This window comes from Castanea sativa, chromosome 9 (genome assembly GCF_040712315.1).
Source record: "Castanea sativa cultivar Marrone di Chiusa Pesio chromosome 9, ASM4071231v1".
Lineage (NCBI taxonomy): Eukaryota > Viridiplantae > Streptophyta > Magnoliopsida > Fagales > Fagaceae > Castanea > Castanea sativa.
In genome coordinates, this window is record NC_134021.1 from 9,109,523 (window position 1) to 9,162,725 (window position 53,203).

Consider the following 53,203-nt stretch of genomic DNA (forward strand, 5'->3'; position numbering starts at 1 on the left):
CAGTTTTTACTATTAGGACATATGTGAATGATGTTAGGAACATATGTCATTTAGAATTGACTAATCTTTTGACAAAACGCACTCTACTTGTAATTTGGTAGATCTAGGATATGTTTAATATTTCAAGGAACAAGAGTTCAAGTCCAAGTGTTAAAACCATGCAAATCTGTCCAAGAAACAAGTGAAGAAGTGCTGGATTTTAAAACTCGACAGCTAACTCGACAGATAGCATCTATCGAGGTTTAAAAGGCTACTTTAGCCTGATACTCGACAGTTGCTCGATAGATATCATATCTATCGAGATTTATGAAAATCAGTTTTTCAAATCTGATTTCACTCCAATTTGTGGGTACATATTTAGGTTTTCTTTTCTCACAACCTTAAATATATATAAGGATTATTTTAAGGGCCGTCAAAGGTTGCACAGTTACACAAGTGTAGAGCAAAGTTTTGTTCATGAAAATCGTGACCGGAGACAGAATTTGCCCTAGTTCATCTTTCTCTTGAAAAAGCTACTGCGTTTGTACGCCGTTGGGTTTTGTGACCAAGGAGTTTCGTGATCTTTATCATGTTGATGAACTGAAGAACTTTGCAGCCAACATCTTTCTCAAGTTGGTGATTAAGCTGCGTACTGAGATTCGCGCATCTATTAGTTAATCACGTACTAGGAGGCATGCATTGAAAATGAGAGATTGTCACTATAAAACAAGTCCAATTGTGTATTGAGGTAAGGGTTCAACTGTAGGTTGGTATAAAGTACTGAGATTCATTTACTTGTAACCGCTTGTTATGATAATAATGGATTCTCAGGAGTGGTGACCTTAAAATCACCTGGTGAGGTTTTTTGCCTTGGAGATTTTCCCAATTCGTAAACAAATCACCGTATTAACTTTATTTTCCGCTGCATATTAACTTAGTTAGTGATTTGTTTGTGCTACCACGCATATTGCATGTTAATTGGATTAATTAATTACCTTGGCTAATCAATCAATTAATTTATCACAATGGGTCAATACAGTATTGGCCTATCATTTACCTTATTAAACTCTTTTCTACAAAGATGAGAAATCTTTTCAGATTTTATAAATTCAGTGCATAGCTTATCATAGGCTTCCTGAAAGGTCAACTTCTTGGGTACTTTATCATCAAAAGAATCCTCACAGTCACTAGCACTCTCCAAAATCACATTATCGGTTGTGGTAGTAAAAGCCATATAATGACCACATTCATCCTCATACTCATCAGAAAGATCACTCTCAAAATCACTCAAGGTAGAAACCAACACTTTACTTTTTGAACTCTTGGTCTTTTCCTTCATAAGATAGTTTGGGCACTCTATCCTCATATGACCTAAACATTTGCACTCATGACATTGGATGAGGGATTTCTCATTCTTGCACTTCCTAGAGGATTCAAATTTCCTAGGGGCTTTGTTCTTATCCTTTTTCCTATATTGGAGAAGCTTAACAATCTCATTAGTTATAAAAGGTTAAATCCTCATCCTCATCTTCATCTCCATCTTCAGAGTCATCACTCTCTTCCTCTATACCCTTAAGAGCCATGTTCCTACTCTTTCCACATTTTCCCATTTTACCTAATCTAATCTCATAGGTTTTATGGTTCCCTACAAGCTTAGTCAAAGGAATTTGATCAATGTCCTTCACTTCTTCAATGGCAGTGATCTTGGCATGGAATCTTTCAGGTAGGGACCTAAGGATTTTCCTAACAATTTTGGGTTCCGCAATATATCCTCTAAGATTGAATGCAGAATTCACAATATCCTTGAGTTTAGCATAGAACTCATCAAAGGTCTTATCCTCCTCCATCCTTATTTCTTTAAAACTGCTGGTGATTCTTTGAAGCTTAACGATCTTCATTGCCTTGGAACCTTTCATAGGTGGTGTCAAGAATAGTCCATACTTCCTTAGCAATTTCCGTGGATAATATTTTCTTGAATTCCTCATTAGTCACGCCACTAAACGGAGCATTCAAAACCCTACTGTTCAAATTTGCTACTTTGATCTTTGCTTCATCCCAATCCACTAGCGCTTCATTTGGCTTAACCTAGCTGACTTCAACAGCTTGCCATACTTTTTCATCAAAAGCTTGCAAAAAAGCTTTCATAGGAACTTTCTAGTACGCATAGTTAGTACCATCAAACAAAGGAGGAATCAAAAAAGATTGTCCACGATCCATGACAATGGGGTCAAGGATCACATTTAGGAAATTAATCCAATCAGAGTGTACCCGCTCTGATACCAATTGTTGGAAAATTTAGACCCGGTTAGAATTAACAAGTTTTAAACTCAAGTTGTTAATTAGATTTATTATGAATAAACCTTGTTAAAACAAACAAACATCAATATCATGTCAATATCATACACAACGGAATAGTAAATAAGACAAGATATGATGACCTAGGAAAACCAATTAAACAAACTAGTTTTACAGTAAAAAACCTAGGGGGAAACCTTCATGAAAAGAAATTCACTATAGTAAATAGAAGTTTCAGATCTAGTACAAAACCTTTGTCCCTAGACTCTACAAATCCCGTAGATGAGCTTACAGCAGAAACCTTCTATCGCTTTAAAACCTTTGAACTCTTCAATATATGAACGCCACCCTTTTGCATGGATTCCATTACGTGACTAACTCCAACAACTTGAAGATGTTGTTGGCTGCAAAGTTTTCCACTTCATCAACAATAAAGATCAAGAAGTACTTGGTTACAAAACCCTAAGGCGCAAAAGACGCAGTGACTTCTTGCAGAGAGAATAAGGCACTAAGTCACTTTCTACATGTGTTCTTTATGTATAATGGCCTTTAAAATAAGTTTTATATATGTTTTGGGTTGTGAGAAAAGAAACCCTATACATACATGTTAGCATGAGCCGAAAATCAGATCTGAAAATTCTGATTTTGTAGATCTCGACAGATTCAGCTTCTATCGAGCTTCGTTCTTAAATCTTGATAGATACTGTTTCTGTCGAGCTTTAATGAAAAACTTTTCTTCACTTGTTTTCTGGTCCAATCTTCATGACTTTAATACTTGACTTGAACTCTTATTTCTTGAAGTATTAAACTCATCCTAGATCTACCGAATTATAAGTAAACTACATTTTATCAAAAGACTAGCCAATTACATAATATATGTCCTTAACATAACTGAAATATAAGAAAATTAAGAAAAAACACACAGGTTCGAAACTTTGACCCACAATTATTAAGAAGCGGAAATGAGAGAGGTTGTGAGGAAAAGAGGGAAGGTTCCCCTGTACCCATATTTCCACCCCTAAGTTTCAAAATTGTGAGGGTGTTAACTGGCTGAATGAGCTTTTGTTCTAAAGTTTCAGCTCTGTGGGTGCAAACATGATTCCTTTATTTTGAATCTGATTGGGGCCTATTGTATTGAGTTTGAGGTGCTCTAAGTGACTGGTTTTTGGCCAATAGAAGAGGCTTTGAACCCCAATGTCACAATCAAAGAGGTTATGGTCAGATTTACTTTAATTAGGTAAAAGGGTTGGCTTGCTTTTGGCATAATTTGGGAAATTGAGTGGCCTAAATTCATGGGCTGTTGTTTTCTAGACATGGTAGGCCCTTGGAGTTTATATTTGCTTGTTGCAGCAAACAAAGCCAGCCACTTAGGATTCGCTATGTGTTGTAGGCAGAAAATGGTAAAACAAAAAAGTTGGGTCACAATCAGCCAGAGCATAAAGGTTCTTTTAAGGTGGAAATTTCGGGTACAAGACCTCCTTCATAAGCCAGAAGTGTTACCAGTGTCCCTTACGTACTTGGTAGCACGCATGAGCTGGGCTCATGCAAAAGGTCCAAAAGGAACCGACCTATACCCTCCAAACCACACTCCCTCAGTTTTCCCAATAAGTCGCATGAGCTTGGCCCATACTTAAAAGAATAAAATATAATACAATACATGCATTAAGCCCACAAGGAAGTGGAGCTGGGTTGAATCGGGCTTGTACAAAATGTGTCGCAAAAATGGGTAAACCTATATCTTACTAAAATTTAATTAATTGGAAATTGGAACAACTTATCTAAACCAAATGAACTTGATAATATGCTTAATATAGGTTTGATTATTTACTTGTGGTGGATCTCAAGCACAAGAGCTTGATATTAAGCTCAAGCTCTATTTGATTGATGAATCAAAGCTGAGCTAAGCTCAAGCTTTGAACATTTTACTTTTTTTGTTGAGTTGAACTTGAATATTCAATACTTGTAAAAGCACAACTCGTTTACAACCCTATTAAAAACTACATAACTATGATAGTTATTCACAGTTTATCACGAAAATATATTTAAGACCAATTATTGTGGGAAAAAAACTAAGGAACTCAAGCTCAAGCCTAATGGACCCCCTGAACCAACCCCTTAGACCATCATTTTTTACCCTTGATTTAATATTGTAAAGATTGATCGCTCAATGTTTAGAAGATATTTCCAGATCGAATCTATCAACAAAATGTTAGACTTCCAATTCTACGTCCTCGTCCTTCAATCGACGTATAGGGGGGATCCGAATTTTTACTCAATTAAGGGGCCATATTCAATCAACAATAACCCACTTGTTTTGTATCGAAAAAGTTCAAACTTTTTGTTCAAATCAAAGCTCAGGATGTCTACTTTCTAAAAAATTTAGACCTCATCTTCAAATTCTTTTTCATTCAAAAGTTATTGTCAAAACGATAAACAAATGTCACTTTTTAGCACATTTTCAAAGTGATTTGGTCTTGTGAATAACTAGGTACATATCTTTTACCCGTGATTTGATATTGTAAAGATTGATCATCCAATGTTGGGAAGATATTTCAAGACTGAATCTGGCAACAGAATGTTAAACTTCCAATTCTACGCCCTTCTATCGACACATAAGGAGAATTCGAATTTTGACTGGATCGATACAATAACTCTCTTTTTTGTATCAAAAAAGTTCAAACTTTGTGTTCGAATCAAAGCTTGGGATGTCTACTTTCTAAAAAATTGAGACATCATCTTTAAATTCCTTATCGTTCAAAAGGTATTGTCAAAATGGTGAACAAATGTCACTTTTAAGCACATTTTCAAAGTGATTCGGTCTTGTGAATAACTAGCTACTGGCATATCTTTTACCCGTGATTTGATATTGCAAAGATTGATCGCCTGATGTTGAGAAGATATTTCAAGACCGAATATGTTAACAAAATGTTAGACTTCTAGTTCTATGACCTATCGGCGCATATGGGGAATCCAAATTTTGACTGGGTCAATGGGCCATTCAATCGACAATAACTCACTTATGGTGAGCTTGAATTGGCTAAGCTCACTCTTATTACGAATGGCTGAGTTATCACCTCGTCAGTGCCAAGCTACCAATTGGATTAGACCAAAGTGCCACATCATCATCTCTCTTTGAGATGACATGTCAACACTATACTCATCAATGCCAATCCATTAGGCAACATTAACCTTTTTGGGCTTCTCTTTTAGTTCATGGGGTCCCAACACCATCTCTACACTTTCCATGGTCTTAAAAAACCCATGAAATTCATAGGTTGCTTGTGCTAACTTTTGTATTTTGTCATTTTATTCTTACTTAATGAGTTACCTTTATTGAGCCAAAAAAATAAAATATACATCCTCATATCTTGGGAGTAGCCACAGACAATGGCATGTGCTTCACGTGAGCATCAATATGTACAAAATCATTATCCTAATAGCACAAATGTAGGTTTTGCCCTCGTACTTATTACGTGTCGATTTTTTACAACCGCAGCAATGATTATTGTAACAGTTATAACGATAAATAACTAACAATCAGAGATTCAACCCCACTCCTCAACAGAAAATATCCCAAAATTAAATGTTTATATGCCTTAATATGCAAATTAATACCCAAAATGCGAGTTAGAAATATCTCAACCCACTTATTAATAAAATTTTCTTGGCAGACACCCCAAAGATCTCAACAAGTACAAGCCTTTTCCTGTTTAAGACCTATGCATGGCAACTTTATCAGTTGCTTTGCCTTTTAGTGGTGACACACTTCTCTTTGGAACTGCAGATTTTCCTGATTTATAAATTTTCTAGCATATTTGATTCTTTGTGTTCTACTTCTACTCTATCCAAAATTTTACTATTTATTATGTGAGCAGTGCCACACAGCACTTCAAATCAAAGTTGCATATAGACACTAATCAAAGAAGAGAAATACTAAACGCACCCTGGTTTTATGCAGACTTAAAAGACACAGATATGACTAGTGAAACGACAAAGCTGCACGTCAGGGGTTCTCAACAAAAGAGCCAGTGGTAGAAGCCCAGCAAGAGGATTGACTTGGCAGCATGGCTTACACGCGTCAATCACTGGAACCCCATATCACGAACAACACGTTGAGTTGTTGGTAAAGGTATCAAACCCACCCGTGAAACAGCACAGTAAGAGATAGAGAGAGAGAGAGAGAGCGCCAAAAATGAGATAAAAAGAAAGAAGATTCTCTTGGGCTCGAGAGTCACGAGCGGTGGTGCGTGTGAGTGAGTCACTGACCGACATCAGTACGGTCAACTAGACATAGATAGAGAAAAAAAGATAGGGATAGGAGGGTTTTTGGGGTTTTGGGCGTAAGCAATAAGCAAATATATATATTTTTAGACGCGTTACGGATGGATGTGCGTTTGGACAGTTACACTTTCACCAACAGACACCATTAAATTTGCGCATGAGATCCGCTCATGTGTACCTGCGGCTTATAAGCACACAAAACAACCAAGTCCTATGTCATGATATAGAGTTGACCATCACATCATTAGCAGTTTTTGATTCTTCTGGCCATTGATGAGTTTAACCAATATCTATGCTTAGAACAATCACATCAGTTTCTCTATTTTACACATCTATATTTATACTAAAAAATTACTTTTTTTTTATTTTACACATTCACTTTTACAAAATACTCACACCAGTTCATCTATTTAATCACATCTTTTAATTAAATAATCAATTTCCTCACATTTTTTATTATTTCTCTCAACAGCCCGACATATATATACGCGCGCTCTCTCTCTCTCTCTACCTATTTCTGATTTGTTGCTCTCTCTCAACAACCCATCTCTCTAACCATTTCAGATCAACTCTCCCTCTCAATCATCTCTCCCTAGCTCTGATCCACAAGCACCGAGCTCGGATCCGAGCTCTGAGCCACGAGCTCCGATCCATAGGCAAGACCCACAAGCTCCAATCTAGTCAAGCACCGATCATTCCAATCAAGCACCAATCTGAGTTTGTGTATCTCTGTTTTTTTTTTTTTAGCAAGTATATATCTGTGTTGATTTGTCTATGTAGATGTGCTTGTGTGTGAGTATGTTTGTGTGCATCTGAGGAAAAAGAAGAAGATGAGCAATTACTGAGTTTGTTGAGCACAGAGAAGAGAGAGAAAAAAAGATGCGAACGGGAAATCAATAAAATAATAAATGAACGAGTTACAGTAGCCGCTTATATTTACACGGTTATTGTAGCTCTTGGATGGATTTGCACAATTTTGCACCCTTTTAGAAGCACTGATGTGAAGCAATTTTGAGGCAAAATGTGTAAAACTGGTCTGTTTTTCTATTTTACATGATTTTCCATCCACTGATGTGGATGCTCTTAGGTAGCTAGTGGTGTTCATTGGTTGATTCTAATTAATCCAATGACATCACTTTAAAAAATGTTAATTCTAGATTATGATCATGTTATGGATTGCATGAGTGTTGTTGTTGTTGTACATGGGTTTGAATTAGATTGGATTGTGATGGATTCAAGGTATTTTACCATTTTTTAATCAAATTTAAATTTCTCGTATTGGGAAATGTTTGCGTTAACCTAACTTATGGTTATTCTAAAAACTAATCCAACCCAATTTGTATGAATTAGGTTGGGTTGTTGGATTGAAGTAATTTTATTAGCCCTAATAGATTTTGGATTATCATTCAACAATTTGAGCCTATAATTTGATAAATGATTGCAATTTACCAAATTGGGTATGAATTGTCTAATATTCTACCTCCATCAATCAAATTAAATTTAAACCACTTTGTCTCAACTTTTTTACAAATAATTTAACTTTTAGTTTTTTTTTTTTAAAATAAGTTAATTTTTCAATTTTTTATAACATTTAAATAAAAATTCACTAAATATTATATATTTTGATAAATATTATGCAAATAAGCTACTAGAAATTGTGGGTTACCCAAACGGACACTAAATTCCAAAATGCAAAATATTTTTAATTTATTAATAGTGTGTGAGATATGTTGAGTTACTTGGAAAATAATTTTCCAACCCTAACCCAATCTGACTCGAGTTTCAAGAAAGAAAAAAAATGAAACCCAATCTTATTCATCAACCCATGAAATACCAACTAAAGGTGTTGATTGGATTGAAGTAAGTTAGATTTGTCAAATTGGTAGAATAAATGCATAACCTTAGTTTTATTAACTTGACAAGTTGATAACACTGACAACATAGCCAATGACCAGGGAGAAAGAAAGTATCGAATATCGATATTGATCGAACATCGCGCCAAGGAGATGGAAAGGACATTAAACATTGAGGGGAATGAGCACTTGTAGCTAGATCCAACCTCCTATATCCACAATCAAGAGTGTTTAATCAACAAGTAATGGTGGTCATCAAGAGTAAGATAAGATTAGAAACCGATAAATTAAGTTCATTGATATATCTTCTCCCAACCTAATATCCAGCCAAACTAGTCGTGTTTGACGATATAAAATGCAATGATGACTGAAATAATGAGTGATTGTCTATATATAATAGATCAAATTGGATCATATTTGTATGATGCGTTGAGCTACTCAATTTTTCAACAACCCTATATTTCTCATTAAGCTTAATATTCAACTTGACAATGATAGCTTATCATGATCATTACATTGTCTTCTTTTGATAATTTGATACGAAAGCTCAAAATAGTGTAATATACTATAGCTTGTTTAGACCCCCAATTTTAGAAACAAGGCTTAATTGTTTTTACTCTAACTTATCTAAGTGTGGAAGAAGAGTAAATGATACACAATAACCGGAACTACTCTCTAAGTCATAACCACAAGCAAGCAACAATAAATATAAAACTTAAAGAGTAAGGGAAGAGAGATGCAAATACAAGATAACACCAAGACGTGTTATCGAAGAGGAAACCAAAGAACTTAGCAAAAAAACTCTTCGCCACCCTCCAAGTCAAAATGATCCACTAGTGAATAAGTTGTAGTACAAGGATACCAAAAAGACCCTCCAAATTTAATCTACCCAAAGTACTTGAGCCCTCCAAGCTCCAGCTACCAACGGACTTGTCGGAGTCTTATCTTTACTAGCTTCTCGGATCCTACAATATTGCCCGATTGCATCTACCAAGCCTCTCTGGCTTATTTTGAAAAATCCTCAACGCTTTCCAAGCTCCAAATCACTCTCTACTCTTTGAATAAGTGTGGGTTATGTTTGGGTACAAATCTCCTCTCAAGGTATAACAATGGAAAAGGGGAATGAGAAGAGACTATAAAGGAATTCTCACTTAAGGATGAGTAGTTCTCTCTCTAAAATGGTGGGTGTTGTAGAAACCTCTCTCTAGGAATTTCTTCTGAATAACCCCCTTACAATTTTGTGGGTAATGAGGGTATATATGAGATGGGTGAAGAGTAAAAGAGTCACACTTAAAATCCTAGCTATTAGTGCATTTCGCAGGTCATCTCGCGAGTTGGCCAAATAGCAAGATGAGTCACAAAACTCAATGACTTTCAGCTCCAAGTGTGTGCTCCTCTTGTAACCTTTGCAGGTTGCACCACTCGCGAGCCAAGTCGCGAGACCAACTTCTTGAGCAAATCTTCACCACTTAAGACTAAACTCATTACAAATAAATCATACAAAATACAAGGAAATAAATTAATTTAATTACAACACTCTTTTGTCATGGAATAAAGCTAATATAAATGTTATGTGAAAAACCATAACTTAACACGATAGTTACAATAATAGAGGAGGGGAGATTCAAATAGAGATGAAATTTAAACTTGTAGCACAGGTACCAGCCTTACCCCAGCCCACATAGCAAGTAGCGCGAGGACATGGATTGCAGAACCATGCTCGATCGCCAATGGGTTCGTCTGGAGCATACAGATTGACCCATCGGGGCACATCGAAGGTCTTGTAGGTGTCGTCGAAGTTCACAGAAACCTAATTTCGAATGAACTATCAATTCCTTTATCATTTTCTTTCTCGTTAACCAAACAGAGGCTTTATAATTCATTTCTTTTCTCTCACTTTCCCAGCAATCAAACAAAACAATGCGAGCATTTTTCATATAGAAATTAAAAGGATGAGAAACACAGATTGAACCTCGACGCCTTTAGATGAAGAAGAGGCGATGGAGTAAGAGGCATATCCGTCTTGAGAATCGAGGCTAAGGAAGAGGAAAAGAGCAAGAGCGAAGAATCCGAGAGCCATTAAGAAGAGTAATCCAATGAACCAGTTCTGCTGCCAGAAAGGAAAATCGACCTCAGACTGTAACAACGCCCTTCGTATGGGTTCCGAAGAAGAAGTAGTAGCGGAAGATGAAGATGAAGAAGAGGCGGCCTTTCTTCGCGTGGGACCTGAGGAAGCCACGGTTCGTTTCGACGAACTATCCCGAGTGAGCGCTCTCTCTCTCTCTCTCTCTCTCTCTCTGGGGAAATGTAATGTAATGTAATGTTATGCGATGTGATCTCTGGAGATTTTTGGGTCGTTCTTTCTTTTCTAAGATTGATTGTTTTTCTTGCCTTCCTTCTTTCTTGATTATTTTTCAAAGGAATTTCAGCAGAGGACCAATAGTTTGCTTAGAGATACAAAACCCTCCATAATCCTAGCTTTTTGCATAGGACCAATAGTTTGCCTAGAAATGTGTTTTTCTAACGGCAAATGGAAAGGTGGGTTACGGAAGGCTAACAGGACTAATCTCAGGTGGGCAAAGTATAAATAATTGAACCACGGGTAGACAAAGTGAAAGTGGGTCATATTACAAGTGGGTTTACTGTAATTATCCCCTTTTTTAATGATAAAAGAAGTTAAAATTTGATGTATGATATATTTTAAATCAAATTTCAATATATTATATATAAAAATTTTGAGTGTGATGAGGCAAGACGAGTGCCCACGGGTACCCGCTGGAACAAGGAGGGGAAACACACACACATACACACCTTGAAGCAAGAATGGGGCATGGTGGAGAATTGGAGACCCACCCCCTTGCCATCCCTGGATTCAAACTCTAATTTTTCAAATAAATGATGGCAAACTATGTCACTACACTATAAGGCTCTTGACATCTTACAATTAATTAATTGCGTGTTAGAATATTGGTTAAATGGGTAAATTTGCCATTTTTTTAACAAATTAAACTTTTGGAAGAATTAGTAATTTGTCATACTACCAAAGCAAGTGATTTGAATTAGAATCCAAGGAGTCCGTTTTAATTTTTGTGATGATTGACTACTCATCAAAAACTGATGAACTGGATGATATAATATTAGTTCTTTGGGATGTGATTCTAAATGTGTGTGTGTGTGTGTGTGTGTGTGTGTGTGTGTATTTCAATTGAAATAGTAGACAACTTAGTGTGTCCAATATCCCATGCTTAGGTCTATAATTAGAAATCCTAATTAACATGAGACTTTTTTTTAGGGAAAAGACAGACCTACATATATTAAGAAAAGCCAGCTAAATCAACCTGAAGTACAGAAAGAAACTATGGAGGAACATCCTCCATCCACACAAGAAAGTTTGAAACATTAACAGCAAATCTAGCCAGACTGTGAGTAACCTTATTACCTTCTCTCTTAACATAAGAGTAACATAATTGAGTAAAAGAATTAGAACCTACTCGTACAACTTCAAGTAGTAAGCCATAAGGGGTTAAGCTTTCATTACCGCTTCTTAAAGGTTGAATAAGCACCAGGGAATCTCATTCTAGGACAAAATTGGTAATACCAATCTCAGATGCAAACTGGAGAGCTTTTGCAACGGCTAAAGCTTCGACTTCCAAAGGGAAATAGGCTTATGGGAGTTGCTGTGAAAGGGAAGCTAGCACCAAACCTTGGTTATTCCAAATCACCACACCAATCCCAGATTTATTAGCTTTAGAAAATATGGCTCCGTCAAAATTTATCTCAAACAAATCTTTAGAAGGAGGCTTCCAAAGGACACGAGATTGTTGAACTTGAGGCTTCTAAGTTGGTTGAATTTCTTGAAACTCCCCTAACCTATCTTTTGATACTTGGGCTATTTGGTGGTACTGCAACAGGGTTGAAGAAGCCTAATATGGTTTCCTTGGGTCCAAATAGACCACACCAACATAGCAAATAAATCTGGTCTGTCCTGCTTCTGAAAAATCCATGTTGCCAAATCCTTGAAAGTCCCAAACTATGAAGTCCCACAAAATCCAAATAATGTAGCACCCGACCAAACTTCATCGAGTTTTGAGCATGACCAAAGGGCATGAAGTTGATCCTCCGGGGCTGAATGACATCAGTCACATTTGGGGTTAATTTGACAATTAACTGTTAACAATAGTTTGAAAATGGATAACATGACATAATATGAACATAATATGTGTCTACCAAAATATATTTATATATTTCTGCACAAAATATGTATGGAATAAATTTCAAATAAAATAGCCAATAATTTTTGTAAGTCAACTGAGACCTTCATATATTTTTATTAACATCCAAGATTCAAATTCTTCCTTCTTCAACTATCGAATAATAATAATTGTAAGGACACAATTTGCACCAAAACCCAAAAAATAAGATTGGGATAGGCCCAAAAAGCCCAATACAATGAATTTGTAGAGAGTGGGCATAAAATCTAGGTTCTAGTGATTTTAAATAACAAAGATAATGGGCTAGATCACAACATCATACGGATGGGATAGTTTATATAACAAAAATTGTCCTCGAACTCAAGCCAGGGAGATTGGATCCTATATTTCTCTTTCTCAAAGACAGGTTACAAATATTGTTCTTAATGTCTACAGTGTTTCATTTCTTCTATTTTTGATCCCCCTTCTTGAATGTCTTCTCCTTCTTTTATATCATCTTTCTTCCTCTCTCCATCCTCTACGTATGGATCAGATTACTGATTTGGATACTTGTCCCATCAGCCCATCCTTAAAGTCTTTGGAGGTAGTTGTAAGACTGAACCCTGATGCTCAGGCATCACTTCCCTATTAATGCGGCTAGAGGTTTAGCTGCAGAGCATTTAATGCGGTGGTAGCAGCTTTATCTTGGATATTTCATAGCCCTTCTTCCTATCTTGTACACTCACCGTGCATATCCTTACTTACAGGATCTCCTAGAACATCGCTTTTGGACGTCGGGTAACCCTTTCCTACCTCGGCTTTATTTAGCTGAGGACGGACTCCTCCTCGGACCACCTTCTAGGATGGATCCTATATTTCTCTTTCTTAAAGACAGGTTACAGATATTGTTCTTAATGTCTACAGTGTTTCCTCTCTTCTATTTTTGATCCCCCTTCTTGAATGTCTTCTCCTTCTTTTATATCATCTTTCTTCCTCTCTCCATCCTCCACGTATGGATCAGATTACTGATTTGGTACTTGTCCCATCAGCCCATCCTTAAAGTCTTTGGAGGTAGTTGTAAGGCTGAACCTCGATGCTCAGGCATCACTTCCCCATTAATGCGGCCAGAGGTTTAGCTACAGAGCATTTAATGCGGTGGTAACAGTTTTATCTTGGATATTTCATAACCCTTCTTCCTATCTTGTACACTCACCGTGCATATCCTTACAGAATCTTCTAGAACATCGCTTTTGGACGTCGGGCAACCCTTTCCTACCTCGGCTTTATTTAGCTGACGACGGACTCCTCCTTGGGCCACCTTCTAGGATGACCTTGATCAACCTTTGCCTCTTTATCCATCAACACTGCCTCTTGGGTCGATATTCCCACATCCTCGGACCATTTAGTGTCCTCGGATTGGGCCTCTGGCCCAATACATATTCCTGGGCCCATTGATCCTACAATAATAATAATAATAATAATTGTGCACACCCAAAATTTCCTCAATGGACAAGGCTTAGGATTGGGCTCACAATTTATTTATATAGTGGGTTTAGTATTACCTACTAAGGATAGCTCTTTACCAAGTATCTTAGTGACACCTCTTAGCTCTCTCAAATTTCTCCTCTTTCCTTTTTGAGTTCTTCTCTATTTCGATAGTACTTACTCTCTTTATCACTCTCTACTTTTTTACTCAAAATTGCCAACCCCCACTCTCTACTCCCTCCTACTATTTATAGCTTGAGGTTGGTGGAGTGGTCATGATTGCGTTCTGGCCTCACTCATATGGGTGGGGTTTGATTTAATTATTCATGCCAAGGAATATGCTTCATTGGGAACAATGGTAATGGCATTGAAACTTGTTCTAGCCTCTAAAAGGTTGCTTGGCAACGATGCTCCCTAAGGCAATACCAAGCTGCCGAGGTCATGGACTGTTCCGAGTAAATGTGTTCCCGACCAAGTCATATCTGATCGGTATGGGCTTGTCTACCATGCATTCAAAGCAAAATGGACTTACCATTGGACTTGGGCTTGGTGATGTTCCTAGAGACTGTTCGGGCCAATGCCCAAGGCCCAATGGGCTTGGGATCATGTCCCATACAATAATAATAATAATAATAATAATAATAATAATAATAATAAGGACAAAATTTGCACTGTAGCCCAAATGGCATAGACAATGGTCCAAAGAGCCCAAAACAATGAATTTGTTAAAGAGTGGGCCTGATATGGAACATTCAATGAGTTATATGATAGGCTAGTTACTATAAGAATAAGCAAGACAAGCAATTTGAACAAAGAAGGATGTTCCTCGATCAAGTCCGAAGAAGGTCTGTTCTTATATATATATGTTATTCTTGGACTTATACAAATGTTTGAGTTCTTAATTATACAGTGCTATTCTCTCCTTATCAATCTTAGATGCCACCTTCTGTCATAGGGTTCTTCCCTTTTATATCTCCTTCTCTTCTTTCATCCCAGCCTTCCACGTATAGATCGGATTACTAATCCTCTTGATACTTGTCCTATCAGTACCTTCTTAAAGTCTCTGTAGGTAGCTGTAAGGCTGGAAACTACTGTTTAGGTGTCACTTCCACATTAATGCGGCTAGAGGGTTAAATGCAGAACATTCAATGCAGTGGTAGCAGCTTTATGCCCAGATCTTTCTCATCTCTCTGGTGACTCACCTTTCAATGAAGTTTATCCTCCTAAGCATGGTTGCCCACTGCCTAGGGCTTGATGGGTGGTTGGACTTTAGGCCTCTAATCTACCGTCCGAGGAGGAGTAGTTCCATGGACAACATCACTTGTTTACCATGACTTCACGTCTTCTTTGGCTTAATAACCTACCCGCCTTCGTTAACACTTATCTGTCCTCGGGCTATCTGATGTCCTCAAACGCAATCCACAGCCTAATATCCTTATATGGGCTCTTCACTCCTACAATAATAATAATAATAATAATAATAATAATAATAATAATAATAATAATAATTCAAGTCAAATAAATATAATTTTTTATATAATATACTATACATGATAGTAAGGTAGTAGATTACTACCATGACATTTATATGTCACCTAAAAACTGGTGCTTGACAATGGAAAGGAAAAGCTGCAAAAAATGAAAATGAAACACATTTTGTTATCATGTAAACTATGTATATATCCTCTATGTTTCTAGAGGGAGAAAACAAGGGCTTAAGCCAATCAAATAATCCACTAGTTTGTGGAAAAATATTACAGTTTTGTATGTGTTTACAATGGAAAAGGAAAAAAGAAAGGAAGAATGTAGATAAGGCAGTATATTCCATCGTCGCAAAGAGAGGGATTTAATGCCTTTCCTTGGGTCCTTCATCATCTTTTTACAGGGATAGAGGTAGGCATGTGTTGCTTTCCTCTTATTGGAAAATGACAATGTTTAGTCTCAACAAAATAATACATCATGCATATGGTGCTTTATGCATGCATGCTTGGGCATGTATTGGTGCTACTTTAACAGACTGGTATGCTGTTGAAATATGGGCAAAATCTACTACTGTAGTTGTAGTAGTTCCTAACTGTAGTTGACATTTTTTCACCCACCATCTATTATGCCTAGTAACCAAGGAACATGATCCTTTTCATTTCAAAAATCTGTCAATTTCATGCTTTAGATTTTATTTTTTTGATCTAATAATGTACAACCTGCCCACTTTTTCCATATTTAAAGGTTAATGGCTATATGCCTTTGAATTCATACAAAATGCTATGTACATATAACAAACTAAATTTGCCATATATAATTCATTAAGAGTTCACCAAATTTTCACATTCCTCTTTAACTCATTAAGTCATATACGAGTTAACTAGTCGAGTTGAAGCAAGCCTTTGATTCCCCCCCTCCCCCCCTTTATCATTCCCTCCCATTTCATTTTTTCTATTTAATTGGTCCATCATTTGCTGACATACATCACTATGTACATATACCGTTCTTATTGAATCAGGATATATGCAATCCAAAATACACATAAATATTTTATGAAGTGATAAAATATTTAATAAAAAATTTATGTAAAATCCATTTTAACTATCATCAATTTTTACAAAATTTGTCATCAATTTTAACTGTTTTGCTATAAATAAAAAATGGGTCATGTTAATAAATGCCCTTAGGGCATTCATTAACAATCTAATTTAAGAAAATTTTGACATAATTTTTATAAGAAATGAAAAAAATTATCAAAATATTAATTGTTTTCTTTTCTTTTTTCATAAAAACTTTCTTTAAATAGTTTATTAACTAATACCCTAAGAATATTCATTTATATTTTTCATAAAAAATAATATAAATATATATAAAATAAATCTTAATTAAAATTCGTGTCGTATTCATATAATGTCTATTCTCTCTTAGACAGGATAAAATCTGGAAACTATAGAAGCATCCAATCAATTAATAGAAAATATAATAATAATAATAATAATAATAGAATTTAGGAAACCCATGGTGGGCCACACTCTCTTTTACAACTTTTCCTTTATCAACTTGCACATATAATGTCACAGTTTTCAACTTTTTGCAATAAGAATAAAGAACCCTCACCCACGTAAACGCAATAAATGTTAAAATGTTGCATGTGCCATGCAGAGTTTTGAAAGAAGGAATTAAACACGTAACGCAGCCAAATAATACAAGTGTTTATATTTTATTCTCCATTCACTAATAACAAGATGCTTTGGTGGGCCACGCCCACTTTTGTTAGATTTCATCTGTCAACTTTCAAATATGTTAAACTATTATTCTAATTTCTAATAAAGAATCTTGTTTTACGTAGATACATACTCTTGACCGACGTTGCATGCACCATGCAGAGTTTTGAACGAAAGATTTCACGTAAAGAGCATTAAAAAAAAAAAATCAGTTTCGGACACTGTTTATTCACCAATAATTTGCACCTAGTACGACTATTTTAGCACACAGTAAACGCTTCCACAACCATCTGATGATAAATCAATAAATTCTTTGATACCTCATTCACCAAATTCAATTAACACCACCAACTTCCGAAGTAGATAAGCGTGCCCTCAATGAGAGTCATTTTGTACCGCTAGGTAGGGGACCACAAACGGCGTCACTGACGTGGGGCGTTAACACTTTTTGTAGCTAACCGACGAATAGATAAAATCACACACATACCCTCGAAGGCCCTCGAACACATCGCCAATCCTAACGGTCTCACCGACGCCGTCAAAACCAGACCCATTATTGACTTTTCACTAGCTTGCACGTGCCAAGCGTTCAGGCAAAGTTGCCACGTGAGCATCTTTGATTTTCAGTTCGTTCACGTGTTTAGGGTCCAGCCTCGACGCTTCACACGCCGTGCCAATTGGCCAAGACAATTTTACCATTTTGCCCATGTGGTGTACACTTCGTAGCAAAATACAAATAACTTTCACATACACACACATACACATAGTTCTTTCTCTCTCTCTCTCTCTAATAATTAATTAAACGAAAATAAAATTACACTACTATACATTAATAAGAAGAAAGACTGAGTTGCTTACCGGGAAAAGAAGTTATTCTTCAAAAGAGCACAAAATATATATATATTTATTATAAAAAAAAAAAAAAGCTCTTGCTTTTAGTGTTAGCTTTGATTTCCAAGCTTCATACTTTGTTTTCTTGGTCCCATGTGGTTGAGCCAGATCTCCGGCATTGACTCACTCTCAGGTAAGTCTGATGGCTCAAAATTTAATTTTCATTTTTAATTTACATTCTGGTGAAGTTTTTAGCTTTTTTTTAAGCACAAAATTTCAATTTGTTAAATTGATTAGAAATTTGTTCTCTGCAGTTCATATAATCCTTTACCCATTTCTTGTTTTTTGTGATAAAATTCTTTCTCACTTTATTCCCAAATTGAGAAAGATCTAAAAGGGTGTTTCTGGGTGATTTTTATAAGATTTTTTAGAAACTGGGTTTTTTTTTCTTTTTTTTTTCCATTTTCTGACTCTGTTATTTCTCTGCCTCTTCTGACTCACTAATCCAAAATTTTCTATTTTTGTCTCCTCCAGGAGAATCCTACAAAATGGGGCTAAAGATTTTTCACAGTGAAGATAAAATCACCACAGAATTTTTTGGTGATGGGAAGGCTGTTATTTGTTGTAGTTTTTGCTTATAAAGTGTAGAAGAAATAAGGATAGAGAAATAAAGATTAAATTTTTAGCAAAATTGTTTTTTTTTTTTTTTTTTTTTTTGAAGGAGAAATGGATGTTAAAGAAGGCCAAGATGGGTTACAAATTGAGGGTTCTTGGATTCCAAAGACCCCTGTTAAACCCATTCTGCCAAGAACAACAACGATCTACACAGACGCACAGGGAAACCAGCTTGACCAAGCAATTTGGTTGGGATCAGACACATTTTCTTCTAATTTTACTCAAGCCTCTCAAGCTAGTGAAATAGTTGCATGTTGCAATTCCTCAAATTGCAGCCAAGTACACAACTGCGTCAACAGTTCAGCTAATAAAAATATTGACAGTGTGGGAGCTTGCTGCATAGAACCCTTACCCAGATGGAATAATCTCCGGTTTGCTGATCTCCTGGCCCTCGCAGATGCGGCCTCCGCGGCGGCCGGTAATGTAGCACCACCACCACCACCACCACCACCACAGGGTAATGACACTGTTGCAACAAGTTCTTTCTTGTCTGTTACAAATTGTCAGAATGGAAATTATGGGGCAGATCACAGCTCTGCAAGCCTGTTTGGAAACCACGATCTCCAATCGAAACCGTGGACAAATAGCCACTGCATGGCGGAAGAACCTAACCGTAAGTCCTACTAATTCTTGCTTCTAAAAAATCCCATGTATATATCGCTTTGAAATGGATCCGTTTCATGTTTTCGATTTTAGATTAAATATTATAAATCTAAAATTGTACTGTAATTAGTGCCACGTCATTTAAAATAAAATATATTTATTTAAAAATTTTAAATGACATGACACTGTATTAAATAACAGTAAAATGACCTTGCTAATTTACTTTTTTGACCTTCACCTCTCTGGCAGCTTTTTTTTATTTTTTAATTATTATTTCGAAAAGAAAGTGTCATTTGAGCTAGAGCGGTTACTTTAAATTAAATATTATAAATATAAAGTGTATATAGCGCCACGTCATTTAAATGACATGGCACCGTATATTGTAATTTTAAAATTTTAAATGACGTGGCACCGCACACTAACCGTAAATAAACTGTAACTGTAAAATTCCTCACTTTATTTTACTTTTAATTTTCACAACTCTAGCAGCTCTTTTTTTTCCCCCTAAAATATATAAATAAATAAATTGTTAGTAAGCTACGTTGTGTCAAGCAAGAGCTTAGTACTTCACCTCTAATTACTTAATCACACAATCAAGGAGATAGGACTAGGAGAAAAGATCAGAGAAACAATACTAAAGGTTAGAGAGATAAGATACTGGGGATATATTAGACAAACTATTGCCAGTATGAAAGGATAAAAACATTCTTTTTATTGGTAACTATGGATATAAACATCAGTACTCTGGTAACAACACAATGACTGGGATGCAGTCACAGCATGGGTTTTTAGGACAAGCAGCAGATTAACAGAATTGGATCTAACATGAACATTTAAACTAGTTTACTTTACTGCACTGCGGATTATGTGCATGCCCCAAATGTGTTATTTCCTGTGGACTTCAGGGACGACCACATTCCGATTACTTCTAGTACAAGGACAAATTGAATGAAAAATGAAAACTTATGCACACTGTAACAATGCGAGTTACAATTTTTTGTTGTCACCTTACTTGTCTGAAATAATTTAATGTTACTCTACAGATGAACATTGTACCCCTCATCGGCAGTCCTATGATCTTAATTTACCACCGAGGACAATGTCTGATGCGAACTCTAGCAAGACCAATCCCCAGTTGGCACCCATAACACCAGAGAAGGACATGAGAGAACCAAAGAAATCAGTTTCAGATGTTCAACATTTATGTGCAAACGAAAGAATGGATGAGGAAACAGAGAAGCAGAATGAAGTTGCTGCCACAAGAGTTGACACCAATGAGGTCCAACCCAATAAAGAACTCTCAACGCCTGTTACAGATTCATCACTTGCTGCTGTTTCCACTCCATTCAAGGAGAGTGACTTCCCTGACAAGGGAAGCAGCCAAGTTATTGACCTGAATAAAACACCACAGCAGAAACCAAGGCGGAGAAAACACCGGCCCAAGGTTATCACCGAAGGAAAACCAAAAAGAACTCGCAAGCCAGTGACTCCAAAACCTGCTGGTTCCAAGGAAAATCCAACAGGGAAGAGGAAGTATGTACGAAGGAAAGGAATTGAAAAGCCCTCTATGACTCCTCCAGCAGAAGTAATTGGAGAATTTACTGATCTGAAAACGCCCAAACGTGCTAGAAAGTCATGCAGGAGGGCTTTAAATTTTGATGTAGAAGGACAAGTGCAAGATGAAAGCTCTACATGCAAACCTTATATTGATTTAGATCCAGATATACCGACCCAAGATTTTTGCAGTAATGAGGGTGAATCGATATCAACGGTACAGCTCAGCAAAGGGACTGTAAAACACACAGAAGCTGGCATTGCCTATGACCTCGCCTGCTCAATGAATCAGATGCTGAAAGATTACATATCATTGCCTGAAAGGCAAGCCCCAAGCACAACGCACCCTACAAAGACTGATTCCTCACAGGCAGAACTGAATGCTGATTCCCATAGGGATAACAATACAGAAGGGGAAGGTCAACTGATTGCTCATGATGGAAAGGAAAACACTGCAAAAGTCATCCTAAAAACTGACAATCAAATATCACCAAAAAGTCCAAATGATTCCAACTGCAGCACCAGTGCAGTTCTTTCAAAAGGAGAACAAGCAAGGCAATCGAAGAGAAGGCATTCTCGTGCTGCTGAACAAGCTGATGCCAGCACAACAAACCTAGCCGGGGCTCAGTTTAATATTTTAGACGCATACAATGTGATGGATTGGATGCATTTTCCAAATATTCACAAGAAAAAGAGAACTGAAAAGGGACAGAATTCTACCACCTCTAGTTCATCATCTTGTGTTACTGCCACTAAAAATGTTGTGAGAATAGCGAAATGTCCCCTACAAGATGCTGAAGAAAATCCTTGTTCATCAAAAGCCAGCCACTGGGTTTCTGGTCCCCAGTTTGATGCTGGTACAGTTTCCCTGACAGATGGAGGAAAAGATCTTCAAAATAATCATCCAAGTTTTGAGTGTATTCTAGCTTTAATTCAGACAGAGAGGTCAACAAGAAAGAGATCTAGAGGCCCTACTCGTGCTCGTAACTTGACTTCCCTGACCAATTTTCCAGAGTGCATAACTCACCCCACCAAACAAGCTCTAGTGGAAGGTGATGGGCAAACAATTGAGATTCCACAAAAACCTCACACATGCATAGAGGCCCTGGTTGCAGAGATGCACACAACATTGGCAAGAAAGAAGCGAACCAAGAAAAGAAACTCTGTTGTCGGCTCAGCTTCACACCAGAAATTAGTCTTGTATAATCACAACCTACCCTCTTTCAATTTATCAGGTACTTTAACTATAACCTCACTTCACTTTTGGCTAGTCAAAAACTAGTAAGTTCTTGAAAACCCATGAAATCTGCCAAGGAGTTATTTCTAATTTCCATAAGCCACTTAATGCAGGTGCTTCTCATGAAGTAACATGGAAGCAGATGTTTTCTATTGATGCAATAGTCGAGCAATTTAAGCATCTAAACATCAATAGGGAAAGCAGTAATTTTTCACTACTACAGCATAATGCAGTTGTCCCCTACAACATGCAAAATCAAGAGCACAATGCACTCGTCCTTTATAAAAGAGATGGTACAGTTGTACCCTTTGAAGGTTGGTTTGATCCTATCAAGAAACGACGTCCACGGCCTAAAGTTGACCTTGATGAAGAGACTAATAGAGTGTGGAAACTTTTGTTGGAGAATATAAACAGTCAAGGTATTGATGGAACTGATGAAGAAAAGGCAAAATGGTGGGAAGAAGAACGAAGAGTATTCCGTGGACGTGCAGATTCTTTTATTGCACGCATGCATCTTGTACAAGGTACCAATACTTGATCTTGTTCTAAAACTCTTTCTAAGTGGTTATTTAATATATTTCTATTTAAGAATGTGCACAGTACAATGTTATTCAATTAAAAGATTATTAATTTCTGATATTCATTCATATTATGACACAGAGTGAATTGGGCAACATCACAAGTGTCATTTTTTTTTAACAGCCCATTCTTCAAAGAGTTGTTTTAGTGCCCATCCGGATTCCAAATTCTACCATAAATTGACTTGTAATATCCCTAAATGGGCACTTCATTACCTTTGAATTACCGCTAAGCAGATAACCATAATATCGTCTTCCGAAAGCAGTGTTAAAGATCTCCTAAGAGGTAAAAGTTTAATAGCAAAGAAGTAGAGGAACACGTTTAATTTGTGGATAAATGAAGTTAAAAATGTGTGATAAGATGTAGTCAGCCAAAATAATATAGTAACTGTCAACAAGGGAAGAAAAAGACAATGAAATTCAAAGCATAGGATAGGCAGCAACCAAACGCCAAACCTAGATCTTATGCAATTTAACCAAGAATATAAGAGTCTCAAGGAAAGGGAAATGTACCTCCATTTAAATCAATACAATTAAAAGGATATAAACAATACCTACATGCACTATATCCTTGGCAAATTGCACCACTAGTTCGGAAGCAACTAAAACAAGTAAACGGGGGCAGATGCTTAACTCCTTCCAAAAAAAATCCAACATAGCCTACTCAACAATGATTGCTAAGGAAACTTTGATGACAGTGATATAATAGAAAGCCTTCCCCTATTTTTTACCCATTGATATAATTCTAATTACAGCAGAATGCTATTTCCACAGGAGATAGACGCTTCTCACAATGGAAAGGATCAGTCTTGGACTCAGTTGTTGGAGTTTTTCTCACTCAGAATGTCTCCGACCATCTTTCTAGGTGAACTTTAGTTTCCAGTATATATAAGGAAGTTGATGTAAATTAGCAAAAGTGCAAATGAAAGATCCTTTATTTTATTTCTTCAATCTGTTGCAGTTCTGCATTTATGTCACTTGCTGCACACTTCCCCCTCAAGTCAACCAGCAACCAAAAAGCATGCTATGAAGAAGGGTTGAGCTTTGTAGTCGATGAACCAGAACTGTACATACTGGATCCAGAAGACAGTATACAATGGAAACCAGTTTGTGACCAGAGTTCCATGACGCTACATGACCCTGAACATAATGAAGAAAAAGAGGTAGTTAACAGCAACGAATCCCCTGGAGGCAGTACAGTGGCAGAAACAGCATGTTATACAGGAGAAGGTAGGCTAGCAACAACCTATTCAGTTTCATCTCAAGATTCAGCCTTTTCATCTCAAAACTCTTCACCTGTTCTAACTGCTGAAAACATAGGATCAGGCCTAGAGAGGAACTCAGAAGCAGACTATCTATTAAATGGGTCTAAGCCCAACAGCTCGGATGGCTTGGCTTCTATTGCGGAGCTTCAACAGATGGCTGGATCTACACTCCTAGATGAATTTTACAGTCATGTAAGTGGCAATGCACCTTCTGATGAGAAACCAAAGGATGCATGCAATGAATCCAAAGGTATGAATCATGACAACCAAAGACAAGATATAGACAAGATAAATGATCCTCAAAGCTCCCTAGGAGCATCCATGAGCCTTTCCAGTAATTATCATTTGCATCTGACCTCCTCTTCAAGAGTGCCAGAAGTTGAGTGCTCTGAGATGTTCAAAGAAGAAACCCAATCTTCTGACATTTCCCAGAACAAAGATGAAAATAGTGTGAGTGAACAAAGTGCACTAACAGTTGAATCTTCAAGTCAAGATACTGTTCAAAATAAGCTTACAATGAATGTTCCAAAAGCTCCTAGATCTTCAAGCAAATCAGGCAACAGCGTTCAAGTATATGAAAATGTGATCATTCCATCTCAAAGCCAGGTACTTGGGGACCCTAAAATTGATGAATCACTAGCTCAGGGGCAAAACATTGAAGTGCAACAAAGCTTGCCAAGTCTTTCTGGAGAAACCCAAGATGTTACAGCAATCAGTGAGATGAATGCTACTATAAAAGCAAAGAGAAGAAGAGCTGCAAAGGAGAAAAAAGAAAATGTTAACTGGGATAATCTTAGGAAAGAGGCGGAAGCCAATGGAATTAAAAGAGAAAGAACAGCAAACACAATGGACTCACTGGACTGGGAAGCTGTAAGATGTGCAGATGTTAATGACATCGCCAACACCATCAAAGAACGGGGGATGAACAACATGCTTGCAGAGCGTATCAAGGTATAAATATAATTTATGAAATATAGTTCTCAACTGTCAATGTGCTCATTAGGGTAGAAGACCATACATACCAAAACGCTTTGACTGAGAAATTTGTGCAGGATTTCCTTAACCGACTGGTTAGAGAACATGGGAGTACTGATTTAGAATGGTTGAGAGATGTTCCACCCGACCAAGCAAAGTAAGCCCACAAAACTAATTCATTTCAATTCCTTACACGAGAAACTCTAATACTTCCAAACACTATTTTCAGTATGTCACTTTCATGTTGGTGCAGTATACTATGTACTGAATGTGAATAATTTATTACCTCTTCAGCTTTTATACAAAGAAAAAAAAACGAAAAACAGACAGCTATTTACATCTATAAATCAACTTTGAATCATATGTGCAGAGAATATCTGCTAAGCATAAGGGGATTGGGGTTGAAAAGTGTAGAGTGCGTACGGCTTTTGACACTCCACCATCTTGCTTTCCCAGTAAGTTTATAATGAAAGCATAATTGCCCAGAATAGATTTCCAACTCTGAATGGATCTGTACATTTTTTTTTTTTTTTTACTTTCACAGGTGGACACAAATGTTGGACGAATAGCTGTAAGATTGGGATGGGTGCCCCTTCAGCCACTGCCTGAGTCACTTCAGTTGCATCTTCTAGAACTGTCAGTATCATTCCACCTAAATATTACTAATTAAACATATGCAATTATAACAGAAAAGATAATGTTATTGTGAACATATAGGTACCCAGTCTTGGAATCCATTCAAAAATATCTCTGGCCCCGATTATGCAAGCTCGACCAAAGAACATTGTAATGATTCCTCCCACTCCAATAATTTCAAATGCTTGTCTTTCATATGTTTAGCAATGATAGTAAAGCAGTTTCAATTCTTGATAAAGTTTCCACTGATCGTCTGACTTATTACAATATCTGCCAACAGGTATGAACTTCATTACCAGATGATTACATTTGGAAAGGTCTGTTGACTTACATTTGTTCTCTTTGCTGACCTATCAAAAGCTAAGAATGAACGGGACAACATTCTTTGAAATTTATGCAGGTCTTTTGTACAAAAAGCAAGCCAAATTGCAATGCATGCCCAATGAGAGGAGAGTGCCGACACTTCGCTAGCGCATTTGCAAGGTTTGCATATAATTGGTTCCAAAATTTTGCATCTATATTGCAATATTATTTACACTTAAAGTTACAACAAAGAAGGAATCACTTTCACGCATCCACCACCATCTAGAACCCTCAACATATGTTCAGTCTAATAAATTGATGAGATAAAAATAAAAAATTAGATGGCCAAACAAACATTCAAGAGCAACAAACAGTTGTAGATACCAAATTTCAATATCTAAAGAGAACAAGTTCATAGATCATGTTTTTACAATAAACAATGTCCCCCATCATATGAAAACCATCTAGTCTACTCTCTTTTCCAATTTTGTTAACATTGTACTAGGGAACACTGGGGATTCCCCTTCTGCATACCTACCTAAACAACCCCATCACATGGTATGCACATACAGCTGGTTTTGGTCAATTACATCACTAACCATGTTGGATGCAGTGCAAGGCTTGCCCTGCCTGGGCCAGAGGAGAAAAGTATAGTGACTGCAACTGAAAACAGACCAGATGAAAACCCTACTTTGAACATTGATCGACTGGCCCTGCCTCTCCCTCAGGAGTGCAGACAATTAGAAGCAAAAACTGGAGTTAGTAACTGTGAACCTATTATTGAAGAGCCAGCAACGCCAGAGCCAGAATGCACTCAAGCAGAAAATGACATTGAGGACACTATATATGAGGACCCTGATGAAATTCCTATAATCAAACTTAACATTGAGGAGTTCTCTCAGAACTTACAGAATTATATGCAAAAGAACATGGAACTTCAAGAAGGTGACGTGTCAAAGGCCTTGGTCGCTTTAACCCCAGAAGCTGCATCAATTCCAACACCCAAGCTAAAAAATGTGTCTCGACTACGAACAGAGCACCAAGTGTAAGTTGACATCTCACCTCCAACTAATCATGAGATATTTCAAACTTGTTCATGCAAGATTTTAATTCAATGTCAGAATGGATGGTAAATGGTTCAAGTGAGGAAATATAACATCTGACCTTTCCAAAAAAAAACTCACAAAAACTACAAAGGATGTTCTCTGGTTTGTATTTCATGCAAATTTTTATTTTTTTTACCTATGTTCACACATATATACTAAGAACTCATGAACATCCCTAGTGAATCATGTGCTAAAAAATGACAAACAAATCAGCTGTACAATACAAGTTTCTCTATCTTTTATTCTAGATGATACAGAGCAACTATTGTATTGGTCAATTACTCAGAATATACTGAATGGTTTTTCACCTGATGCAGCTATGAACTTCCAGATTCACACCCTCTTCTGAATGGGGTTAGTTATTCCAGCACTGACTTAACTAGGAACATCACTTACCTTGTATATCCATATTCATTCTCAGATTAATTGCTTTTGCTTCAATTACAGCTAGATAAACGAGAACCTGATGATCCCTGCTCATACCTTCTTGCTATATGGACACCAGGTAAGCAGACAACACTTAGCCCTGCAATAGAAAACTCCTTTTACATAGTTGAAGTTTATGTGCTACATTGATCAGAGATAGTTAGAAAACATATCCCAATTAGGCTATTAGCTAGATACATATTCGCTCCAATTCTTATCATTTCCACTAAATGCTTTCATGTTTACCTCAGGTGAGACAGCAAATTCCATCCAACCACCTGAAAAAAGTTGCAGCTCCCAAGAATATGGCAGATTGTGTGACAAGAAGGAATGTTTCTCATGCAACAGCATACGTGAAGCAAATTCCCAGATGGTCCGAGGAACAATTTTGGTGAGGATATGACTATCAAATGGACCTATTGTGAATTGGTGATACCAAAGTACATCTCTTGAAAAATTATATAGTAATTACTACTAATAATAGCAGCAAAACCCCCCCAAAAAAATATTTACTATTCATATATCTAATAAAAAGGGTCGTACTCGTTACACAAAACTCTCATTTTTGTGGCATTTGAAAGGGGTGATTGGTAGGCAACCTTACCCCCAGGTTTTTTAGTAAAGGCCAGCTCCTGGACTTAAACCCATGATCTATCACTTTTGGGCACTATTCATATATCTAATACCATATAAAATCATAAGCTAACCAATATTTGAACAAATCACAAACAGATACCATGTCGAACAGCAATGAGGGGAAGCTTTCCACTCAATGGCACCTACTTTCAAGTTAACGAGGTCAAATCCCAATACCCAGATCATTCTATTTCTCTCTGCATTTTAAGCCATGTCTCCATTTCAGGTGGTACAATTATTGGATATTATTTGTATGCAGGTATTTGCCGACCACGATTCGAGTCTCAACCCAATTGATGTTCCTAGAAATTGGATATGGAACCTGCGAAGGCGAACTGTGTACTTTGGAACCTCCATACCAACAATATTTAAAGGTAAAGATTGTATGGAGATACTTTTGGTTATATGATATAGGTCAACGAACAGCACTGAAAATGTTTCTTGCCTACTAGGTTTAACAACACAAGAAATTCAACAATGCTTTTGGAAAGGTACACGTTAATTCTACCTTATTTAATGTCCAATTGCTTTAATTTGATTATATCTATTTGTTGCTTTAATTACATGAACCTTTTCTAGAGTTTCGCACAAGGCTACTTCACTCGGAATTTTTTTGTTTCCAAACGTCTTGCACTAAGAACACTAAAAGCAGTTGCGTACCCCTCTATATGAATACTTATAGAATAAATAAATAAAATGAATACCAATTTAGCTGCACTATTTGACTAGCATGTTACTCGCACCAAATCCTGCAGATAGACAAGAATGAAAATGATAATAAAAATATTTTACATGATATCAAAGTGCATTTGTGATTGATGACCCAAAGAACCAAAGAGCTTGCATATGTATAAGTCAAAAGCGTAGGTCTCCTATATGTCCCCAGTATATATAAGGTGAAATGGGCACTCAAGTACTTCAGATGTTGGCCTAGAAAAAAAATAAAAATAAAATCCCTTCATTCATGCTATTAAACAGAGAGGATGAAAGCACATAGCCATCCTCAACTTCCCTGCTCTAGAAAAAAATACTAGACATCTGAATAAGCAATATGCTCTCCAAATGACAAAGTGCAAGCTCAGTAGCAAGTACCACCTTACTATAACCTTCTATCTAGGCACAGTAATGTTTCCTACTGCAAAAGCATCTGCAAATGTGCCGAAAATTCTAACTAAACTTAGGCCCATAGGAAAGGCAACCTCTCTTAAGGGAGAAGTTTATCGAATTAGGTCAATGTGAAAATTTTACCAGAAAAATTTATGATTCTCAGTTGGCTCAAAAGTTACTGAAAATTATTGCAGGATTTGTTTGTGTGAGGGGATTTGACCAGAAATCAAGGGCACCTCGTCCTCTAATGGCGAGACTGCACTTCCCGGCTAGCAAGTTGACCAAGACAAAGGGTAACACGGATGATTAGTAGATGGTGATAAGCTCAAATGGCTTGACACTAAATCCACAATGTGTAGACAAGTATTTAGCGGCGGAGCATGCAACAGTTCTGACTTGGTTCATTAGAGAAAAAAAAAGTGAATTTACAGCAGAGTTGTATGATCTCACAGTGACGTGAGCCTGTAACATGTGATTTTCAATGTTGTAATTACTTTATGTCTTGCTCAAATCTTGAGCCATTCTTCTAGAATCAGCAAACATGACAAGAATGTCATATTGTACTTGATAGGTACTTTTTCTTGTGCAAAAACACGAGAGCCATGTGATATGGGTAACTGGAGCGCATTTGCGAGAGCACATGAGAATAGCATAACAGTAGCAGCTAATCAAAAAAACCCATGGCCCAGATTAATACAGACATTTATATAATTATCGTCTAGGCAAAGAAAAAGTGTATGTATAGATAAAATTGGTTTAGTAGAATAAAAATAAGCAAACAATTCAACACCTGTTACCCTTACACCCATCTAATCAAGTGGATATATTATGTAACAAATATGTGCAACATTTCTTAAACAACAGATATAGGCAAAATTATTATCACATGCATGTGAAGGAAGTGTTCGTTTCCTCCTGCTATGCACGCGAAGGAAGTGTTTGTTGCATCTATCTTATCACATGCCTTCACATATATCATTTTTCTACATTTTAGTCCGAAGTTATGCCCTCTGGTATGGATTTAGATCCGGTAATAGCTACCACTATTGCACCGTGCAATAGTAATCAATGACAGAAATTGAAAATTAAAAAATTCACTGTTAATCTTAGTCATTGGATCATAAAATTTTTTAACCTTTCAAATTTTTTACTTTTTACCTTCTTTTTTTAACTTTTACATCTCTCAACAACACAATAATTTAACCCCTATGTTACTTTATTAATTGACATGTTATTTTTACTACTTCTACTAATGATATTTTCTATCTTCCTTCAATAATTGTTTGTTCTCTCAGCTTTAAATCAACTCAATCTTTTTTACTAAAGCATTACCAAACTATCTCAAGTGAAACTGGGACCACCCCTCTTTCAGTGCATTTCCGACAAAATTATGCCACATCAAATAAAGGAGAAAGAGCCGGAATAGTTTTTCTGTATCTGGGCTTCCAACCATTCAAATCAGATGCTTTAAACACAAGCGGATGCTTCATCAGTTACAACTCTTCACAGACACTAATATGTTCTCCAGAAAAAGAGCACTAGAAGCAAAAATCAACGGTGGTAAAGTTGGGATGTAAAGAAATAAAGAGGCTAAGATTGTGCCAACATCAGACCAACCAAAGACCCCTCTCCACGTTGACCTAAGTCCAATGCCTTCCAAGTATACAAAGACATGAAGCGACTCAAAGTAAGACATTTACTAGTGCTTCCATTTCAGAATACGCAATAACTGATTTGGCACATGAAGAATAGCTTGTAGTCCCAAAAGCTTGAAGGTTCACAATGAATAGAAAACTGATTGAAATTTGAAACGTATAGGCATAATCTCTCTGGTTTAAGATCATAACCTCTAAAGTCATAAAATTCTACACAACACATTTCAACCAAGCATATTTTTTAAACCCTTCAAAACATTGGTTTACAGCACAAATTACCCACTAAAAGACGAATAAAAATCACCAGTGACTGGTGAATATTACTGTTGAAGATATAATAGCTCAAGAGGCCCAAGCTCGTTGTAGGACTATACATCCATGTGTTCATGAACTTGTGCAACAACAAAACTAATCTTAATCCTATTTATAATGTCAAGTACTACAATCATAGGTTGGCATACGGTTAGCTACTGCATAAATGTTACATTAAGTGTAACGTGAAAAATTCGAATAACAAAAAATTTAGTCTTGCTTCCATTTACTGTTTTCTCAGTCACTCTCAATCTTTCAAACGACAATTCTAACATGGTATCATAGTCATGTTTCAACAACTTTAACAACTACGAAACAATCAGTCGTTTAGGCTGTATTTCTGCCTCGTTACAGATAAACCCCAAAGCTCATGTCGTATGCAATCAGGGGCGGAACTACGTAGAGCATTGGAGACCCCCAAACTTTTCAGACATTCAACTTTCACCCTTATATTTAGCTAAAATTTTCAAATATATCTATATAATTCCCCCAAACACCTCATACTTCTTATATTACATTCTTGCATTAGCTAAAATTTATATTTGTTATTACTTTGCCCCTCATTCTTGAAATCCTAGTTCTGGACCAATTTTGCAGTAAGTGAAAAATCCTTATGGCGTACTGGGATGGAAGAATTTGAGAACGTGGATTTGGATTTAAGTAATTCAAATCTAAATACTTTGTTTGGATGCTTAAAAAAAATTAAGGATTCTGATTTAACAAATCCACTACAAATGTTTAAACCTTTAAAATCGACGAATTTGAAATTATCACATTTCAAATATATTGATTTAGAATCCAAATCCAAATCCAAATCCAAAAATTCAAATTTCAAAAACACAACCTAATAACTAGAGCGAAAAAAGTTAGTAATAACCAGATGAAGTAACAGGTCACAAAGTAGTTAGTATTAGCACTGTTTGGATTCAATTGCACGCATAGAACTCGTGTGTGTGTGTGTGTATATTTCTACGGACTCGGTTCAGAAAAATGATCAGCCTGATAAATCACCACGATCATCAATCGCCATGCGAATAGACACAACCATTCACGAGCATTAACAAGCAAAGCAGGTTCAATCAATCACCAATTCAATTGACAAAATAAACGACCAGAAATAACAAACAGATATATAAAAATCACAAGCCAGATTGGTTACAAGAATGTATCAAAAGTAAAGAACTGGATATCAAATCGATCGTCGGTCGATCGAGAATGATTTAGAGAATGATTTGAGATCAATGAGCGTACCTTATTAAATCTTTCTGTAGCAGAGGCGTTAGAGAAGAGAGCTTTTAGCCTATGTTTGGATTGAGAGAAATATGGAGGGAAAATTTGTAAAGAGAAATGGTGTGGAATTGGGGATCTGTGTGCGTGTGTTTTTTTGTGAGAGAACTAAAAATTTTAGAAGACTTTGGAATTTGCCGCCTTAGCGCCAATTTTTCATCTTATTTTCCCTCCTAATTTGATTGCTCGCGTCATACGTGGCAATTGTTGGGCTTTTAGCGGACATGGCGGGTGGGTTTAGAGATGGCTACAAATTTATCCAATAAAATACATCGAATAAGTATGACACTAGCTATGTTGTTTAAACAACAGTTTTTGTTGTTTAAACAACACAATACGTATTTTTATAATACTATTTTACTCACACGTATTTTTATAACATTTAAACAATATTACTAGAACAACATTACTAAACAGGCTTTTATCATAAAAAAATAATAAAAAAGACAAATAAATTTAATTACATATTACATCCTCTAAATTTTAATTTATTTTATATTTTATATTTAAAATAAATTAAATAAACTTTAATTTTATTCCTAAAAATTTCAAAATTTTGAATTATTCCCTTAAAATTACTTTTCATTTCTTCAATTAAAAAAAAACATTATTTTCCATTTTGCTTGGGAGCCTTTTTGTCAATGTTTGTACTTACGTGTTTATTAAGGGACACCTAAACTCAAAACGGCATTTTTTCAATGGAGTTAAAACAATGTGGTTTTGGGCATTGCAATATAAGGTTTATTTAACGTTTTATTTTATATGTTAATTGTGTGTCTGGATTGCGTTTCGTCTGTTACATTTGCGTTTTTTTTTTTTCCTTTTTTATGCACGCCTTTTAGGAGACACTATGCACTGTTCAGCGGGTCCTGTGCACTGTTCACAGAACCCACAAGTACTTTATTCAAAAAAAAATTTAAAAATGAGTCTCACGACACTATCCACACATTTAAAAATTATTTTGCAACAGTATTTTCAGTTTTCAGTTTTTAGCAAAATAAGCAGTATCCAAACAGACCCTAAGTTTGCTTACAAGTTTTTTCCCTTCACACATTTCACTTTAAAAAAAAAAAAAAAAACCAATAAACCCACTCTTTCTAAAAACAAGCTAACATTTTTTTTTTTGTCTCGTTTTTAAGTAGGCCTTGAGAAATAAGATATTGAAAACTTCACTAAAAAAATACAAAAGCCATAAAAAATTAGGGGATGCCAAACTCACTTTGGATATGCATTAATTAAAGAAATTAGTAGCAGTTTGGTACATAGACCAGTACTTTAGGAGAAATTATAAGGTCTTCATAGTGGACAAGTGATGTGGTCCACTATTCCAGTAAAAAACTCTCACCTATTTAAAATTGTTGAGTCAGTATTCGGTTTTTATTTAAAACTCCACAATTTTAAACAAGTGGAAGTTTTTTACTGGAATGGTGGACCACATCACTTGTCCACCATGAAAACCTTATAATTTCTCGTACTTTAGAGGGAAAAAAAAAATGTAAGAAGTTTTCTTTCCTTTTATTAACGTTGGAAGGCCATCTTTTAAAGCCTAAACTTACTTTGGTTTGTTTGTTTGCGTTTTTTTTTTTTTTTTAACGTTGTCTTAGGTTTAACAAATTTGATATTGGCCTAAAAAAAATAAATAAAAATAAAACAAATTTGATATTATGAACTGCCTTTTAATTTTGTAAAGGTATAGTAGTTGAATTATTATGCTTATTTTAAGCCCATTGTATGGCATTAATTATTGAGTATTTATCAAGTAGAACAATTAACAATATTAAAGGGTTTCTTCAAAAACAAAAAACTATATTAGAGGGCTACTTTTTGATAGATTTAAAAAATAAAATACCAAGTCCTTCCATTTCATCTTCTCAAAAAAAAAAATCCTTATATTTCAAATAATTTATGAATTTTTTTTTTTTTTGTATTTACTAGTTTTCACCAAATAAAAAGCTTATGTGGCTTTTTAGGGGTATTTTCACTCCAAGTCATTTTCTCTCTAAACAATTTTCTCTCCTTTCTGACTTAAGCATTAGAGCGTTTTTGGCAAACATCACACCGGTGTATTACACTTCTTTCCCAAGCTTTCTTGTAGGTTTCCACCAGAGACACAATCAACCACAGGACCGTCCATCCAGTGAGACGAGATCCTCAATTTGGTGATTTTTCACATCATCAGAGTTAAAACAGTGTCATTTTGAGCACTGCAATATAAGGTTTATTTAGCACTTTATTTTATATATATTGTTATCATTATTGTTTCTGTATTCTTTTTTCCCTTTCAATTTTACTCTCGCTACCTCCAAGATCTCACTCTCAACAAGAGCATCCTCCTTGCCTAAATTGTCCAACAAGGGCTTCTAGAATGTTCATGGAAGTTATGAAATGCTATCCGATTTAAACCATCGTCTCTCTCATAATGCTCACATAAATCTCACTCTCACATCAAATCTAAAGGAGGCAAGGTTATAGTTAAGATTCTTAGAACAAAAATAATATTATAGACCCAAGTAATCGGCATAAAGTGCACATGTAAGTTTGATAAACTATTAATTTCCTCTCTTTTATTTGTTGTCTAAAATATAAATATGAAATTTGATAATCATGTTTGTAAGGACGCAATTTGGTACCTAAACTCAAAAGAAAAAGGATCTAGACCCAAATAGCCCAATACAATGAATTTGTAGAGAGTAGGCTAGAAAACTAGGCTTTGATGAGTTAGACAGTAATTACAGTGAGCCTAGATGACAAGAAAACAAGAATAAACTAGTTTTGCCCAAAGAAAATCGTTATCGGCACAATCCAAGGAGACTAGTTTATATATATATATATATATATATATCTTTTGAATTTAGTTACAAGTCCAATTCTTGTTGCTACAATGTTTTTTCTCTCAAATCTCCAATCCTCCCTCATAATGGTGTCCCTCTTCTTTATATTCCCTTCCTTCTTCTTCATCTCCACCTTCCACATATAGGTCAAGTGGTTGGCTTTGATCTTTGTCCCATCAGCACCTTCTTGAAGTCTCTGGGAGTAGTTGTAAGGCTGAATATTACTGTTCAAATATCACCTCCACATTAATGCGGTCAGAGAGTTAGCTGCAGAGCATTCAATGCGGTAGTAGCAGTTTTCTCTTAAATATTTATTAGCTTCCCTTTGTCCTATGCTTTCCTGACGTTTATCCTTATCAATAAAAGCCTCTGAAGTGTTGCTCTTGACGGCTGACCACACCCTCTGACCTCTGCTTTGATTAGCCGAGGTGTCGTTTGTCCTCAGACTTCCTCCCTGAACCCTCATGACTAGACCCCTCTCTTCATACACTAACGTGGACCTCCACAATGACATTTATCCGTCTTCAGACTATTAGGCGTCCTCGGACGAGGCCCACAGCCCAACACGCATTACTGGGCCTGTCACTTCTACAATGTTCATAATTAATAGTCATTTATTATGATTGTATTTGTGTTGATGCTCATTTTAGAAAAGCTCAACAATAGGAACAAGTCCAACTATATGGGTAGGAAGAGAGTTAGTGGATTGAGAAAGGAAATTCATCAAGCTCGAATGGCAGGAATGATTGGTCTTAGGCCCCATAAGGTAAACAAATGGGCTTTGGGAAAAGCAAATGGGCCTACAGGAGCCCAAATGAAGAAGCAGTAAACTCATGGGTATTATGTGATGTAAAAAAGTGAGAATTGGCCACAGCAGACCTGAAGTAATGAAGTAAGAAAGGAAGGGGTTGATGGAAGGCCCAGAACCCCAAGGATGAAAGATATAGTAATTGGGCCAAGGAAGCCCAAAATGGTTGGTAAAAACTCATGGGAATGTAGAGTTGGAAACGAGCCGAGGATGCCCAAGGAAATAAAATGGGTCGAGGATGCCCAACGAGGAAGAAATGGACCAAAGTAGTCCACAAGCAATGTAATAGGTCAAAAAAGCCCAAAGTAACATGACTATTGATGAGGAATGAAGAAAAATTAACGTACTTTAGACCGTCCATGTAAAAGTACTCCAGACAGTCCATGGTCATCCACACCAACAGTCGTCCAGAAGAAAGCACCAGGACGAGGCTAACGTCCATGGTCGTCCATAGACGAAAACACACCCGCAGCACTCGTCCTAGGAAAGCTATCAACCCCATCCTGAAGGGGTTCGTCCACAAGAGGGCCCCTGGACGAGCCCTTTACACTTGGGAATTCTTGAGTACATGTCACCATTCCGTAACATACGCATAACTTTTGGTGACCGTTATATGAGAAAATATAACTCCTAAACGGTTGTGAAAGTTATCTTTGAACCCTCGCACCTCCTCAAATCCAGGGGAGGTTACAAACCCAATAACTGTTCCTAGGACACTATATAAACACCCATTCAGATCAGAAAAAGGTACGCTTGATATTTTCCCAAAAAGTTGGAACTCCGAAAATATAGAGAGAAAACTAACTTTGCCATCGAAGGGTTCTTGGCCAGCAATCCCGGTCACCTTTGATCGTTTTTCTTTCTTTTCCAGGCCAAGAAGCAAGCAGTCCTGTCAAGTCCGAAGCATCCAGCCTACTGATTTTCTTCGCATCATCAACTATAAACCCAATAACAATATTAGGACATTGTAACTAATTGAGGGAAGAGCATACAGTATGCCTGAAAGAGGCCCAGCAAGCAGGGAACAAATAGCACCGTAGCAAGAATAACATAATGGCATGACTTGAACATTGGCAAGCCAACGGAAGGAACAAATAGTTGACTAAAAGAGAAAAAAGTCCACAGTCAAGTAAGGCCTAGCCCTTAGGGGAAGCAAGCCATAAAAAATGGAGGATCATAAAACAGTTCACGCCACAAAAGGTCAAGAATGAGCAGTAAAATGCACTGGCAAGCCTCCAATTCACGGAAAATGCATGAGCAGCAGACAAGTTTTGAAAATATACGAAAGTGGAGCACGCACAAAACCCAGGCACCACCAACCTATACCTAGCCAATACAAGAGTGGAGAGTCATGGGTTAGAGGTAAGAAATGATATGGTCTGGTGATTAGGAGAAAGAAATGCCTATTCTGGAGTTCTTGCTCAAACTCTTTTGGGGGAAATGTTCCGCTGGGATGACATACTACCCAAAAGGAGGATGAGTTGGAACCACTAAGTGCATGCCATGAGGGATAAAGAGAGAGAGAATGCTCACCTTGTTGTGGATAGGAATATCACGGTGAACAAGCAAACAAAGTAAAATTCTTTGTCTGATAATGGGGTGTGGCACGGCCAGCACAATTAAGTGGTGGTGGTCGGGCAGCTAACAAGCTAGTAAGTGGTCTGAAAGTACACCCACGCCCAGACAAAAGTAGTTAAAGGTTAAAATAGTAAAAACCAGCCACGACAGGCAATATATAGAGAGCTCTAACCGTGCATAAGATCATCATCACATAGTAGCAACCACTCAGAGAGAATTACAGCACCACCATCACCTTAACACTACACGAGTAAGCATTAAGAAAGAAAGAGAAGCAGGAAAGAATCAAAGTAGCGAAACAGAAAAGAAAGAGAAAAAGAATCAAGAAGAGAAATAAAGAGTGCAGAATGATAAGCATGCACTAATAGACTCCATTCTCTCCCTCTAAAAATCTACCCTCTGTTGAGGATAAATGATTCATTTGGGCATAAGCCATTCAAGCTCGTATCCTCAAAGTGGGTAATTTCTAACGACAGAATCTTCTGCAAGGTTATCCACGTTGAGGAAGTGATTCCCTTCTTAGTCTTAATCCCGTAATACAACTAAACATAGTAGACTAACCTTTTTTCCTTTTGATTTTATTATTTATTATAATTATTTCCTTTCTTGTCTTTGTAATTTCACTCATAACGTGTTTTTTATTGCTATATCGTTTCTTTTGTTAAGGATTCCTTATTTATTTCATCTAACGGAAAGTATATTGCATTTATTATTGCCATACTGTTCTTGTCTGCTATAACTCTTCTGGAACAGTTTCGCCTTCTATGGGCATGTGACCCAAGTTTCAGCAAAAAATGGACATAGTTTGTGCATAAGCCGGGCCAAGGTGGTTGCAATTGAACCGGTCCCAACTCTCCTATCCTGAACACTTGGTCCTTGATACAGCAGGAGGCAATCCAACCCAAAATCACAAAAGGCCCACCACAATTTGTATATGAAACTAGTATTTATTATACTATATTACTATTTAAAGGAAATATGATATGGCATGATTTTAACGAAATGTTTAAATATGAAATATAATTTAAAATGAATATATATTTATATCTGAACGGGTTAAAGTTATTCCTAATGTAACTATAATTAATGTTACACTACTCATTGACTTGTTATTAAATTTAAATTTTGAAAATTTCACAATTGAATTGCATATTCTATATATTATTAACCTGCACGCTAATATTCATGCTAATTAAATGTTATTTACTATTAGATCTATAAACTCATCTGTTATGCATTATTTTGAGTTACAAAAATTTGAATTTAAACAATTGATTGATGACATGACTATTGATTTTTTATCGTTTTTAAATTGTGCAAGCATGCAAAATATAGGCAAAAATCCAAAACTGGCCCTCTAACTTTCAGCTTTTTTCATTTCAATCCTCTAACTTTCAGTTTTATCATTTCAATCCTCTGACTTTCAATATTTGTCAATGTAGGATTCCGTTAGAGCTCAATTAGGGGCTGCCGTTAAGGGTGCTGAAATGACGCCATTTTGCTTCTTCTTCTTTTTCGAAATTAAAAGAAAATTTTTAAAAAAATCTATTAAAAAAAACATTTAAGGGGAACGACGTCATCGTTCCCCTTCCCCTGAAATCAAAACAAAGAAGTGAAGAACACTCAAATCCCTAACTATGTAAATTTGGGGAAAACAAAGAGAGAGACCGAAATGGAGAGATGGAGAGATTGAGATCGAGATAGAACAATTTGCAGAGATAGAGAAAGAGCACGAATGGTTTTTCTGTATTTGGGCTTCCAATCATTCAAATCAGATGCTTTAAATACAAGCAGATGCTTCATCAGTTACAACTCTTAACATGATAAAAAATCATCATTCAAAGACTGCTTGTGGGGTGTGGGGGCCAAGGGCTAGGGTTTAAGTCTCCAGGAGGGAGCTTCACACACATATACACTTAAATTAAATTAGAGTAGAATTCTATCTTGTATTAAAAAAAAAAAAAAAGACTGCTTCATCAGTTACAACTCTTAACATGATAAAAATTCATCATTCAAAGACACTAATATGTTCTCCAGAAAAAGAGCACTAGAAGAAAAATCAACGGTGGTAAAGTTGGGATGTAAAGAAATAAAGAGGCTAAGATTGTGCCAACATCAGACCAACCAAAGACCCCTCTCCACTTGACTAAGTCCAATGCCTTCCAAGTATACAAAGACATGAAGCAACTCAAAGTAAGACATTAACTAGTGCTTCCATTCAGAATACGCAATAACTGATTTGGCACATGAAGAATAGCTTGTAGTCCCAAAAGCTTGAAGGTTCACAATGAATAGAAAACTGATTGAAATTTGAAACGTATAGGCATAGTCTCTCTGGTTCAAGATCATACCCTCTAAAGTCATAAAATTCTACTCTAACACATTTCAACCAAGCGTATTTTTTAAACCCTTCAAAACATTGGTTTACCGCACAAATTACCCACTAAAATACGAATAAAAATCACCAATGACTGGTGAATACTACTGTTGAAGATATAATAGCTCAAGAGGCCCAAACTCGATGTAGGACTATATATCCATGTGTTCATGTACTCGTGCAGCAACAAAACTAATCTTAATCCTATTTATAATGTCAAGTGCTACAATCATAGGTTGGCATATGGTTAGCTACTACATAAATTTTACATTAAGTGCGTTGTAACATGAAAAATTCAAATAGCAAAAAATTTAGTCGGCAACATCTTTTCCCTGTGGACATAGTCCCGCAACCACATTAATTCTTGCTTCCATTTTCTGTTTTCTCTTTCACTCTTAATCTTTCAAACGACAATTCTAACATGGTATCACAGTCATGTTTCAACAACTTTAACAACTACGAAACAATCAGTCATTTAGGCTGTATTTCTGCCTCATTACAGATAAACCCCAAATCTCATGTCGTATGCAATTAGGGGTGGAACTACGTAGAGCATTGGAGATCCCCAAATCTCGTGTCATATGCAATCAGGGGCGGAACTACATAGATCGATTTTTCATTGCAGTAAATGAAAAATCCTTATGGCGTACTTGGATGGAAGAATTTGAGAACGTGGATTTGGATTTAAGTAATTCAATTCTAAATACTTTGTTTGGATGCTTAAAAAAAGTTAAGGAATTCGATTTAACAAATCCACTAAAGATTTTTAAACCTTTAAAATCGATGAATTTGAAATTATCCTATTTCAAATATATTGATTTAGAATCCAAATTCAAATCCAAAAATTCAAGTTTCCAAAACACGACCTAATAACTAGAGCGAAAAAAGTTAGTAATAACCAGATTAAGTAACAGATCACAAAATAGTTAGTATTAGCACTGTTTGGATTCAATTGCACGCATAGAACTCGTGTGTGTATATATTTCTGATGATGCCGAAAAAATTACCAGTAAGCTGCAGGCACTCCTCAAACCAAAGCAACACCTGCAAAAAGAAAATAGAGGACCTAAAAGAGAGCACCGGTGTGGTGCCGGCCAAAAACCCTCCGAAGGTCAAGTTAGAGTCTTATTTTTAAAACCCAAGAGTGCCAGAGTCGAGATAATTATGCGTACCTTGCTTTGTGAGGGTTTTTGGGTATTTATAGTTGCGTAGGGCCTAAATTCACGCTTTGGTTAAGAAGTTCTTTCCTTCTAGGAGAGTGACTCGTGGATTTTGCGTATCTCCTAGAATTCCTTTCCATATAGGAGTCTTTTTATTATGGTCAAACGTGTAACGCAAGAACTCCCGGTGTGCACGCTTGTGTGGAGATAAAGCAAAGCCACATCAAACATATCGTGTGACGTACAATTAAGAATTTATGACAACTAATCATATTGGACGGATACCAAATGTTGGATCCGTCCGTTATGTATCCTTGCGGTATCAATCCGTCGACCATACTCAGTCGTTCATCTTGAAGAAAGATCCGTATCATATTTTTATCCTCTTCAATTTCTATGGACTCGGTTCAGAAAAATGATCAACCTGATAAATCACCACGATCATCAATCGCCATGCGAATATACACAACCATTCACAAACATTAACAAGCAAAGCAAGTTCAATCAATCACCAATTCAATTGACACAATAAACAACCAGAAATAAGAAATGGATATATAAAAATCACAAGCCAAATTGGTTACAAGAATGTATCAAAAGTAAAGAACTGGACATCAAATCGATCGTCGATCGAGAATAATTTAGAAAATGATTTGAGATCAATAAGCATGCCTTATTAAATCTTTCTCTAGCTGAGGCGTTAGAGAAGAGAGCTTTTAGCCAATGTTTGGATTGAGAGAAATAGTAGGGAAAATTTGTAAAGAGAAATAGTGTGGAATTGGGGATCTGTGTGCGTGTGTTTTTTTGTGAGAGAACTAAAAATTTTAGAAGACTTTGGAATTTGCCGCCTTAGCACCAATTTTTCATCTTATTTTCCCTCCTAATTTGATTGCTCGCGTCATACGTGGCAATTTTTGGGCTTTCAGTGGACTTGGCGGGTGGGTGTAGAGTCTAGAGTCTATCAATGGCTACAAATTTATCCCAATAAAATACATAGGAAAAATATATCATAAAAAAAAAACATAGTCAAATAAATTTAATTAAATATTACGTCCTCTAAAATTTATTTTATTTTATATTTAAAATTAAATTAAATAAATTTTAATTTTATCCCTAAAAATTTCAAAATTTTGAATTATTCCCTTAAAATTACTTTTTATTTGTTCTGCTAAAAGAAACATTACTTTTCATTTTGCTTGGGAGTTTTTTTGTCAATGTTTGTACTTATGTGTCTATTAAGAGAGAAAATACACCTAGTTACGAGTGTGTGTTTCTCTCCTCTCACAATTGGTGAGACCCACTAGTTGTAGGTCCAACCAACTTGTGAGAGGAAGAAAGCATACATCCGTAACAAGGTATACTTCCTCCTATTAAGAGCATTTACAACAGAAGAGCTATTTTTTTAGCTATTTGGCACCACAAAAAACTACTTTATTTATTTTACTTACTTATTTTACAAAACATCCAGCAGCAGTGAATCTATTTTAGCTTTCAACACAATAAAATAATATAAACATCACAATAAAATAATACATCCCACTACCAAAAAAACACCACAAACTGATCAATGACACAATCCATAATCACTGTCAACCAAGAACAACCACCCACAACCACCCAACAACAACTAGCTCTGATATATACACACAGAGAGAGAAATATATGATCTAAAAATCTAATCAAACCCATATTAGAAACTCAGCCAAATTGAACTGGTTTTTACTCTCCTTGTGGTGCTTGAGTGATGAAGTTGCTAATAACCAAAAAAAAAATGATTTCTTTCATTTTGGAAAATTTTCTCGGCAACCACATGCCTTAACAAAATTACATTTCTGATTAGAAAAACAACAAAACAGAACCAAAAAAAAAAAAGCAGTGATGCGGTGAAGCAATAACGAAAAACGACCTTGGAAAACTGATCGGACGATAAAGAATAGGCCTCGATTAGCTTGGATCGGCGATGGAGCTTGGGTCGGCAATGGAGCTTGGATCAGTGTTGGGTGAGCGGTGAGATGGAGGACTGGGCGAGATGGGTCTCGGCGATGAGAGAGAGAGAGAAAAAAATGAGATGAGAGTTTGAGCTTCGATGAGAGTTTGAAAGTTTGAGAGTTTGATGAGAGCTGATCTGAGGAGAGAGGGTGAGAATGAGAGCAACGGGCATAATGAGCAAAAAGAAAAAAAGAAAAAGTATTATTTTAATAGAGGTAGGAATTAAAATAATATTTCAAACTTTTAGCTTCACCTTCTGTATGAAGCCAAAAGTAGCTTCGTACGGAAGTCAAAAGCTAAAAAATTTTAGCTTTACCTACATTGTTGTGAGAGCATTTTTTGTGTTTTGGTGAAGCGAAAATAGCTATATAGTTATTTAGCTTCACTGTTATGAGTGCTCTAAGAGACACCAAAACTCAAAATGACATTTTTTCAATAGAGTTAAAACAAGGTATACTTCCATCGTCTCTCTCGTAATGTTCACATAAATCTCACTCTCACATTGAATCTAAAGGAGGCAAGGTTATAGTTAAGATACCTAGAACAAAGATAGAATTATAGGCCCAATTAATATGTATAAAGTGCACATGTAAGTTTGATAAAATATTAATTTTTTCTCTTTTATCTGATGTCTAAAATATAAATAGTCGATGCCGGCGTCGCCCGGAGGCCCTGGCTCGCCCGAGGGCGAGGAAGGGCACAGATGAGCGCAGCGATGAAATTTGATAATTATGTTCATAATTAATAGTTATTTATTGTGATTATATTTGTATGTGAAATTAGTATTTATTGTACTATATTACTATACGTGGACGGATTAAAGTTACACCTAATGTAACTCCAAATAATGTTACGCCACTCATTAACTTGTTATTGAATTTAAATTTTGAAAATTCCACAATTAGATTGCATATTCTAAATATTATTAATATGCACACTAATTTTCATGTCAATTGAATGTTATTTACTATTAAATCCATAAACTCATCCGTTATGCATTATTTTAAATTACAAAAACTTGAATTTAAACTATTGATTGATGACATAACTATTTATTTTTTATTGTCTTTAATTTTTGCAAGTATGGAGAATATAGAAAGATAATGTAGTCTAACAGTAGGTTTTTCAAAATTCGCATCTAATTAAAAAATATTAAATGGTATAATATTACTTAAAGTTATACAATACATAATTTGAACCCAACCATATTTATATAAAAAATTAATAAAGTTTAAAATTGTAATAATTCAAAAGCTTATATGGAATGGTAGTATGAGGTAAATTAAAAGTCAAATGTTTTTAGTTTTGCCAAGAAACTTGTAACTTAGCTAACACTTATTGACAGTTGAAACAAAAATGTCCAATATTCAATTTTATATGCATAATTATAGGCAATATCTCTTACACGCACGCGTCCATTATACATACTTTATAGTTTATACCTGTTGTTTTTGCACATAAATCATGGCTTCAAAAGGTGTGTGTAGCCTGCATTTGGTCAAATTTAGACGGAAATATTATTTTCATTCGAGGCCTCGATGGAGTGTGAATATCCTAAAAGGTCTGGTGAAGAGCAACATGAACTGCAACGGAGTACTAAGAGGGTGAAGGACTTGGTTCAGGCTTGCAACCACAATGAGGAGTTTACGGAGATGGAGGTGGCGCCAACCAAGTCCTATAAAGAAAAACTGCTCGGGTCGATACCAAGTGCATTTGCTCAAATGTGCACTACTAATAGCCAACAATTTGTTGAAGAAGACTCTGATAGTGATGTGGAATAGATCGCTGAAGGGGTAGCTAAGGTGAAACTATCCAAGGAAACCAAGATGAGAATCAGAGGGGCTTGGGAAAATGCCTTGATTATTAAAGAGTTTGGTAGAACGGTGGGTTTTCACTACATACATTGATCGGTAATGAGCTTATGGAAGCCATAAGGTAGAGTTGACTGCATGGACTTAGGGAGAGACTTCTTTCTGTTCAAGTTTGAAGCAAAGGAAGAAATGGACAGAGTCCTTTCTGGAGGCCTATGGTTCATTAGAGGTCACTTTATGGCTATTAGATTGTGGGAGCCTAACTTTAAGGCCTCCATGGCCGTGGTGAGCATGGTAGCTGCCTTGGTTAGGCTAAATGAGCTCCCCGTGGAGTACTATGATGCAGTGGTTCTTCGAAAAATCGAGAGTGCCATAGGACCAGTACTGAAAATGGATACTAAAACAGCTATAGGGACACAAGGGAGATATGCCCATTTTTGTGTGCAGAATGATCTCTCTAAACCTTTGGTGAGAACGATCCAAGTTGGGAAGCTGACTCAGGGAGTCTTATATGAAGGCATTGGTGCCTTGTGTTTTGCTTGTGGTAGAGTAGGTCATAGGAGTGATGGCTGCCCTTTTGTAATCCGTGGCCCTGAAGAAGTTTATATTACCCAACAACTTAAGGGAAAGGGCAAGGAATCACGTGTAGTAGTGCATGAAAGTACTAATGAAGATGGATATGGGCCATGGATGGTGGTCAAAAAGAAGAAGACAAGTCCAAAACAAATGAAATCAATTGAGCCAACCTTAGTTAAGGGGACCTGTTCTCCTAGTTCGGTTAGCCCAACTAGAACAAGTATGGGAAAGTCAGAAGCCCATACGCCCGTTAGAGGCCCAATAATTTCCTTTAATGGGAATAACATGGGCATGAGGGCAGTAAGGAAAAGACTAGTGCATGCAATATAGCTGGTTGTCAAATAGAAAGCAAAGAAACTTCTGCCAACGGTCATATGAGTTTGGAAGCTTATGCCTAAACTGAACCTAAGGAAAAAATGACCAGTGAATTGTCAAATCCACCAGAGAAAGGCCTCACCAAACACGGCAGTTCGGCCTAAAATGGAGAAAAAATTAAAATTCTTTCTCAAGGAGTTGCACATCCGAAATCAAAGCAAACCTTCACTACGTCCCTGAGTGTAGGCGAGTATGGAAGAACACAATTGATTAGTGAGGTAGCTGAATTCACAACGTTGGGCGATCAAAGGCCAAAGGAAGGTTGTGGCAGTACCTAACGTGGTGATAGATCAGATAAGAGCAAAGCCGACGGAGGATTAGGGGTGGTTCAAAGAGAAGCAGAAGAAGGCATGGAGGAGCTTATTCCCTCTCACTCTGACGAGTCAGGTATTGGGGTATCTGCTTCTCACGAATCCGGCGTGGCACTTGTGGCTAAACCCCTGGTGGAATTTCAAGACGAACCTACCAGCGCAACGGGGAGAGAAGATGGTGTTATGGAGGACCAACCTGGACATTTCTCCGGTGCCAGTCTTGTTTGCATTGGACAATCCAGTCAATTTAGAGAAGAGGAAAATTATGGAGAGTCAACCAGTGGCAACTAGCTGGTACGGGAATGCTTGCATCGTGAAACTGATCCAAGTGCTAAAAATCAAGGAATTTCAGGTTCTAATCAGCTCACAACTGAGGGAGATGGGTATATTAGAGCACAGGGCCGTTTTTACAACCCCGGAAGGCCAAACTTGGACCAGCCTAAAAGAGATGGGATGGAGCTTGATCTCATAAGGGAGAAATTTGCCTCATCAAGATAAATCCCCTGCCCCTAATTAATCTGTTACAATGAATGTGATTGTTTGGAATTGTCGTGGGCCCATTAGGCCAAACTTTGTGAGTTCTGTGATGGATTTGGTCAGGGATTTTGATCCAACCATTCTAATTGTAACTAAAACCAGAGTTGGAGGTAGTAAAGCGAAGGAGATAATAGATCGCTTGCCTTTTGATGGTGCAATCCATGTTGATACGGTGGGCTATGCTAAAGGAATCTGGTTGCTATGGAACTATGATGCAGTGGAGATCACTCAACTAGCTTCAACTGAACAAGAAATCCATGCAATCGTTAAGGTGAGTTCTTCAAGCTTCTCTTGGATTATTTCTGCTATATATGCTAGTCCTAGGCTTTCTGAAAGACAGATTTTGTGGCAGAACTTGACCTTAGTAAATGATCTTCATAATATGACCTGGATTATACTGGGGGATTTTAATGAAGTCCTTAGTAGTGCGGAGAAGTTGGGGGGTAGACCTGTTAATGCTTACAGAGCTGGGTTGTTTCAAGAGTGTCTTAATGCTTGTGGCATGATGGACATGGGTTTTGTTGGGTCGAATTTTACCTAGACTAATTTAAGAAATTTCTCTGACCTTATCCAAGAAAGATTAGATCGAGGATTTTGCAATGTGGGATGGAGGTTTTTATACCCGAAAGCTACCATTGAACACCTTACCTGTGTAAACTCGGATCATTATCCTATTCTTCTCAACTTGGAAAAACCCCTGGGTTAGGCTTAGTGAGACCTTTCAGATTCCAACCTAGATGGTTATCACACCCTGATTTTCCCAATCTTGTTAGAGATGCCTGGAGGGATAGTCAAGATCCTGACATTGCAGTTACCTCCTTCACGGCTTCTGCACGGAGGTGGAATAAGGATGTTTTTGGGAACTTATTTGAGAGAAGGAAGATAATTGAAATGAGACTCAAAGGGGTGCATAAGTCTTTGGCCAAGAGACCTACTGAATCCCTTCTAGAGCTTGATAGAACCTTAAGGTTGGAACATGGGGAAGTTAAGGAGCTCATTAATGAGTTTTGGGCTATGAAGTCTAGGCTGAATTGGTTGGTGTCGGGGGAGCACAATACTACATTTTTTCATGCTTTCGTCCTTAATTGAAGGAGAAGGAATAGAATCACCCACCTCAGTGATAATGTGGGTAATCTTATTGTTGATGAGAGAGAGGTGGCTGATTATATTAGGAGTTGGTATGTTAACATGTACACTATGGAGATGGGAGAGTCTCAGAGAAGGACTTGGGATATCTCGAATTGGCAAGTCAAACTCTCGGAGGAGGAGGGGCAGGTGTTGGCTAACCATATTACAGACTAAGAGATAATGGATGGTCTTTGGGCCTTAAAAGCTTTTAAATCCCCTGGGTTGGATGGGCTTTATGCAGGGTTCTATCAAAGGTTCTAGCTGCTCATGAAGAAATTAGTTATTGAGACAATCAGGAATGTTTTTGAGACTGGGGCTGTTCCGGGTTTTTTGAATAAGACTCTTATCACCCGCATTCCTAAACATTCGGGAGCGAATACCCTTGGTAGTTATAGACCCATAAGCCTTTGCAATACATTACATAAGATCATTTTGAAGGTTATAATTGCTAGGTTGAGACCGTACTTAGGGAAGATTATATCTCTAATGCAAGCAGCTTTTGTTCCGGGCCGGAAAGAAGTTGACCATGCCATTATTGTTTAAGAGCTTCTTCACTCCCTAAGTTTGAAGAAAGGAAAAAGAGGCTTTATGGCGGTTAAAATCGACCTTGAAAAGGCGTATAGTAGGATTGAATAGAGCTTTGTTAAGGATACTCTGCCCTTTTCAATATTCCTCAGGGTTTAAGCAAAGTCATCATGAATTGCATTTCAACTTCTAGCATTGAGGTGTTATTCAATGGGGGTGCCTTGGAAGCTTTCAACCTTTCTAGGGGAATCCGGCAAGGAGATAAGTGTATGGAAGTGTTAGTTTTCCTTATTAGAGATAAGCATGACTCTAACCTTTGGGATCCGGTGAGTGCTTCAAGGGGAGGTCTAGCTTTCTCCCATATTTTCTTCGCGGATAACCTTGTCCAGTTGGTAGGGTAGATAGGAAGAATTGCCAAAGCATGATGGATGCCCTTGATTGTTTCTGCAGTATATTAGGGCAAAAGATCAATAAGGACAAGTCTAGAATTTATTTCTCTCCTAATGTAGATGCTGGCAAGAGAGAGGATTTATGTGAAATAATGGGCACAAGATCCACGCCTAATTTGGGGAAGTATCTTGGTTTTCCCTTAAAGCAGCCCGGTTCAAGCAGCCAAGACTATAACTTTGCCATTGAAATGGTGCAAGCTAAGCTTCCTGGCTGGAAAGGGAATCTTCTCTCCTTTGCTGGGAGAATTGTTCTTGCCTAATCTATCCTAACTACCGTTCCTTCGTATGCAATGCATAATGTTATGCTCCCTAATCGTTTTCTTGAATCATTAGATAGGGTAACTAGGAATTTTATCTGAGAGTCTACACCAGACAAAAGGAAATTGCACATGGTTAGTTGGAGCACGGTCACCAAAGGCAAGAAGGAAGGTGGGCTCGGTTTGCAAGCTGCAAAGCCTAAAAACTTAGCCTTGATGGCCAAATTGAATTGGAGATACAAGATGGAGAAAGACAAGGATTGGGTTAGGGTCTTAAGCAGCAAGTATAGGAATCCTAATAGAAGTGGTTCTTGTGTTTGGAGGGGTATGAAGCAGGGTAGTGACATTCTTGAGAAAGGAATTAAATGGATGGCTAGTTCTGATTGCAAGTTGAGTTTTTGGTATGATAAATGGATGGATATGGGTAATTTTAGAAGCTTGATTGAAGGCCCTTTAAGGAGGGAAGAGGATAAGTGGATGGTGAGGGATGTCCAAGTGGGGGAGAGGTGGTATTTCTCTAAGTTTTCGTTTGTGTTTCCTAATAAGATTTTAAGGATGCTTAGAGTTGTGTCTTTCCCTTCTAATCACTAGTGTGAAGACAAAGTAGTGTGGGGTTACTCACCATCGGGGGAATTTGACCAAAAGACTGCTTATGCCATTGCTAAAGGGGATAGTGGTCTAGTTGCCAGGTTTGAGGGAGATTGGGTTTGGAAGGTGGACTCCATGCTGAGAATTAAATGTTTCTTGTGGAAACTCTGGCACTGAAGCATTCCAATGAAGGAAGTGCTCCATGGAAGGGGCATCACCCAAGATGCTTAATGCTGTATCTGCAACAATGAAAGGGAGTCGATTATTCATGCTATTCGAGATTGTAGTTTTGCTAAATCTGTTGGGGATAACTTCAGCTCTGCTTCAGATATTCTAGATTTTTATAGCCTAGACTTGATTCCGTGGCTAAAGATTAACTTAAACTTTCAATCCCACAGATCAGATTTGATACCGTGCAAGGTGATGTTCTCCTTTGTGGTTTGGAATTTATGGGTGCATAGGAATAATTTTGCTTTTAAGGGAGTAAGGTTGAACTAGAACCTTTGGTCACACATCAAGCATGCTACCACTGAGCTTTTGTTCAGTGTTGGTAAAACAAGTAGGGTGGTGACCAAGGAAGCTAGGAGAGTTCGTTGGTTGAGACCGAGCCGTGGTTAGGTGAGGTTGAACACAGATGGCTCGTCCTTGGGCAATCTGGGTAAAGTTGGTAGAGGAGGTTTGATTCGTGATGAGAATGGAAGTTGGATTAAAGGTTTTATCCGTAATATTGGATTTTCCTCTAGCGTGGAGGCCAAGTTATGGGCCCTTAAATATGGTCTTTCCTTGTGCTTATCTCTTAACATACCTGCCGTGGAGGTTGAGATAGATGCTAAGGTCGTATGTGATTGGGTTACCAACAATAATAGTTCTAATCTTAACATTTCCTCCTTAATTGTGGATTGTAGGACTACTCAGTCACATACCTCAGGTCAAGCTCAGTCACTACTTCCGTGAAGCCAACCACTGTGCTGATGCACTAGCCAGGAAAGGAACTATCTACCAACAAGATTTCATGATTTTTGATAGTTCGTCTATAGACATTTCGATGCTTTTGTATTATGACAGTATTGACATGTATTATGAGAGGACTAGTCCTCTAACTTCCTTCCCCAGTTCGGGGTTTTTAATAAATTCTCTGTTTACCAAAAAGGGGGGGGGGGGGGGTGTGTAACAGACATGCGTGAAAGAGATAAAGGAGTCCACAAAATAAAAACCTGAAAGTCCATCTCAGATAAACTGACTTGAATCCATTAGACATGCGAAAAGAAGCCCAAGCCATATAGACCCATTAGAAATAAGCCCAAATTATAATATCCAAAGTCATGTTTCATGCGCAAAATCCACTAGTCATTGCTCACTAACCTCCCGACAACGATGCCGCTAATCCTGTTGTGTCAATGAACTTTAGTGCTTCTCCTCTATTCTGACAAATCAAGCTGGCAAACTTCGGTCTAATCCCACTTGGACTATAGTACAGAAAGTTTATTCTTCATTCTTAAGCTTTAACTAGGATCCATCAACGTCCTTAATTATTGTTTTTTAATTTGTTCCAATAAAATCCAATCATTTTTAAACAATGTATTTAATTAGGATTATGATTGTGGGTTCTAATTGACTTAACTGGTAAAATTTCTGATGGTTGAATAAGAGATCTAGAGTTTAATTTTCGTTTATACTAAAAAAATTTATAAATATCTTGATCTGATGATAAAGAGTTAACCTCAAAACAGATGTAATAGGTTGAAACTCTCTATAATAAAAATAATTATAATTAATTACAATGTGTATAGCTTAAGTCTCACTGCAATAAAGTCCCTAGTTCCCCACTAAGTGAAAATCTTTTGCTCGTTTTTTCCAAACCAAACAAGAAATTCTATTTGATTTAACATTACAATAATTTGTTTCCTATGGGGTACAGAGTATAAGGACTCTACTTGTTCTTTTTTTAACACTGCAACTAGTAAAGCTTGGGATTTTATACTGTTTGGAGATCATGACTTTATGAGTGACAATGATATTTATTGTTTCTTTGTTAAGACCCATTGAGAGAGAGAGAGAGAGTAGAGAAGCCACATCAAATTTGCAATATCGGTTTTAATTGGTTAGTGTTAATTTATGCTTGTTTGAACAAACCATGCAAGAGGAAAATGCAACCAGGGCCCGGCACCAAGTTGGTGAAGTTTGTACTTGTTATGATTTTAATACAGACTACTAAATGTTGTCATTATAAACTATTAAAGTTCTATCTCTCTGTATCTTTAATTTTTTATATTCATTTGTTTGTTTGTTGTTGCCTAGTTGGTATTATTTTTTATTTTTTAATTTCTAGATTCATCCCCCTACCTTTGGGCTTAGTCTTCTTTTGTAGACTGACTAGTTTTATTAATTAGTTATTACCAATGTTAAATGATGCTTCCCATAAAGAAAAATTAAATCAAATGATGCAGACAATACTAAATGATGCAAAAGTTCCTGTGAGGTGGAAAATGAGAAAATTCTTAGATATTTTTAGAGTATGGAGAAATGGTATTTTCTCATTTCACATTCATAATAGATCTCACAATAAATTTAATAAATAGATCCTACCATGAATGTAAGAGGAGAAAACACAATTTTTCGTTCATCGAGAGTACTTATGAATTACTCGGGAGAGGGTCTGAAATTTAAGTCTTCATAAAGGAATTCCAAACACATATAGTGTAGACAATAATTATCACCTATTTTAATTACTACTAAAAGGGGGAGGATTATAAGTGAATACCATTATGTATTAATCAATAGATGACAAAATTTTCTTTTTTAGCGCCCTTGGTAGTTTTCATTAACGTTACATTAAAGCAATTATCTTCTATGAAAAATATTTCATTGAAATAGTGCATTGAATCCTGAACACTTCCATTATAAACATTTAAGAGATGCTCAATATAACTAAATTCCATTAGGAGTTACAAAATTGAAGCATTAATAACACAGATTTAATTGGGTGTTATTTATTTATTTTGTTTAAGACAAAGGTAGAGATTTTAAAGTACCAAAACCCAACAGCTCCCATAAAAAAAAAAAAAAAACCCAACAGCTGGCCTCTATTTAATTAGGTGTCCATTTGGCAATAATAAGTTTGCTTACAAGTTTTTTTCCCCTGACATTTTACTTAAAAAAAAAAAAACCAAATAGACCAACTCTTTCTAAAAATAAGCTAACATTTTTTTTGGTCTCATTTTTAAGATAAAATGTCAATTTTTTTTTTTTATAGAGAGTTTCAACTTATAGTGTTCGCTAGTTTTTTATGTAGGCGGATATTAAATTCCAAATTTCTTATTTAATTATTTGAAATTTTACTAATTAAGCTAATTGAGTTAACTGGAATCCACTTAAATTAAGAGGCCTTTAGAAATAAGATAATGAAAACTTCATTAAAAAAGATAAAA

General features: G+C 36.7%; 2 protein-coding genes across 4 annotated transcripts; both read left to right on the plus strand.

The window, feature by feature from the left end:
- The first annotated feature begins 18,052 nt into the window (after window positions 1-18,052).
- Window positions 18,053-29,860, plus strand: LOC142611279 (DNA glycosylase/AP lyase ROS1). 3 transcript variants are annotated; one of them, XM_075783368.1, is made up of 21 exons: window positions 18,053-18,313; window positions 18,655-19,408; window positions 20,442-22,187; window positions 22,303-22,713; window positions 23,542-23,632; window positions 23,729-23,997; window positions 24,088-24,983; window positions 25,085-25,164; window positions 25,378-25,462; window positions 25,552-25,643; window positions 25,725-25,793; window positions 25,924-25,960; window positions 26,044-26,126; window positions 26,560-26,991; window positions 27,370-27,406; window positions 27,500-27,557; window positions 27,730-27,869; window positions 28,211-28,276; window positions 28,374-28,488; window positions 28,567-28,605; window positions 29,416-29,860. In XM_075783368.1, the coding sequence occupies exons 2-21, from the start codon at window positions 18,847-18,849 to the stop codon at window positions 29,529-29,531; spliced, it is 5,424 nt and encodes a 1,807-aa protein (XP_075639483.1). In that variant the 5' UTR covers window positions 18,053-18,313; window positions 18,655-18,846; the 3' UTR covers window positions 29,532-29,860. The 3 variants fall into 3 exon arrangements, with proteins under 3 accessions (XP_075639483.1, XP_075639484.1, XP_075639482.1); XM_075783369.1 differs by having other exon boundaries at window positions 24,094-24,983; XM_075783367.1 differs by having other exon boundaries at window positions 23,729-24,983.
- Window positions 29,861-46,817: 16,957 nt separating this feature from the next.
- LOC142608717 (uncharacterized) lies at window positions 46,818-49,190 on the plus strand. The gene is made up of 5 exons (XM_075780408.1): window positions 46,818-47,343; window positions 47,535-47,862; window positions 47,920-48,103; window positions 48,634-48,758; window positions 48,932-49,190. The coding sequence occupies exons 1-5, from the start codon at window positions 46,818-46,820 to the stop codon at window positions 49,188-49,190; spliced, it is 1,422 nt and encodes a 473-aa protein (XP_075636523.1).
- The last annotated feature ends 4,013 nt before the right edge of the window (window positions 49,191-53,203 follow it).

Coding starts and splice junctions, on each gene's coding strand:
- LOC142608717 (XM_075780408.1), top strand. CDS start 46,818: ATGAATGTGATTGTTTGGAATTGTCGTGGGCCCATTAGGCCAAACTTT. Junction 47,863..47,919: donor ATGAAGTCTAGGCTGAATTG/GTTGGTGTCGGG, acceptor CCTTAATTGAAG/GAGAAGGAATAGAATCACCC. Junction 48,104..48,633: donor TCTCGGAGGAGGAGGGGCAG/GTGTTGGCTAAC, acceptor AATATTCCTCAG/GGTTTAAGCAAAGTCATCAT.
- LOC142611279 (XM_075783367.1), top strand. CDS start 18,847: ATGGATGTTAAAGAAGGCCAAGATGGGTTACAAATTGAGGGTTCTTGG. Junction 22,714..23,541: donor ACGCATGCATCTTGTACAAG/GTACCAATACTT, acceptor CTATTTCCACAG/GAGATAGACGCTTCTCACAA. Junction 25,165..25,377: donor GTTCCACCCGACCAAGCAAA/GTAAGCCCACAA, acceptor TCATATGTGCAG/AGAATATCTGCTAAGCATAA.